Source organism: Sus scrofa, chromosome 2 (assembly GCF_054392235.1).
Source record: "Sus scrofa isolate SSC_HxYL_T2T_F1_AM1 chromosome 2, Sscrofa_HxYL_maternal_Yorkshire_Landrace_v2.0, whole genome shotgun sequence".
In the NCBI taxonomy this organism is placed as follows: domain Eukaryota; kingdom Metazoa; phylum Chordata; class Mammalia; order Artiodactyla; family Suidae; genus Sus; species Sus scrofa.
In genome coordinates, this window is record NC_139384.1 from 1061863 (window position 1) to 1121054 (window position 59192).

At 55.2% G+C, this 59192-nt stretch overlaps 1 long non-coding RNA gene across 1 annotated transcript; it reads left to right on the forward strand.

Annotated features, from left to right (window-relative positions):
- The first annotated feature begins 8674 nt into the window (after positions 1–8674).
- Positions 8675–35009, forward strand: LOC146405009 (uncharacterized). The gene is made up of 3 exons (XR_014836551.1): positions 8675–9811; positions 10182–10254; positions 29478–35009. It is a non-coding gene; the product is annotated as an uncharacterized LOC146405009 (long non-coding RNA).
- Positions 35010–59192: the final 24183 nt, after the last annotated feature.

Below are 59192 nucleotides of genomic sequence, written 5' to 3' on the forward strand. Positions count from 1 at the left end.
CTCTTTGGCTGCCCACAGCATATGCAGTTCCTGAGCCAGGGATCAGATCCGAGCCACAGTTGCAACCTAAGCCACAGCTGTGGCAACACTGGATCCTTAACCCACTCTGCTGGGCTGGGGATGGAACCTGCGTCCTAGGGCTCCCAAGATGCGGATCCTGTTGCACCACAGCGGGAACTCCTCCTGCTTTATTTGTTAATGGTTGCCCTAGAGGTTCCGTCTTACATTCTTGAAGCCTCGTGACTTCTTGAACAAGGTAAGCCCATCTCGTCACCCATTTGGCTTATTTTTCCCTTTATTTCGTTTACTATATTAATAGTTCTCTTAAAGTCCTGTTTGCTGACTCCAGTGTACAGATTATCTATGAATCTGCTTCTATGGTCAGCGTCCGTCTCGCTTGCCAATCCTTTTTTCTGGACACCTTCCGTGTCTGGTACGCTTCGATTGTACTCCAGATCTTTGCGCCAAAGGGCTGCCGAGGTCTTGTGACAGGGGCGCGGTCCTCTCCTCTGCAGGTGGGACGAGAAGCTGGATGCTTCGCTGCGGTTAGACGCTGGGCTGGATGTGGGCTCAAGGCCCTGAGAGCCGCGAGGTGCGGTGCCCCTGGGCACTTGGTTCTGGCGCCTCAGCCCTGCGGAGCTTGGGGACATTCCGCTCCCTTCAGGTAGCTTCAGCCTTGCTCTTCCGTTTCTGCTCACGCGGCTGCACGATGTGGAAAATGTCTGGAGAGGCTGATGTGCCTCGTGTCTGCGCAGACACGTTTTCCGCAGAAGGACGTCGTGCCAGGAGCTACGCGCGGTTTCGCCTTCGGGCTGACTTTTGCGGCCTCTCTCGCAGCCCTAGAAATTAGCCAACTCAGCCCTAGAAATTAGCCAACGTCTCCGTTCGCTCCCCGGACCTTGGGATGGCTGGCAGCTCTGCTGGCTCTTCTTGCTCCCAGTAGAGCCTGTCCTCTGGGTCGTGCCCGATGACCAGCCCGCATTCAGAACTGGCTGATTTCCCGGCGGAACGAAGCACAGCAATCGACGCTCAGCTTCTCTCGGAAGAGCTTCCCTCTCTAGAATTTTTTCACCTGTCCTCGCTGCTTCCAGAGTTCTCCGAGGTCAGTGCATGTGTGTACACACACGCACACACCTAAAACCTGTGACAGCACACACACGAGGTGAAATTTCCTGACGTCTTTTAACCTCTGGGTCTGGCCACTGGCTTTTCCAGGGGCCACAGTGGAGTGTGGACCTTCCATCCCCACGTCCCCTCGGGAAGCAGAAATGTCACTCTCTGGGGATTTACGCACCATCGCACCCCCTCGTGTCGCAGAGGCTGACCGTGTGGTTTTCAGTCCTGGCTGCACAGTCCCGGGTGCAGGGAGAGCACAGAGGAGGCTGCTGTTTCGTGGTCGCCCCCGGAGGGCAGATCGACTCTCTGTCCCCGGTTGGCTCAGGACAGCAGGATTGATGACACCACACGGGCAGGACAGGGCTGCTCACGTCGTGAGACTCTGGGTGCGGGAGGCGGGCACCCAGCTGCCCTGGGGTGGCTCCGGTAGAGGGCGGGGCATGTGCTTTGGTTTTGTGATGCCTGGGGGTGGTCGTCCCATGAGCAGACTGGGGCTGCTGTGAGCCTGAACCCAGGGGCGTCTGGAAAGTGCTCAGTCCCTTGCCAGATCCACACGGACTCACTTAGCGATGATCTCGCTGTGGTCTGACTGCTTCCGCAAAGACGATGCTTAGTGGAGCCCTGAGCCAGGGCTGGTGCAGGCGCCCCCAGCCGGCCACCCCGGGTCTCAGCGCGCAGGGCTGCTTTCCCATTCACAGCGTGGCCTGCAAGGAAGGCGCTGTTAGCAGCCCATTTCACAGGTATGGCCACGGAGGTTCTGGGAGGAAAAGTGATTTGCTCAAGGCTGCTCAGCCTGTTGCCTGTAGAGCTCACACGAGGCGTCTGGGGGATGGTGAGCAGTCCTCTGCCGAGGACCCCGCGGGCAGCTTCGACAGGCGGGCTCTTAGCAGGTCCAGGCACCAGTGTGGCCACAGTTATTCGGACGCACCCCCCTCACACCCCCCCAGAGGGCCGTAAGCAGATTAGACCAACACAGCAATGCGCTTCTGGGGTGGGTAGCTTTATTAGATGCTTAAAGGACAGAGAAATCTGAGCAACCAGTGACTAAGAAGCACTGCTCCGATGTCTTCACTGGAGCAGGTGCCATCTGGGCGTGGCCGGGGTGCACCTTTGCTGCAGGTGGCTGGGGAAGGGCTCGCGATGCTGGGAGGGGGCCCTGGAAGTCCTGGATACACGTGCCCATAGCATTTCAGGAGGTCGAAGAGAAATGGTCACACTTTGCAGGAGAGAGCATGGCAAACAGGGAAGGGGGAGGGGAGGAGAGCCCAGCTCAGGGCTGCCGGGCAATGCAGACGGGGGCTGAGCCGGAGCCCAAGACTCTTGACCAGGGATGTCACTGGCTTGGGTAAGAGCCTCTGCCAAAGCCAAGTCAGATCTTGCGCTGGCAGCAAATGGGGACACAGCAGCTGGCCTGGGAGCAGCAGGGTTGGCAGCAGCTAGACTGGCAGCAGCTGGGTTTGCAGCAGCCACAAGAACCACAGCTGGAGCAGGCACAGGCTGGCACACAGCAGCACACGGGCCTGCAGCAGCTGGACTGGGAGCAGCCGCCACAGGAGCCACAGCCCCCCTTGGAGCCCCCACATGAGCCACAGCCCCCCTTGGAGCCTCCATAGGAGCCACAGCCCCCTTTGCCACAGCCGGAGCAGGCACAAGCTGGCACACAGCAGCACACAGGCTTGCAGCAGCTGGACTGGGAGCAGCCGCCACAGGAGCCACAGCCCCCCTTGGAGCCCCCACACGAGCCACAGCCCCCTTTGCCACAGCCAGAGCAGGCACAGGCTGGCACACAGCAGCACACGGGCTTGCAGCAGCTGGACTGGGAGCAGCCATAGGAGCCACAGCCCCCCTTGGAGCCCCCACAGGAGCCACAGCCCCCTTTGCCACAGCTGGAGCAGGCACAGGCTGGCACACAGCAGCACACAGGCACACAGCCGCTGGAGCCACAGCCCCCACAGCTGGAGCCACAGCCTCCGGAACAGCCAGAGCAGCCCATGGTTCTGGCGAGTGGAGAGTGGAGTAAGTCAGAGGAGCAGGTGCAGAGAGAGGGGAGGGCTCAGGTGTGGCGCCTCCTGGGCCGGGGGCCTCTATATACCTGCCAGGGTCAGGTGAGACCTGGGCACACGGTCACTTCCTGGTTCCTGTTTGTGCCACATTTAGGACTTCTTGCTTCCTGTTTTCCTCTGTGTATCAGCCCCCGAGGTTAGGTCCCCGTGACAGGTCATTAGCTGTCACTGGTCAGTCTGTGTCCAGACTTGCGGGGCACCCATGAGGGTCCGGCCCATTCCCGAGTCTCGCTGATGGAGCAGTGACGTATGTTAGCTGTGCAAGGGCCGTAGGCAGCGATACAGGTGCTGCGCGGGGCTCTGTCCTTCGCTGAAGGCACAGCGGCACTTCTCTGCTTACCTGCTGATGGACGTTTTGTTTCTTTTTGTTGCTACGTCAAACCCTGCTCTGCTCCCGCCCAAGCTCCCACATGTTGGGGTGGGGCCAGCAGGTGTCTTGCATGCTTCACCCCCAGTAGCTGTGGCCAAGTGGCCCTCCAAAGCCTGGCCCAGCCAGCGCTCGCCCAGACTTGTCATTGTCCACTTAAATCCGTGCCCCTCCGACGAAGCAGCGTATGATCGCCGTTTAATCTCGCATTTTCCTGGTTGCCTGTGGCACTGCACACAATCTGTTTTGTTCGTTTCCCCTTCGTATCCCTCGCCCACATTTTTTCTGGCCGCGCTTGCGGCCTGTGGAAGTTCCAGGGCCCTGGATTGAACCTATGCCGCAGCAGAGACCTGAGCCACGGCAGTGACCGTGCTGGATCCTTGACGTGCCGAGCTGCCCAGGACCTCTTCCTTTGCCCTCTTAATGTGGCTGCTCATTATTTTGTTGATATCTGACGTTGTCTGCATTTTCTGAATTCCACGCGTGGCGGTGGTGTTTTTCCCCGTCCGGGGCTTTTCTTTTTACTCTTACTCCCCCTTGTGGTGATTTCTGATATTCCGCGTCTTAAAATTTGCAGGTAGTGAAATGTGTTAAGCTTGGAGCTCCGGTCGTGGCTCAGTGGAAACGCATCTGACGGGCATCCATGAGGTTGCAGGCTCGATCCCTGGGCTCGCTCTGTGGGTTAAGGATCTGGCGTTGCCATGAGCTGTGGTGTAGGTGGCAGATACAGCTTGGATCTGGCGTGTCTGTGGCTGTGGTGTAGGCTGGCGGCGACAGCTCCGATTGGACCCCTAGCCTGGGCACCTCCATATGCCGTGGGTGCAGCCCTAAAAAGCAAAAAAAAAAAAAAAAAAAAAAAGTAAATTGTGTTCATCTTTTTTCTTTAGAATTTATATTTTTGTTTCTTATGCGGAAAATCCTTCCCTGCCCCGAGATAGGTAATACGCTATAATTCCCTACACCAATTTTTTTTTTTTAAGGTTGAAAGTTGGAGTTTCAAAACTCTACCTGGAATTAAATTTTAGATCTTTTTTGAAATAGGACTTCCATTTTCTTGTCTCCCTGCCGTCCCCAAATGATTTTCCCTTCCTCTTTAGTGGGCACTGACATTTCCTGCATCTTATTTTCTGCAGCTGTGGCAAGGATGGGACAGGCTTCTCCTGTGGTTATGACGGTGGATTTGATGACGGATTCCACATGCAAAGAGCCCTTGCGTTCCTGGGCGTTCTCACAACCTGCCCAGTCTGTTAGCACGTCCAGCTCATGAACAGGGCTGCCCAGGGCTTTCCTCTCTCCTGGAGCCTCTGCCCTTTCTTGGTGTGGCTCACGGCAGCCTCGGGGCCGCTTCCACTTGCTGGCAGGGTGTCACCTTAGGAGTTGTCCACCTGTCCGTCCTTTGGTGGAACCTGTCGGTGAGGTCATGCGGGTTGAGGGTGAGCAGGGGGCGGCCGGAGGCTCCCTCCCTCGACCGACCCGCCCGGGGTAGCCCGGTCCATTTCTGTTCCTCCTGTCTGGTTTTCCAAACCCAACAGCTCGTGCTTTTTCTTTGCATTTGAAAACCGCTGGGTCCCGAGACGGGCCATCTCTGCACCTGCTTCGCGTAACCCGTGCCCTGCCCCTTCCCTTTGCCTCTCTGGTCAGTTTTGCCACGTGCTGGCGATTTTCTTAGTCTTTGCAAAGACCGGCTTCTGGTTTTGTTAATTTTGTTAATTTTTTAATCCCTCCTCCCACGATTTTTTAAAAATCAAAGTAGTGCTTTATTAAATGGATTATTTTACACAATAGGACATCCATGTAATTACAATTGTAAAAAAAATTTTACCACAAGGATGGCCTGATTTTCAGATTTCCAAATCAGAGTCAACTGTACCTTTACTCAGAATTTGCGTGAAGCCCAAAAGGGAACAGCATAAACACGGGTGTTTCTGGAGTCCCTTTATTTCTGCTGAGGAACAGTTAGAAAAGCCGCGGCCGGTTGGTCACCTGAGGTCTGAAACTGTAGACGCGTCGAATTTACCTGTCGACAGCTTTCTGCGAGAACATCAGCTGATTCTGGAGGAGGAGGAGTCCTAGGATGCTGGCTCTCAAAGTGCCTCTTGAAGGCCTGGCCTTCTCGTCCTGCAAACAGAGCAGGTCTTGAGGCAGCCTGGGCAGCCACCCGTAGGGCTTGTCCTTGTCTGGCTCTCTTTTCTGCTGAGACTCCATATTCTGCTGTGCAGGACCCGTATCCGGACCTGGACAGTCTTGGGTTGGAGAGAACACGCAGCACGAGAGGTTGGGGTGGCTGGAGGGCAGGGGGGCTGCCCGGCTCAGCCTCAGCCTCCTCCACTGGCGGAAACGGGAGAGCCGGGAGCACAATTTGGTGGTCCTCCGTATTGTGTGTTTTAAAGTCTGTTTGTTCTGTCTGTCTGCCTGTCCGCTTTTGTTCTCACCTTTATGTCCTTCTCCTCTGTGACTTGTCTCTGCTATTCTCTTTCCACCTTCTGAACAGGGATGCTTTGCTCATTCATCGCCAAACTTTCTTTTTCTGGAACAAGCATGTAGGGCCAAACCTCATTTTATTTTATTTTATTTTATTTTATTTTTTTGTATTTTTGCCATTTCTTGGGCCACTCCTGCAGCATATGGAGGTTCCCAGGCTAGGGGTCCAATTGGAGGTGTAGCCGCCGGCCTACACCACAGCCACAGCCACGCGGGGTCCGAACCGTGTCTGCGACCTACACCACAGCTCACGGCGATGCTGGATCCTTAACCCACTGAGCAAGGCCAGGGATCGAACCCGCAACCTCATGGTTCCTAGTCGGATTCTTTAACCACTGAGCCACAACAGAAATTCCCCAAACCTCATTTTAAAATGAAAAGGTAATTACAAACCCCAGGACTTGACAGCTAGCATTCTCACTCTGTCAGCTCTCTTCTGATTTCTCCTTTGATTTTACCTCTGGCCCGTGCATATCCAGAAGTGGTGGAAAGGCCCCTGGGCCCAGGGCTGGTGGCTGCCCTGTAGACTGATCTCTGGCAGAGCGTCTCCGTGCTTGGAGCACAGGGTCCCGGCTTGAGCTTGGTCGAGACCCCCGGCGGGCGACTGGCGAGAGCGTTTGGAAAAAGCGGCCACACGTGTCAGGAGCCCGCCGGCCGTGCTCCCGGGGTCCCTGAGGCCTGTCCATCACCCTCTGTCCGCATCCTGCGCCCTCCCTGGCGTTTCGTTTGCTTGACTATCAGCGAGGATGAAAGTCGATTGAAACCCCCCCCGCCCCCCGTTCTGGAGTTTTAAATTGTCTCTGGTGGGTTTTCCAGTATTTTCCCCGATGGAATGTGAGGCTGTTAGGTGCCCACAGAGGCAGAACGCTGGCCAATCACACCTCTGCCCGAGCCCCGCCTCCTCCCTCTGGCCGCCCCTCTTGACCTCAGGTGTGCTCTCGATGCTGACTAGCTTCTCTGGGGGACAAGACGCAGGACCGCCTTCCCATCTGGGTTCTTCGGACCGTGATGTTTGAGGGTTGTCTCGAGACAAGAGCAGCTTTAAAAGCTCCCACGTTCGGGAGTTCCCGCAGTGGTGAAGGGGAAACAGATCTGACTCGTATCCATGAGGACGCAGGTTCGATCCCTGGCCTTGCTCCGTGGGCCAGGGATCCTGCATTACCGAGAGCTGAGGTGTAGGTGGCAGACGTGGTTTGGACCCCTGGTTGTTGTGGCTGTGGTGTAGGCCGGCGGCGACGGCTCCGATTGGACCCCTAGCCTGGGAACCTCCATATGCAGCAGGAAAAAGAGGCAAAACTCCCACCCTCAGGAGTTCTCTGTGGCACAGCGTCGTCACTGCCGTGGACCCCTGTGGGGACGCCCCCATGCCTCGGGCGCGGCCGGAGAGAGGAAGAGATGGACGGGCTCTAAAACCGGGTTGTGATGCTCCGTCTACACCTGTTCCTACGATAAATTCATTGAGTTAAAAGCAAAAAAAAAAAAAAAAAAAAAAAAAGAAAAGGAAAAACCTTCCATATGGGGGCTTCTGTCCAGGGAGCTGAGTCCGTGGGACTCGGTGTGATATCCGACCTGCCGACGTTTGTTCCCAGCAGCTCTTGCACTTACCTGCCCTATTTTAGGGCTTTCTTTCCACTCCTCTCATATACGGGGTTTTTAGGATGTTTTGTTACTTGACTGGCTCTGTTGTATGCCCGCCCCATCTTAGTGACAGTTCCAACCATGTCATATGTGTTGTGTTTTATTTTATTTTTGGCTATGCCCTCAGCACGCAGAAGTTTCTGGGCCAGGGATCGAACCCCTGCCACAGTGGCAACGAGAGCCACAGCCGCGACAACACGGAATCGCTAACCTGCTGAGCCACCAGGGACGTCCCTCTTGTGTTTTCAGCCTCCCTCTGCCTACCTGCCTCCCGAGATCAGCGGGAGATGGTCTGTCCCTACCAGGCCGCCCCGTCCTGCCTGAGTCTCCAGTGTCTCGGCGCAGGTGGCTCTTCTGCTTCCCCACTGCCCGTTGCTGTGTATCTTTACACTCAGTGTCGGCTCCCTCCCGCCCGCCCACCTCCCCTTCCTCCCTTCACTCTCCTCACCCTGAAACCTCTGTTCCGCTGGGCGCACACGCCAGCACTGGGGCCTTCTGCCCAGGGGGACCTCCTGTGTGCAGCCCTCTTGTCCTGGAAGCGGAGGGGGTGGCAGGGGCTATTGGGTGGCCGCTGGGAAGACAGGAGCCCACGGCCGGTTTTGAACACGCCGGGCATTCTGTCCGGGATCTCCCGCACAGCTGATGGACTCAAAGCACCTTGACAAGGAATAGGAGTTCCCCCGTGGCTCAGTGGGTTAAGGACCCGGCATTGTCACTGCAGCAGCTCAGATTTGACCCCTGGCCCAGGAACTCCCACATGCCACAGGCACAGCCAAAAGACAAAAACTAAACAAAAGCATTTACAAGGCATTTGCTGATTCATCACCACACGAGAAAGCCCCAGAGAGGAGAGTCACACCAAGTTGGCCTAAGAGACGGGAGGTTTATTAAGGGGGAAATTCCACTGTTATTTTTATAAACAGATAAAGTTGGAGGCAGCAGGAAGGGAGGAAGGAAGCTCCTGTAGGGGTGGGGCCAGGGGGAAGGAGGACGTGGCCCAGTAGGACCCGGGGTCCCCGGCCATCACTCAGAACACGGACCTGGCCTTGTGGGCTCTCAGGCAGCCCCGGGGAGCAGAAGTTGCCCCCGCAGGGGTCGGAAGGGCTGATCGCATGGTCGGCTGGCACCTGCTTTGGAGGAGATGCGTCTCCAGTGACTGGAAAATACACGTCTTCCAAGTGAGGAGGGTAAACACAGGTCCCGGGGTGGGGTGGGGGGGAAGCGCTGAGCCTCACCTGCACCCCAGCGCCAGCGAGGAGGGGAAGGTTGGGGGTGAGTGGGGGGGGTTGTGGGAGGAGCCAGGGTTGTGGGAGGAGCCAGTCCAGGGAAAGCACAAGATACGGGTTTCACCAAACTGTCGGAAACCCAAGGTCTGGATTCAGAGCCTCAGATCTTGCACTGGCAGCAAATGGGGACACAGCAGCTGGCCTGGGAGCAGCAGGGTTGGCAGCAGCTGGACTGGCCACAGCTGGGTTTGCAGCAGCTGGACTGGAGGCAGCAGGGTTGGCAGCAGCTGGGCTGGCAGCAGCTGGACTGGCCACAGCTGGGTTGGCAGCAGCTGGACTGGGAGCAGCCACAGGAGCCACAGCCCCCTTTGCCACAGCTGGAGCAGGCACAGGCTGGCACACAGCAGCACACAGGCTTGCAGCAGCTGGACTGGGAGCAGCCACAGGAGCCACAGCCCCCCTTGGAGCCCCCACAGGAGCCACAGCCCCCTTTGGCACAGCTGGAGCAGGCACAGGCTGGCACACAGCAGCACACGGGCCTGCAGCAGCTGGACTGGGAGCAGCCACAGGAGCCACAGCCCCCCTTGGAGCCCCCACAGGAGCCACAGCCCCCCTTAGAGCCCCCACAGGAGCCACAGCCCCCACAGGAGCCCCCGCAGGAGCCATAGCCCCCTTTGCCACAGCTGGAGCAGGCACAGGCTGGCACACAGCAGCACACAGGCTTGCAGCAGCTGGACTGGGAGCAGCCACAGGAGCCACAGCCCCCCTTGGAGCCCCCACAGGAGCCACAGCCCCCTTTGCCACAGCTGGAGCAGGCACAGGCTGGCACACAGCAGCACACAGGCACACAGCCGCTGGAGCCACAGCCCCCACAGCTGGAGCCACAGCCTCCGGAACAGCCACAGCAGCCCATGGTTCTGGTGAGTGGAGGGTGGAGTCGGTCAGAGGAGCAGGTGCAGAGAGAGGGGAGGGGCTCAGGTGTGGTGCCTCCTGGGCCGGGGGCCTCTATATACCCGCCAGGCTCAGGGAGGTGCTGGGGGCAGGTCACTTGCTTGTGACGTTTATGCTACTTTCGAAGCCCCCTTCGTGCTTTCCTTCCTCCTCGCTCAGGTGAGCCCCTCTGTGTTGTTTCCCGCTTGTCCTTTCCCCCTTGCTTGGGACCCCAAATTAGGCCCCAGGGCACCAGTCACCTGGCCTCTCTACTGACCTCAGGTGACCCCTGGATGACAGAGGCCGCAGGTGCTTTTGCCTTTGCCGACTGGCTTCTCCCTGACAGGGTTCTTCTTACAGGTTAAACGTGGTCTTTACTGGAAACGAGAAAAAACTGGAGGTGACAGTGCGTTGGATTTCTAGGCATGAATAAGTATGTGTGCATTTTCGCCCCACTTTCCCTGTGCCTTTGTCCGCGTTGGGGGTGTTCCCTTTCCTGTAAAGATCCTGTCCCCCCTTGGGGTCTTAGAGGGAAGCCCCTTCCCTCCTTCTAAACCTCGGGAGTGTCTCTGGGGCCTGTTTGTCCCTTCTCCACTTGGAACACTTCCTCCCGAGGCTACTTCTCCCAGCGGCTGCCCTGCCCCCTCCTCAGCCGGGGTCCAGGGCGAAAGGCGGGTTCCTCTCCAGTCACCCCGCCGCGGCTGAGACGGGCTCCTTTGGGGAAGGGGTGGTTTCTGAGCCCCGGAATGAGCGCCAGAGGGTTACTTGACCGAGAAGGAAGACCGGAGCCTGCGTCCCAGCTGTCCCTGCTCCTGAACCCTCTTGGGCCCTGGCTCCGGCTGGCCGCCTTCCTCTCGGGCCCCAACCCGCTGTCCTTGGCTGGAGCGCCTCCCTTTGCCTGAGGAGGCCTCTCCTTTTCTTCCCCTTTGCTTTCCGGCTCTACCTCTGATTCCGGCCCGAAAAGGAATCCTGCAAATGACTTGATGACCTTGGCAGAGCCGCACCTTTCTGCTGGTGGCGTTAGCCTTTTACTCAATTACGCAGCGAAGCTGAGGACTCGTCTGCAGCCCTGTGCTTGGATAGCCTATCTCAGGGCTTCCTAACAAACAGGCAGGCAGTTGTGTCTACAGCCGTTGGCTTGACGAGGTTTCCTGATATCGAACCGTCCTTGCCTGCCTGGAATAAACCCAGGTCGGTCATAGCCTGTGTTTATTTTGCTGCCCTGTTGGATTCTGTGGATTAATATTTAGGAAACCTGCAACTCTCCTCAGATGTAAAATTTTGAGGGGATTTTTAGAAGACGGCACTTGAACATGTAACATCTCTCCTCTGCTGCCAACTTTGATTTCAACCTGCGAGTCTTTCTTTTTTTCTTTTTTTTTTTCTGTCACTTTTTGGGGGTGAAGCTGCAGTATATGGAGGTTCCCAGGCTAGGGGCTGAATTGGAACTGCAGCTGCCAGCCTACGCCAGAGCCACAGCCATGCGGGATCCAAGCTGCATCTGCAACCTACACCACGACTCATGGCAACGCCAGATCCTCAACCCACTGAGCAAGGCCAGGGATCGAACCTGCAACCTCATGGTTCCTAGTCAGATTCGTTACCCACTGCGCCACGATGGGAACTCCAAAACCCGATCTTTTCACTCTCTTCACATCTTTGCCTTTTGCCGGGTGGCAGGTGGCAGGAGCCACACCATGTCGTGTGCTTGCGTTTCCTCTGTTTTCTCGTGGCCTGACGCTCATTTCTTTTTGGTACCGAGTAATCTTTCACTGGATGGATGCACCCGGTTTATCCGTTCATGTACCGAACAGCATCTCGGTGGCTTCCAGGTTTTGGCGACAGGAAGCAGAGCTGCCGTGGATATCCGCGCGTGGGTTTTCGTGTGGACACGAGTCTCCCACTCCCCTGGGTGAGCCCCGAGGAGTGAATCCGACGGCGAGCGCGTGCTTCGTAAGGAAATGCAAAACCGTCTTCCCAGGGGCTGCCCCATCGGGCATCCATCGGGCATCCCCGCCGGGGGTGGGGCTGGGTGTGTGTGGCGGTTCTCGCGTCGTCCTGACGGGCAAATGCTTAAGAGCACAGGACGCGGCGCGGCGTCTCAGGTGCCTCTTTGCCATCTGAACATCCCCTTGGCTGGGCGTCCTTTCAGATCTGCGGCCACTTCTAGACCGAGTTGCTTGTATCATCATGGTCGTTATGGTCGAGTTTTAACAATTCTTTGCATGTTTTGGATACCAGTCCTGTGTGTGATGTGTGCGCTTTGAAAAGGTTTTAAAATTTCCTTCCCCTCGGGCTGTGGTGTGTTTTTTCCTTCTCTTAACAGTGCTTTTGCAGAGCAAAAAAATGTTTTTCTGTCTCTTTTTTGCCCACCCCACGGCATAGGGAGTTCCCAGGCCGGGGAGCAGACCCAAGCCGCAGTCTCGACCTGAGCCGCAGCTGCGGTCATGCCGGATCCTTCACCCACTGTGCCGGGGACTGGACCTGCATCCCCGAGCAGGGGCTCGCAAATGTTTTTAATTTTAATGACGTATAGCTTGTCCCTTTTTCTTTTGCAAATTGTATTTTCGTTGCTGTGTCTGCTGCGGAACCCACAATCACCAGATGTTCCTGTTACCTTCCAGGAGTTTTATAGTTTTGCGCTTCATGTTTGTGATTCACTTTGGGTTAGTTTTGGGGAAAAAGGTATAAGGTCTGTGTCTAGATTCATTTTTTTCTCCACTGAACTTTTTTTTTTTTTCCTTTTCTTTTTGTCTTTTTAGGGCCGCTCCCGCAGCATATGGAGGCTCCCAGGCTAGGGGTCGAAGCGGAGCTGCAGCCGCCGGCCTACACCACAGCCACAGAGACGCCGGATCCGAGCCGCATCTGTGGCCTACACCACAGCGCAGGGCAACGCCGGGTCCTTCACCCACGGAGCGAGGCCAGGGATCGAACCTGCATCCTCATGGGTCCTGGTCGGGTTCTTAACCCACCGCGCCACGACGGGAGCTCCTCTCCTGTGCTGGTTTGCACACCAGCCTCCGTGTGGACACGCGTCCGTTTCTCTGCCATGTACCGAGGGCGGTCCCTGCGCCTTCCGACGGCTGGAGGTTTAGCTTCTGGGGGAAGAGCGCATGGGTCTCCGCAGGGGCTGGGCAGTTGCCCTTCCCGGCGGCCGAGTCCGCGGGGCCCGCGTTGTCCTCGTCCTCACCTCCCTGACTCTTAAACGAGGGCCGTCCCGGCGGGCGCGCCGTCCTCGCTCCTTGCCACTTTGCGTTGCGGTTCCCTGGGGACTGACGGCGTTGCGAGTCTTTTCACGTGCTTGGTGGCCGCGTCTGCATCGTCTTCAGGGCATCTATGAGGGGTCCTTTGCCCACTTTTTTTTTTTTTCTTTTTCGGTCGCATCCACAGCATGTAGACGTTCCCAGGCCAGGGATCGAATCCAGGCGGCGGCTGCGACCTACGCCACAGCTGTGGCAAAGCTGGACCCTAAACTCGCCGCGCCACAGTGGGAACTCGCTTCGCATTTTTAATTGCGTTTTTAATTGTGTTATCGCATTTTTAATTGAGTTGTCAGGGTTCTCTGTGTATCCCACGGAGCGAGGCCAGGGATCGAACCCGCGTCCTCATGGCTGCTAGGTGGGGCTCCCTCTTTTCAGTTTTTTGATAGCATCCCTTGACGCACGACGTTTTAAATCTCGGTGAGGTATAATGTCTCTAATTTGTTTTCTGTTGTCTGTGTTTGGTGTCCTAAGAAACCACTGTCAAATCGAGGTCGCAGAGACTCACCCTGTGTCTTTACGGGTTTTGTAGTTTTGACATCTTCAAAGTAGGACCTTGATCCTTCTTGAGGGCGTGCGGTGAAGCTGCACTCCTTCCCCTGCGCGTGGGCGTCCACGGGGCCGGGCGCCACTTGTTGGAGAGCCCATCCTGTCCCCATTGACCTAAAGTCAACCGGCCGGATGCATGAGCGGGTATTTCCTGTCCCCATTGACCTAAAGTCAACCGGCCCCATGCATGAGCGGGTATTTCTGGGCTTTGGATTCTGCTCCATTGATCCGTGTGTCTGCTTTTATGCCGGCACCGCGCTGTCTGCATTGCAGTAGCTTTGCAGTAGCTTTGCAGTCAGGGAACCTGAGTCCTCCAACTTGGCTCTTTCGAAAGACCCTTTTGGTGGCTCTAGTCCCTTGAGTTCCCCTACGCGCTTTAAAACCAGCTCCAGGAGCCAGCCTCGATGCTGGCGGAGGTTTCACTGACCTGCAGATCGCTGAGGGAAGGTCCGCCAGCCTAGCCGTGTCAGGTCATCAGATTCATGAACTTTGGCTTCCCAGCTGGAGCTGCCAGAGCAAAATACCGTAGACCCGGGGCTTAAACTGCAGACATTTGTTTTCTGGAGGCGGGAGTCCAAGATCAAGGTGCCTATAGATTCCGTTTCTAGTGAGAGAGAGAGAGGGAGAGAGAGAGAGAGAGAGGGAGAGAGAAAGAGGGAGAGGGAGGGAAGGAGAGGGAGGGGAGGAGAGGGAGGGAAGGGGGGAGGGGGGAAGGGGAGGGAGGGAAGGGGGGAGGGGGAGAGGGGGGGAGGGGCGAGTTCTCTGCTGCCTCGTCTCGTAAGGACACCCATCCCATGGGAGGCGGGCTACTCCTAGGACCTCACTTACCCTTGGTGACGTCCTTAGGGGCCTCTCCTGCCAACACAGCCACGCGGGGGGCGGTCAGGGTTTCAACCTATGAATTTGGGGAGCACGTAAACATAAACATGAGCACATGTGATGGCTTTCAGTTTATTTAGATTTTAATTCCTTTTCACAGTGTTTCCTCTCTCTCCGGGTGTTAGCCTCACACTTCCTGTGTTAAATTTATTCCTAAGTATCTTTATTCTTTGTGAAATTGTTGTATATGGAATTGCATTCTTTTTTTTTTTTTTTTGTCTTTTTAGGGCCACACCTCGGCACATGGAAGTTCCCAGGCTAGGGGTCGAATCGGAGCTATAGCCGCAGCAACACAGGATCTGAGCCAGGTCTGCGACCTTCCCCACAGCTCACAGCAACCCCAGATCGTTAACCCACTGAGCAAGACCAGGGATCGAACCCACGTCCTCAGATATTAGTTGGGATCGTTAACCACTGAGCCACAATGGGAACTCCTGGAATTGCATTCTTTTTTTTTTTTTTTTGTCTTTTTGCCTTTCCTTGGGCCGCTCCCGCGGCATATGGAGGTTCCCAGGCTAGGGGTCGAATTGGAGCTGTAGCCCCAGGCCTACGCCAGAGCCACAGCAACGCGGGATCCGAACTGCGTCTGCAACTTACACCACAGCTCACAGCAACGCTGGATCGTTAACCCACTGAGCAAGGGCAGGGACCGAACCTGCAACCTCACGGCTCCTAGTCGGATTCATTAACCACTGCGCCACGACGGGAACTCCTGGAATTGCATTCTTAATTTCATTTTCAGATGGTTCCTTGCATGTGAACAGATACGTAGTCCAGGTTTGTATAGCGACCTTGTTTCCCGGAAGCTTGCCGGGGTCGTCCAGCGGTTCTAGCATCCATAAAACATCAGCTTGTACAAATTTACCGGAAGAAAACACACAGCTGGGTAGAAAAGAGGCGGTTCAGTGAAGAGCCAGTGAAATGTTCCATCAAGTGTGAGAAAGCGAGCAAAGGCTCTGGCAGGCAGATGAAAGCAAACTAACCAGGAAGGAGGTGGGTTAGATCCTCTGGTCTGGAAAAAATCAGCGCGCACGCGATGCCCCTCCTGCTGATGAGACTGGGGAGAGGCCGCCCTTCTGCGTGGTTCTTGGAGATGAAGTTGTCATGGTTTCACTTTGAGAGCGACACCGGATACGATTAGGTGACATCAGTACAGTTGGCTTTGAAACGGCAAAACGTAAAATATAAACACACACAGTTTGAAGTTCCCGTCGTGGCTCCGTGGAAACGAATTTGACGGGCATCCGTGAGGACGCAGGTTCGATCCCTGGCCTCACTCAGCGGGTTAAGGATCCAGCATTGCTGTGAGCTGTGGTGTAGGTCGCAGATGTGGCTTGGATCTGGCGTTGCTGTGGCTGTGGTGCAGGCTGGCAGCTGTGGCTCTGGTTCAAACCCTAGCCTGGGAACCTCCATATGCTGTGGGTGCGGCCCTAAAAAGACAAAAAAAAAAAAATCCATAAACACACACATTTTATATTTATGTCAGCATTGGCAAAAAAGTACCACCACAGTGGAAACCAGTACTAATACCTGTTTAAAGATTAGGTTGCCACGGCCGTGGAATTGGAGACATTTCCCGAGGCTTCGGTTAGGGATAACCGTGGATGCAGGGGAACGGGCGGCATAGGTCCTGCTTTTGTTACGAACAACATCAAACGGCTCTTACGCGCATTTGGGGCACATACGTGGAGGGGGGGTCGGGTGGTGGTCGGGGGTGGGGCAGGCCCAAGGACGGAACCTAGTGTGTGTTACGTGGTCCTGCACCTGCAAACATTCCCTGTGTGTGAGCCTGAAGTTCCCTAAAGGCAGACCTACCACGTCCACTTGCTGGGAGGGCTTGTGTTTTGGTGAAAACGGTCAGGTCTCTTGGCAAGAAGGTGGGCGCACAGTTCCGACGGGCGTGTGCGCCCCCGGCCCCGGTGTTGGAGTCGAGAGCCACGTGCCTCTCCGAGACCATCCCAGGGTGTTTGCTCTTGGTGTTTTTGAAGCGGGTACACAGGAACCCAAGAAAGCCACCGCGTTGTTTGAGTTTCTGCATCAGGGGAGGGTTCGTGTCTTACTCGGCGCGGGAGTGTGGTTGCCAGGGCTCTGAGTCTCGAGAATCTGTAACATTTTACGAAACGGTGCCATTGGGGCTTATTGCTGACTTTTTTTTTGTTTTGCTTTTTAGGGCTGCACCCGAGGCAAAGGGAGGTTCCCAGGCTAAGGGTATTGGAGCCACAGCTGCCGGCCCACACCACAGCTCACGGCAACTCCGGATCCTGAACCCACGGAGCGAGGCCAGGGATCGAACCGCAACCTCATGGTTCCTAGTTGGATTCGTTTCTGCTGCGCCACGACGGGAACTCCAATGAACATGACATTTAAAAATGAACTTCATGGTGTTGCTGTGGCTGTGGTGTAGGCTGGCGACTACAGCTCCGATTCAACCCCTGGCCTGGGAACCTCCATACGCTGTGGGTGCCGTCCTAAAAAGCAAAAAAAAAAAAGAAGACAAACCCGAACTTCAGGAACATGGGTTCGATCCCTGAACTGGGAGCTTCTGCGAGCAGAGAGAGTGGCCAAAGAAAACGAGGCAGTGGTAGCAGGAGGCAGATACTGCAGATGCTGCATCGGCGGCCCGCCCTCCAAAGACAGCTGCCTCCGCGTCTGGACGTTTTCTTTGGCTGTTTGTCCTCGGACTGCGAAGCGCTTTGTGGCCTTTCTTGATTCGTCGGTCCCTTTGGCGTCATCTGGTGACGGCTCACAGTGGGTCAGGACTCAGCCTGGCATCGGAGGACAGGGTGTCCTGGCCGGTGGGCAAAGTGAGACACACGCAGAGTCCCCTGGGAGACGGGTCCTGGGCTGCGTCGGAGCAGGACGGGCCCAGCGGGGCAGCCGCACAGGAACGTTACCCGGGGTCCCTGGCACGCGGAGGCCGAGGAAGGACTGCCCTTCCGGACAAGGGGGCCTTTCAGGTGCCAGCACGGCGCGGGTGTCTGTGCTCCGCCTGCGCCCAGCCTGTGGGTGTGACTTTCCCCCATCGCCAGGTCACCCGCCGTACCTGCGGGGAGCTCCCAGGGCCTCGCTTCTGCCCGGAAGGACCCGCCGCCGCCGGCTCACCCGCTTTTGGGGCGCGGCCAGGACTTGTTCCTTTAGGACACCTTCCGAGAGGACATCTGTAGACGCCCTCACCCGTCACGGGTTTCCGCTCGCAGGGAGTGTGTCCTGGTTTTTCGTCTACGAGGCAGTAAAACAGAGTCAGAGTGAGCCCGAGGCTTGTGTCGGAGAGAGTGTTTATTTAAGAGCACTTGGGGTCTGGGGGGACCTGGGTGCGCAGAGGACGGAGTGGGCGGGTGTTGGGCGTGGAGAGACGGTCTGGGGGTCCAGGGCCGCCCCAGGGCGGGGGTGTTGGCTGCCTCCTGGGGGTCCTGAACCAGCCGCCACTGGGGGGGCGTTGCAGGTGGAGGAGGGAGGTGACGGGGAGTGGGAGCCGGGGAGGTCTCTGGCCCTGACGGCACCGATGGGTCCTTGGAGCTCAGTGAGGGAGCAGGTGGCTGCTTCAGGCTCACAGCCGACGAGCTGCAGATGAGAGAAAGGGCAGCAGGCGGAGTCTTGGGTGGGAGGGGATGCAAGACGGGAAGAGAGCACGAGGTAGGTGCCCGGCTCGGTCGGGACCCACAGCCCCAGGCGACGCCTTTCCTGCTGAAGAGGACAAGGCTCATGGGTCACAGCCGCGGGAGCTCAAGAGCGGAGTCACTCTGGTCAGCAGTTCAGATCTTGCGCTGGCAGCAAATGGGGACACAGCAGCTGGCCTGGGAGCAGCAGGGTTGGCAGCAGCTGGACTGGCAGCAACTAGACTGGCAACAGCTGGGCCTGCAGCAGCCACAAGAACCACAGCTGGAGCAGGCACAGGCTGGCACACAGCAGCACACGGGCCTGCAGCAGCTGGACTGGGAGCAGCCACAGGAGCCACAGCCCCCCTTGGAGCCCCCGCAGGAGCCACAGCCCCCTTTGCCACAGCTGGAGCAGGCACAGGCTGGCACACAGCAGCACACGGGCTTGCAGCAGCTGGACTGGGAGCAGCCACAGGAGCCACAGCCCCCCTTAGAGCCCCCACAGGAGCCACAGCCCCCCTTGGAGCCCCCACAGGAGCCACAGCCCCCTTTGCCACAGCCGGAGCAGGCACAGGCTGGCACACAGCAGCACACGGGCTTGCAGCAGCTGGACTGGGAGCAGCCACAGGAGCCACAGCCCCCCTTGGAGCCCCCGCAGGAGCCACAGCCCCCTTTGCCACAGCTGGAGCAGGCACAGGCTGGCACACAGCAGCACACAGGCACACAGCCGCTGGAGCCACAGCCCCCACAGCTGGAGCCACAGCCTCCGGAACAGCCAGAGCAGCCCATGGTTCTGGTGAGTGGAGGGTGGAGTCGGTCAGAGGAGCAGGTGCAGAGAGAGGAGACGGGCTCAGGTGTGGTGCCTCCTGGGCCGGGGGCCTCTATATACCTGCCAGGGTCAGGTTGATCACATACTGACTTCCTACTTCCTGTTTGTGCCATTGCTCCGGGGCACACTGTGTGTGTGTGTGTGTGTGTGTGTGTGTGTGTGTGTGTGGGCACATGGTGCTTGTCCCTGGCCTCTCATTGGCTCCGTCCAGCATCCTCTTTATCCTGTTTCTAAATTTAACCTCTTGCCATTTTGTTTTGTAGTTATTAATGGAAAGTGATTTCTAGAATTCTTACATTTCTGGCATTTTCTAGGCCTAGGACCTTCGCCATTCTTGGGCGTGAGCTCCTGTCCCTACTGGGCGCCGCCCGAAGCCCAGGCCTCCCTTGCCTGCATGTGCCTTTGAAGCGCCTGCTCTCCGGGCATCGGCCCGTGGCGCAAGCTGAGGGGGCAGCGGCCCTGTGACTCCCAGTTCTGGGGTTCCCTCTCCTCGGGGTTCCTCCGCGTCTCCATTTCTAACAACATTTGTGGTTTATTAACATCCAGCTGCCATTTTAAAGTGACCGCGGCATCACGGTGTAACAGGCAGAGCAGAGGCTTGAGCACGTTAAGTGTGTGATCTCTCGGGAGCAGTTGTGTTATCATCACCGCTCTCCGCTTCTAGATGTTTCCACTGCAGGCGGAAACGCCGTCCCTCTGAGCACGGACGCCCACCGCCCTCGCCCAGCCCGGTGGTCTGGGTCTGCGTCCTGTCTCTGTGAATCCGCCCAGTCTAGACATTTCGTGACGGTGGAGTAGCAGCAGTGCTCGTCTCTGTGTCTGGCTTGCTTCGTCAGTGTCTTCGAGGCTCACCCACGTGGCAGCCTGTGTCAGAACTGCGTTCCTTCTCAGGGCTGCATAATACTGCATCGTGTGTTCAGGCCACGTTTTTTCCCTCTGTTCCTCTGTCGATGGACTCCTGGCTCCTCTAGCTTTGTAGTGCGGTCTGAAGTCAGGACGCCCGATTCCTCCAGTGCTGTGTTTCTTTTTCAAGATTGCTTTGGCTGTTCTGGTTTTTTTGTGTTTCCATTCAAATTTTTAAAGTTTGTTCTAGTTCTGTAAGAAGATTGATACACACCCACCCCCCCCCCCCCACACACACACTGGAATATTACTCAGCCATAAAAAAATGGAATGATGCCATTGGCAGCAGCACGGATGCAACTGGAGATTCTCAGACTAAGTGAAGTGAGTCAGAAAGAGAGAGACAAAGACCATCTGATATCACGTATCCGTGGAATCTAAAACATGGCGCAAGTGAGCGCGTCTGCGAAACAGAAGCAGACTCACTGACGTAGAGGACAGACTCGTGGTTGCCAAGGGGAGGGAGAAGGCCTGGGGTGCATGCGAGTGTGGGGGTGGCAGGTGCAGACCCTTCCAGTTAGAGTGGACAGGCCATGAGCTCCTGCTGCACAGCACAGGGAACTACGTCCACCCTCTTGGAGGGACCATGACGGAAGATGATACGAGAAAAAGGGAGTGTGCAGACCTGGACGGACACCTGGGTTTTTCCGCCTTTGGCAGTTGTGACCACGCCGCCAGCATGAGGGTGTGCAAATACCCGTTGGAGGCCCTGCTTCAGTTTTGAGCGTGTACCTAGCAGCGAAATTGATGGGTCGTGTGGTAATTCTGTTTGGTACCGAACCAAACTCGGCGCAGCGCACAGCCGAGCCCATCTAGTGACACCGGGCTGGGGCGAAGGACAATGCAGCATCTCCTGCAGGTGTCCTCGGGAGTGGGGGGCAAGCAAGGCGCGCGGGCAGCTCCTGTTCAGCCCCGAACTCCCCCACGGCTTCCAGGAGGGGTCTCTACAGACCGTGTGAGGTGGGGTGGGGGGGTGATCAGCTCGCGCCCAATCTCCGATTGGTTGGTGGTGAGGTCACAGGTGGTGTTTTGAGACTCTCGGTCCTCCCCTTCTGGTTCCAGCTGGTCTGGGGTCTCCCGGCTGGGGGTCAGCATGCAGTCAACGGCTTCCACCAGGTGGGGGCGTCCGTCTGTGCAAAACAGCCCAAGGCCGCGGCTCGGGATGTGCCCTATGGCCCTGGAGGAGGGACCAGGTCCTCAGCTTTGTCTGATGGCTCAGCAGTTGTGACAGCGTCTTGCTTGACCCTCGTCCTTTGTTTCTGCATTTTCTCACTTCTCTGATTCAGTCTGCTCTTTGGAACTTGGGGAAGGCCTTGCTACAGACAGGAGGTGGGGCACGTGGGGAGGGGACCTGAACTGAAGCCCCTGCAGGGTCCCACTTGGTTTCACGTTTAATGTTTAGAGGAACCACTAGACCGTTTCTCGCGGTGACAGAAAGCAGGCAGCAGCTCGGCGCGAGCGCTGGGAAGCCCGGGTGTTCCCCTGTCCCCACGCCCCGCAGTCCCGATGGCCGGAGCCCTTCGGTTCGTCTTCACCGTTTTTGAGCACGAGGTGCCCGGGACCCTTGCACTCTTGCCCCATGTCATTTCATGGCTCGGTGGCTTATTTTCTTAGTGCTGAGTGACAGCCACTGCTGGGCTGGACCGCAGTTTGTTGGCCCGTCCACCTCCTGGAGACGCCTGGGTCGCCTCTTTATTTTGGAAACCATGCATACAGCTGCTGTAAACATCCATTTGTAAGTTTTAGCGTGGACGTAAGCTTTCAGTTCGTTTGGGTCAATTCCAAGGAGTGCGAGGGGGAGGGTGTGCTTCGTTTTGCAAGACACCCCCAAGCTGTCCTCCAAAGTGGCCGTCCTCTTTCGTGTTCCCGCCCGCAATGGTGGGCGTTTCTGTCTCGCTCTCACTTGGCGTCATCTGCGTTCCAGGTTTCGGCCGCCCTCACAGGTGCGTGATGACATCTCGCTGTCTTTTGAACTTGCATTTGTGAAATGGCATACGGTGCTGAGCCCCTCTTCCTATGCTGGTGCCATCTGTGCCTCGTCTTTGGCCAGGTGTCTGCTCAGGTCTTTTGCTCTTCTTGACGTTGGGCTGTTTATTGCATCGCTGATGAGTTAAGAGCTCTTTCTGTTTTGGACGATAGTCCTTTCCCGGATGCGTCTTTGCACCTCTTCCTCCCAGTCTGTGACTTCTCTTATTCTTTCGACTTTGTCTTTCACGGAGCGGGAGTTTTTCCTTTGGACGAAGTTCTCCTCATCAGTCGTTTCTCTCAAGGACTGTGCCTTTGCTGTTGCACCTGGACAATCACGGCCACGCGCAAGGTCCCCCAGGGTTTTCCTACGCTGTCTTCCAGGAGTTTTATGGCTTCGTATTTTACATTTGGGTCTGTGTTTCATTTTGAATGTGTGTGTGCGTGTGTGTGAAAGGTATAAGATCTGTGTCTAGAGTCCCTTTTTTGGCCTGTGGGGGTTCAGCTGTTCCAGTACAGTTTGTTGAAAAGACCGCCTTTGCTGCACTGCCTTTGCGTTTTTGTCAAAGATCAGTTGACCCGTCGTGGCTCAGAGGAAACAGCTCTGACCGGTATCCGTGAGGACGCAGCTTTGATCCCTGCGCTCGCTCAGTGGGTTACGGATCCAGCATTGCAGTGAGCTGTGGTGCAGGTCGCAGACGTGGCTTGGATCCCGCGTGGCTGTGGCTGTGGCGTAGGCCGGCAGCGGCAGCTCTGATTGGACCCCCGGCCTGGGAACCGCCAGATGCTGCAGGTGAGGCCCTAGAAAAAAGACAACCACGACGAAAAAGATCAATTGCCCGTATTTATGGGGGTCTATTTCTGGCTTCTCTATTTTGCTGATCTGTTTCTCCTTCTTTCACCAATACCCCACTTTCTTGGTTATCGGAGCTTTACGTAGGTCTTCCATTGGACTGATGTCAGCCGTGCAGCTTAGTTCTTCTCCTTCAACCTTGTGTTGACTCTTTAGCCTCAGTTTGTTGGTAACCACGGAATAACCTCCTGGAGTTTCGATTGGAACCGCAATGAACCACAGACCGAGTTTAGAGGAATTGGCATGTTTACACCTTCGAGTCTTCCTGTCTGTGGCTCTCTGATCCTGCTCCTGAGTGTTTCATAGTTTCCCCATACAGTCTTGGACATATTTTGTTAGGTTCATGTCTAGGCAGGTGCGGTTTTGGGGTGCTCACGTATAGGTTCATGTCTAGGCAGGTGCGGTTTTGGGGTCTCACGTATAGGTTCATGTCTAGGCAGGTGCGGTTTTGGGGTGCTCACGTATAGGTTCATGTCTAGGCAGGTGCGGTTTTGGGGTGCTCATGTATAGGTTCATGTCTAGGCAGGTGCGGTTTTGGGGTGCTCACGTATAGGTTCATGTCTAGGCAGGTGCGGTTTTGGGGTGCTCACGTATAGGTTCCCATGTTTGGATTTCCAGTTCTGCGTGTTCGTTGCCGCCACGTAGGAAAGCGACTGACTTGCACACCGGGCGTGTATCCTGTAGCCCTGCTCTAATTGCACGTTGGTTTCAGGAGTTTTGTCGTTACTGTTGGTGTGGATTACCCTGGACGCTGGACATGGATTACCATGCCGTCTGTGGACAGACGCGGTTTTATTCCTTCCGCCAATCTTGTCTTGTCCTGTGGCATCAGCGAGGGCTTCCAGCCGGACGCTGGGGAGCAGCGGAGAGAGAGCACAGCTTTGCCGCGTTTCTGGCCTCTGCGGGATGGCTCTGAGTTTCTTCCCCTTGTGCGTGATGTTGGCTGTCGGCTTTTCGCAGCTGTTCTTTGTCAAGTCGAGGACGCGTCCCTCTACTTCAGTTTCCCGAGAGGAAATCACTGGCCATCACCCTCTGCCGAAAAGACGCATATTTCAAGCAAGCCTTTTCTAAGATGCAGGATCTGCACACATTTTCGCCCTTGCTGGGTGGTGGTTGTTTTGCTTTCATGGGAGCGTATTCGGAGAAGCGCAGCTGTTTTGCCTTTTGCTGACGTCCAGTTTATCCGTTTTCCTCTTGTTGCTTGCACTTCTGGCGTCGTCATCCAAGCTTTCTTTGCCGAACCTCGGGTTATAAAGATTGACACCTATGCTTTCTTCTAAGAGTTTTGTAGTTTTAGCTCTGAAAGTCTGGCGCCTGGTTTGGGTTCGCTTTTGTGTGGGGGGTGGCGCGAGGCCCAGGTTCACACCTCAGTGCGTAGGTGTTCGGTTGGCCCCGTGCCGTGTCCTGAAAAGCTCTTCTTGCCCTGTCGGTTCGGGCTCCCTACAAGCTGACCTGGCTGGTGGTGAGCGCAGAGAGCTGGCTTGGAGCTCCTGAGTCGAGTGGCTTCCGTGGTGCCCCTGGGACACCCCCGTCCTTCTGCAGCCCCCCGACACCCACCACCCTTGGGGTTCGTGGCTGCACAGACTGCGGTTCCTGCCGGGGTCCTGGCCTGGGCCGGTCTGGTGCCCCCGAAGGTTCTCCTGACGTTGCGTCTGCGGGAGACAGGACGAGGTCGCACAGACGGTTCCAGGTCTCTCCGAAGCAGCGTCTCAGCTCTTCTGTTGGGACGACACCGATCGTTCCTGCAGGGGCAGCATACCCGGAAAAGACTAAAAGCGAGGCCCGGCACCACGGGTGCCTGCTCGTCTCAGGAAGCCAGGTGAGCAGGCACCTGTTTCTGTATCTGGTGAGACCAGGCCAGTGATTTTCCCCGTATGTCCAACACTGGGCTCCATGCGATCTGCTTCTTCCTGTGTGACCTAAGGACGTGCACAATTTCCTTATAGCTCAGCCTGTTGCTTTTTTTTTTTGAGGTGGGAAAGTGTTCCTACCTTAAAAGTTTACCGTTCATTGAATTCTTGGACCTGGGTAACCACCACCCACCTCGGAATAAAGGATGCACACCGTGTCCCAATTCTGCCTGTTTCGCAAAGTTATGGGTCACAAACTTTATTTGTAATTTTCATTTTTAAAATTAAAAATGCTGAGGGAACTTCACCTCACCCGTCTCTTGGGCACACATGCTTGTGGTCATGTGCTTGTAACCCTTTGCACCCCGGCTGTTTTTTACTGGATAATAACAAGACCCCATTGTACCCCCAATGTGCAGGTGTCCCCCGAGCATTGGTACTGGCTGCCTGAATGCCCCCCTAAAGGGTATGTCCTGTGTCATAGAAACAAGATGCAGTCATTCACTTTAGGCGGGGGCTAACTTCATCCCCTTTTGGAAAAGGCTGAAGTGTAATAGACGTACAAGGCCGTGTTAATTTCCGCTCTTCAGCAGAGTGATTCCGACGCATGTACACCTTCCTCTTCATATTCTTCCCGTTACGGGTTATCTCGGGATATTGAATGGAGCTCCCTGTGCTGCACGGGAGGCCCTTGTTGTCTCTCCCTTCCGCATACAATAGTTTGCGTCCGCTAAACCCAAACTCCCCGTCCCTGGGCAACCCCAAGTCTGTTCCCTCTGTCTGTGCATCTGTTTCTGTTTCGTAGACAGGTTCTTTTGTGCCATATCTTAGATTCCACATATACGCAATATCCTGTGGTATTTGTCTTTCTCTGTCTCACTGACTTTACCTAGTATGAGAATCTCTAGGTGCATCCATGTTGCTGCACGTGGCTTTATTTCCTTCCTTTTTATGGCTGAGTAATACTCCATTGTGTGCGTGTATATATCCATTCTCGTCCTCTTATGAATAATTTTGTGTTAACCAGCCTTGTCCATAACGTTTGTGAACGGTCAGTATCCTTTCCTCTGGACAAATACCAAGAACTCCAGGGGCAGAGGGAACAGCTGGGCTGGTACCAAGTGCAGTGAGTGTTGCCAGTGGGTCTGGCCTGGTTTCCACGCCCATGATGGTGCCCCAGAGCTTGAGGGCGTTTCTTCTGAGAAAGGCTGTAGGAATCACAGTGAGACAAAGCTTGGTGTTGAGGATTTGTTTATTTAGAGGGTTCACAAAGTCCAGAGTAGAATTTGCTAGACCAAGAATCGGAACGAGCTGGAGTCAAGGGAGAGGGAAGGGTGTTTAGGGGATCTGGGCCCCCAGGCTCCGGGGCTCAGCACCAGCCCTGAGGTTGTCTGAGAATGGAGGCTGAGCGGGAAGAGGCCAGGAAGGATCCCCACTCGGAGCCGGGTCGGGGGGGGCTTTCTGCCACGTAGCCCCGAAGAGCCTGCAGGTGGCGAAGCCCAGCTGTCAAGGAGGAAGCTTCTCCCGGGTTGTGAGTGTGGTAGTGCATCCTCAACTGGCTCGACGAGTGCGGAGGGGACCCCTTCTCCACCAGCAAGTGTGGACGAGGATCTCTGGTCCTGAAGATTCCGCTGCGTCACTCCTGGAGGGGTGGACGCAGGCTGCGTCCTGGGGTTTGGGATGTGTCACCACTCATGGCCAGGGAGCCTGGATTGGCTGGAATAATGTGAGGTCTGGATCAGCAGCTCAGATCTTGCACTGGCAGCAAATGGGGACACAGCAGCTGGACTGGCAACAGCTGGGCTTGCAGCAGCTGGACTGGGAGCAGCAAGGTTGGCAGCAGTTGGACTGGCAACAACCAGACTGGCAGCAGCTGGGCATGCAGCAGCCACAAGAGCCACAGCTGGAGCAGGCACAGGCTGGCACACAGCAGCACACGGGCCTGCAGCAGCTGGACTGGGAGCAGCCACAGGAGCCACAGCCCCCCTTAGAGCCCCCACAGGAGCCACTGCCCCCTTTGCCACAGCCGGAGCAGGCACAGGCTGGCACACAGCAGCACACGGGCTTGCAGCAGCTGGACTGGGAGCAGCCACAGGAGCCACAGCCCCCCTTAGAGCCCCCACAGGAGCCACAGCCCCCTTTGCCACAGCTGGAGCAGACACAGGCTGGCACACAGCAGCACACGGGCTTGCAGCAGCTGGACTGGGAGCAGCCACAGGAGCCACAGCCCCCCTTGCAGCCCCCACAGGAGCCACAGCCCCCCTTGGAGCAGCCACAGGAGCCACAGCCCCCCTTGGAGCCCCCGCAGGAGCCACAGCCCCCTTTGCCACAGCTGGAGCAGGCACAGGCTGGCACACAGCAGCAGACGGGCACACAGCCGCTGGAGCCACAGCCCCCACAGCTGGAGCCACAGCCTCCGGAACAGCCACAGCAGCTCATGGTTCTGGTGAGTGGAGGGTGGAGTCGGTCAGAGGAGCAGGTGCAGAGAGAGGGGAGGGGCTCAGGTGTGGCGCCTCCTGGGCCGGGGGCCTCTATATACCTGCCAGGGTCAGGGGCGAACTGGGCACACGGTCACTTCCTGGTTCCTGTCTGTGTTGTGTTTATTCTCTTTGTCCTGTCCTCTCATTGACTCAGGCAGCATCTGCTTTCTTAGTTTCCAAATTTAGTGTCTTCCCTCTTTTGGTCCCTGTAACGAGGTCCCCGGCTCTGCCTGGTCATCGTTCCCTTGGCATCCCTTGTAACCGGTCAGCTGCCGTTTTGCCATCACAAGCGGCACTGGATGGGCTGGCCCGGGTCTGTACCCCAGCAGAGTCCAGGGAACATCCCCGGGTGTCTGCTTCTTGGCCTCCACCTGTGTGGCGGAAGCGGGTGGCATGCAGTAAGCAAGCCCAGGGCCCCAAATCTGGTTCCTTTCAGCTTATTTAGAAGACCGTTAAATTCCATTTTTTCATACTAATTGTATTACTTGCTTCATAAAAATTAATTTTAATTTTTTAAAATCGAAATGATGCACAGGCGTTTTAAAATTCTCGCAAAGTTTCACCCCAGGAATCCAACGTTCATTTAACCTTTGAAAACAGAATCAATGTCATTAACCGCAGCGGTGGAGCAGAGGAGAAAAGCCCAAGGTCGTGTCAACAAATTCACAGTGAGCCTTAAACCAAACCCAGTACCCGTTCATCTTTTAAAACGCTCTCAGAAAAGCAGAAGGAAGGAGCCTTTTTACATGGTGAAGCTCACGAACTGTGACGTGTCTGAGCTGCAAACCACAGCTTAGACTGTCTCCGCTCCACGCATCTTGGTGAAAGATCCGAGGCTCTTGGGTCAGAGACAGAGGTGCTTATCGCTCACAGTGCAATTGTAGACAAGGGACCCACCTTTTGACGCCAGCTCCTCGCGCTCCGGTGCCCACAGGGTGGCACATATGCCGCCTGCGCACGCTGAGGTCCCTTACAGGTCGGAGCCCTGGGCTTTGAGAAGCTGCGTCTTCTATAACAGGCAGCAAACATGCCTGCTCTTCGCTGCGAGGGACACAGCTCCGTCTCCCGGGCTGGTCGCTCCACAAAGACTCGTGTAAAGATGATTTAGGACAAAAGGCAGCCGGCATCTCTCTCAAGAGATGCCCGGAAACGCAGGAGACTCGTGGTGACTGAATGCCTGTATTCTTCTGAGAAAACGTGACAGCAGGCACCAGAGGAAGAGGGGAAACACAAGACTTTCTCCCGAGATTGTGAGCAGGAGAAGAATGCTCACCAGCACTCCTCCTCGGGGTAGTTTGTCAGACTAAAGGTCTGCTGGGATTTGACTTTTGGCAAATGGACGTCTTTGCAACACTGGGCAATCAGATCCGTGAATGTGAGCTAGCTTCCCATGTACTAAATCCTCTTTAATTTCTTCCAATTCTGTCTTGTAACTTTCATTTTATACGTCTTTAAGAGGTTTCACGCATCTTTTGTATGATTTATATTCCTGCAAGTATGATTTTGGGGGATCAATTCGAAAAGATTTTTGTATTTTAATATAAATGTAAGTATATTAAAATCTAGGAGTTCCCGTCGTGGCGCAGTGGTTAACGAATCCGACTAGGAACCATGACGTTGTGGGTTCGATCCCTGGCCTTGCTCAGAGGGTTAAGGATCCGGCGTTGCGGTGTAGGTCACAGATGTGGCTCGGATCCTGCATTGCTGTGGCCGCGCCCCCAAGCCCAGGCGGAGTGGAGCCGAAAGGGAAGGTGAAGCCTTTGCATCCCGGCCCGAGAGGTTCTGGAGCCCGAGCTTCCGCTGGGGTGGGCGGTCTGTTTCTACACAGAGGTGTCCGCCTGCCTTTGCCCTCCCCGGGCCCTGGAACAGCTCGGGGGCACAGCGTCAGCTTTTTGGAGAACTTGCTTTAAACTGGGCCCCGATGTTCGTCTGTTGCCCATTTGGCTTTTTCACTGGCAGCGTCGTCCCGGAGGAGGCGGGAGTCGGGCCTGGAGGACGGGTCGGCCCCCTGTCCCCAGGCGCGCCCGTACTCACATCTGCCACCAGAGGGCGCCGCGTGGCCCGCTGCTTTGGGTGCAGAAGCATCACTTGGCTGAAATGGAATCTGGCCCCGTCTCAAGCTGAAACTCCTGATTTTAAGATCTGTAGACGTCCTCTGATTTTGGAGGCCCCATCTAGAGAGGTTCTGCGTGTGTTAGAGTTAACGATCAGAAGAAGAAAAGAAACCACGCTAAGTCACAGATTTAAAGACGTGACAAATACCAGAAACACGAACACATCTGGGAAAATAACCTCATTTTTTAAAACTGCCTCAGTGCCGTCCCCACCGCATGACCCTTTTTCCCACGGTGTTTTTGTCCCCATAGTCTTTGATCACCTCTTCATACGGTAACAATTTTATAATTTTATTTTCTGAAGGGAGGAGAGAAAGGTGTTTTAGTATTTCCTTTATGGCGGCTGCTTGAGACTTGCTTTGTTTGTTTGCTTTTCAGGGCGTCACTGTAGCACTTGGAGGTTCCCAGGCTAGGGGCCCAATCGGAGCTGTCGCCACCGGCCTACACCACAGCCACAGCCTCCGTAACACGGGATCCACGCCGCGTCTGTGACCTGCACCACAGCTCACGGCAACGCTGGATCCTTAACCCATGGAGCGAGGCCAGGGATCGAACCTGCATCCTCGTGGATTTTCGTCGGGTTCTTCACTGGCCGAGCCACAACAGGAGCTCACATTCTCCTTTAATTAATGACACGCACCCACCCGGGTGTGAGGCGCATCCTCGTGAGGCAGCCTGTTACGTGTTTGTGTCACCTCTGGCCGCATCAGTATTTTCACGTCAAATCAGTGGGACACTTAAATCTTTGCTGAAACATTCGTATGCACAGGCTGTGGGTGTGGCCTAAAAAAAAAAAAAGGACAGGTTTGTACCTTAGCAACTTCTGGCTGCACTTTTGGTGTCTTCCTTGTGTCCCGATTTCTCTTCTGAATTTTCCAAGATAGAGTTTAGAATTCTTAAAATATTGAGCCCGTGTTGCGAGGCCTGGACAGCCTTCCAGAGGGCAGAGCGCTGTTGCCGTGAGATCCTTTAGACGAAAACGCCAGTCAACGTGCATGTTATTCTGGGAGAACGTGTAGCAAGCTGAGAAGAGGCAGGGGTGCAGGGGTGCCTTGCTCTGGGTCCCTGAGGCCAGGAGCCGGGCGGCCCGGCCTTCTGCGTGTGGACCTGCAGCCCCGAGGGGAGGTGGCGCCCTGCTCTGACCTGACCTGTGCGATGCTCTGGCGCCCCACATGCTGCCCGGGGCTGGCCATGGGCACCCACGAGGCTTCCCCTTTGTTGAATAAGATGCCGGGTCGCGGTCTTCAGTTGGCGGGGAGGGTGCCAGGGCCCACGAAGGTTCTCTCTCACGGCAGCAGCGCGCAGTTCTCGCCCGCCCGTCAGCGTTCACCGTTCCCGGGATGGAACCGACCCCAGGGCGGGCATAGTCTGTATCCGGCTTATTTCGTATATCCGTCTCTTCTGTACACATTCTTCTTTATTTTGGTGGACTTTTCATGAACTGTGTTGGGTGGATGAGTCGCACCTGCTTTTACATTTTACGGCGTATTTTGAGGGCTCGCGCAAAAATGGATCTGGTTCAGGATGCGGCGAATCTTCATCAGCGTTTCCACGTGTCTTTCGACAAACGTGCGCCCTCTCATGGTGGGGCACTGTGTTCTCTACGCGGCGAGGAGGCGAGGCTACACCAGTCAGATTGGTACTTGTGCCAGTTTGTATTTTATCCTCATAATTACTGAGAGAAGTTTGTTTGCAAAAATCTGTAGCTGTTATACCTGTAGGGTTGTCATCTTCTCTTTGTAAGGCTCCCACGTTTGTCTTTTTTTTTTTTTTGTCTTTTTGCTGTTTCTATGACCGCTCCTGCAGCATATGGAGGTTCCCAGGCTAGGGGTCGAATCGGAGCTGTAGCCGCCAGCCTACACCAGAGCCACAGCCACGCAGGATTCGAGCCGCGTCTGCAACCTACACCACAGCTCACGGCAACGCCGGATCCTTAACCCACTGAGCAAGGGCAGGGACCGAACCCGCAACCTCATGGTTCCTGGTCGGATTCGTTAACCACTGCGCCACAACGGGAACACCCCCACATTTGTCTTATATATTTTGTATTTATTTGGTTTTTTTTACAGCTGTTCCTGTGGCATCTGGAGGTTCCCAGGCCAGGGGTCAAATCAGAGCTGCAGCTCCCAGCCTACACCACAGCCACAGCCACACCGGATCCCAGCCGCAGGTGTGACTGACGCTGCAGCGTGCAGCAGCGCCGGACGCTTCACCCCTGAGGGAGGATAGAACCCACGTCCTCGTGGACACGCTGCCGGGTCTCCCCTGGTGTTCGCGTTCCTCGGTGCTCGGGGATGTCCCATCTGGAGGCTGCAAAGAAGGTGCCTTCTGGCACGGGCGCCTGAGCAGGCCGAAGGGCCAGGACCCTGGCGGTGGGGAGTTCAGCTTCAGGAAGGTTCTGTCTTCCTTGCGAATCTGCCTCTTAATCGTGAATTGCTTTATCCCAGCCGCGCTTCAGCCTCTCCTCCTTCTTGCTAAGATCAGCTGACCAGTCGCGGGGACAGGTCTGGTGTTGGGAAGTCTGCGATTTTCGAATCCCGGTTTTCTGTGGTTGTCGAGAAGCGGATCCCCGTGGACGCCTTCCGTGTGTGTGTGGAGCGAGCAGGACCCGGTGCTGTTTGTGACTTCTTCCTCGTCTCTGCTCTCAGCTGACTGCCTTGCACCTCGCTGCGCTGCTTTGATTACTGACCCTCGTTCGGAAATCAGGGAGTGTGAGTCATCCTGATCAGTTCTTGTTTTCAGAACTGGTTTGGTTGTTTGCCAGTACGTTATTGAGGATTTTTGCAGCTGTGTTCATCAGAGGTACTGGTGTTTAGTCTTCTTTTCTCGTTGTGTATGTGGTTTGGGGTCAGGGTGGCGCTGGCTCTGCTGAATCTGAACTGTGCCTCCTCTTCCTCTAGTCTCAGGGTTTTCTTTGACACAAGGTTTTAAATTGCTGGTTTAGTCTCCTTGCGAGTTACTGTTCTTTTAGATTTTTGGTCTCCTCCTGCTTCCGTTGTGGTAGATTGTGTATGTCCAGGAAACCATCCATTGTTCAGGGTTGGCCACTTTGTTGGCACGCACTGGTTCACAGTATTCTTGTATAATCCCTTTTCTTTCTGTGGCGTCATTTGGGATATCCCCTTTCATTTCTGATTTTAGTTATTTGAGCCTTCTGTCTTCTTTTTTAGGTAATCCAGCAGAAGTTTATCAGTTTTTCTATTGGTTTTCTATGCTCTCTTTTATTAATTTCTATTCTAAATTTATGATGCCCCTCCTTCTGCTAGCTTTTGGTTTAGTTCATTCATTCTTCTTTTGGTGGTTCCTTGAAGTGTAAAGTCGGTTTGTTAATTTGAGATCGTTTTTTCCTTTGTATGAGTTTAGAGCTAAAAACCCCCCTTTAGAACTGCTTTCACTGCATCCGATGTGTTTTAGTATGCTGTGTGCACATTTTTATTTGTCTCTAGGTATTTTCTAATTTCTCCTGTGATTTCTTTACACATTGGTTGTCTGAGAGTATGTTAATTTGGGAGTTCCTGTTGTGGCTCAGCAGGTTAAGAGTCTGACTAATATTCATGAGGATGCAGGTTCAGTCCCGGGTCTCATGCTGGCCTTGTCACAAGCTGTGACGTAGGTCACAGATGCAGCTCCGCTTTGACCCCTAGCCCAGGAACTTCCATGTGCCACAGAGTGGCCCTGAAAAGAAAAACAAAACAAAGAGTGTGTTTCCTGTCCACAAATTTATGGATTTTCCAGTTTTCCTTCTGTTTTTGGTTTTTAATTTCATCTTGTTGTGGTTGGAGAAGATACTTCATATGATATCTGTTGTTTTAGAGCTGTTGAGGTTTGTCTTGTGGGCTATCATGTGGTCTATTCCGGACACTCGCATGTGCACTTGAGAAGAATTTGCGCTCTCTTGTTTGGGGGCAGAGTGTTCTGTCTCTGTCTGACAGACCTGGTTGTTAGACTGTGTTGCTGGAGTCCTCTGCTTCCTTTCATGTCTTCTGTCTTGTTCAGTCTGTCACTGACGGTGGGGTATCCATGTTTCCTGCTACTGTTTTATTGCTCTTTGTCCTTTTAGTTATGTCAAAGTTTGTGTTGTATATTTAGGAGCTCTTATGTTGGTGAAATTTTTCGTCTTATTGTTTTTGTTGTAATGGTGTACAATGTTATGTCAGTTTCGGGTGTATGACATGGTGCTGTGACCCTTGCCCACATGACGAAATGATCACCGCGGCAAGTGCCGTAGCCATCTGTCCCCACAGGAAGTTATTACGGTTTTATTGACCATGTTCCTTCTGTCGTGTATCACATCCTGTGCTTGTTTATCTCACAGTTGGAGATTTGCACCGAGGACCCCCCCTCGCCTGTTTCACATCACACCCCCACCCTCTTAGCAACCACCCATTTGTTCTTTGTACCAGCGAGTCTGCTTTTATTTTCTTTTGTTTGTTTTATTTTTTAGATTCCACATATAAATGAGACCATGTAATAGTTGTCTTTGTCCGATTATTTCACTAAGCATGATATACCCTCTAGATCCAGCAATGCTGTCACGAAAAGGCAAGACTTTCGTTTTTCCCGGCTGGCGTGTGTATGTGTGCGTCTCAGATCGCCTTACCCAGCTGTCTTTTGATGAGCACTTAGGTTTCACACCTTGGCTATTGTAAGTAATACTGCGGGAACCTTGGTGGGCATACGTCTCTTTGCACCGCATTTTGTTTCCTTTGGGTGATAACCCAGAAGTGAAATTGCTGGATCACATGGCAGTTTTATTTTTAATTTCTTAAGGAACCGTCGTACTGCTTTTCACAGTGGCTGCACCAGTGTACAGTCCCACCAACAGTGCAGGAGGCCCCCTTTCCTCCACATCCTCACCAACACCGGTTCTTTGTTGTCTTTCTCATGATGGCCCTACTGGCAGGTGTGACTTTTTCTGCAGAGTTGCCTGTAGTCACCTCAGACTCCCTGAGCATTTTGTCTCTGCCTCTTCTCAGGAGCCTGTCATTTTAGCCCGCTGGCACCTGCCTCTGGAACTTCAGCTCTAATGTTCAAGTGTTGTGTCATTTTCTGTGGCTTCCAAACAAGACAGTCTGTCTGTCAGAGCGCCGTGTCAGGCAGGACAGGTGGCCGTCCCTCACGTGGAACTATGTTCTTTCTTAATTATCAGTTGACGTTGTTATTGAATTTTTTTGCCCTGCAGATTTTTTCCTTTTACATGCTTCTTTTCTTTAATACTGAATTTATCAATCTTTTCTTTTTGTGGGCTGCTGAATTTTTGTTCTGGCCATGCCCATGGCATGTGGAAGCTCCCGGGCTGGGGATCGCACCTGTGCCATAGCAGTGACCTGCACCACGGCAGTGACAGTGCTGGATCCTTAACCACTAGGCCACCAGAGAACTTCAGCTGTTGAATTTTGTGTCCTGCTTGGAAAGAACTGTTCTGCCCCAATATTGTTTAACGTTTCTGTTTTCTTTTAGTCATTTTGTGTCTTTATGTTTTGCTTATGTCTTTATTCGGTATGGAATTTATTTTTAGAGTAGGAGGTGAAGTAGAGATACGATTTTCATTTTCCTAGATCTTACATAATTGTTTTAATACCTTTTATGGAATAATACATTTTTAAGCAAATTTAAGTGCTGTCTTTTATGTGTTTAGTTCTCTTTCTGGGGGCTCTACTCTTTTATCTGTTGGGTTTTCACCTGCTATGTTAGTTGTTAGAGTGATCATAACTTTATAATTGGTTTGCTATCTAGTCCCCTTTCTTTTAAACATTTTCTTGGCTATTTTTATGCATCTCTTTTTTCTGTATAAATATTACAATCAGCATAGCTACTTAAAATATCTTCTTGGTATATTTGTTCAGATCAAATATATAGATTAATTTATGGAGAATGACTTGGTTATAATATTAAAATTTCCTGTTAAAATAATAAGTATTTATTCTTTTATTCATGACTCCTTTTATGTTTCTCAGCAATTACAATTTTCTTCACTTGGTTTTTTTTTTTTTTTTAAAATGACCGTACCTGTGGCATATGGAAGTTCCTGGCCAGGGATCAGATCTGAGCCACAGCTGTGACCTATGTCAGATCATCAACCCATCACACCAAGCTGGGCATTGAACCCTCACTGCCACAGACACAATGGTGGATCCTTAACCTGCCGTACCACAGTGGGAACTCCTTTTCACATCGATTTTTTTTGTTTGTTTTTGCTTTTCAGGGTGTGGCATATGGAAGTTCCCAGGTCAGGGGTTGAATCAGAGCTGCCGCTGCCGGCCTACACCACAGCCACAGCCATGCGGGATCTGAGCCACATCTGCAACCTACACCGCAGCTCATGGTCATGCCAGATCCCTAACCCACTCAGAGAGACCAGGGATCGAACCCGAGTCCTCATGGATCCCAGTCGGGTTCGCGACTGCTGAGCCGCAACGTGCTCAAGACTTTTCCTGAAATGTGTGTTCGGGAGGAAAATGCACAGAGACAGCCTGATGCGTTTTCACAACCTGAGCACACGTGTAGCCAGCACCGAGATGTGGAGACAGAGCGTTTCCAGACCCCAGGGGCTGCCTTGCCGTCTCCCTTCCAGCCACTTCCTCCCCAAGAAGCCCATCCTGGCCCTTGGGGCCTAGACGGGTCTGTTCTTTGGGTGTCTGTGCTTTTCCTATAGGACTCACGGTGCGTACGGGACATCGTGTTTGTAAGATTCTCTTTGCCACTTAGTATTCTACCGAGTAAACCCCAGAGAGTTTTGCTTTTCTACTATTAATGGACATCTGGCCAATTTCCAGCTGTTATTTTGGAAGTGCTGCTTCGTCCGCTTCTGCTGCTTCTTCTTCTTCTTCTTCTGCTTGTTTAGGGCCGTACCCGTGGCATATGGACGTTCCCAGGCTAAGGGTCAAATTGGAGCTACGACTGCCAGCCTCCACCACAGCCACAGCAACGTGGGATCTGAGCTGTGTCTGCGACCTACGCCACCGCTCACAGCAGCGCTGGATCCTTAGCCCTGAGCAGGGCCAGGGATCGAACCTACATCCTTGTGGATACAAGTTGGGCTCATGACCACTGAGCCACAACAGGGACGCCTTTATAAGTCCTTCTTTGGTGTGTAGATTTTTAAAAGTTTCTTATACAGTTTGCATTTAAGGAGTAAGTGTCTTATTTTATTTCTGTTTGTCATGTGTAAATAAAAAAGCTGCTGATTTTATACATTATGTACCCAGCCTTCTATCTGAATTCACTTACATTTTGTAGTTTTTTTTTTTTTTTTCATTTGACCAGCCCCCCAGGACACAATAACATCTGTGATAATTTTGCTTTACTTTTCCACTTGCTATGTTTTTATTTATTTGTCTTTAATAATTGTGTCGGATAATGCCACCAAGTAAACTCATATGGATAGTAGTGAAACTGTAATAAAGACTGCCAAGTTTACCTTCAGAAAAAGAAGTTCCACCTGTTTTTACTTCTATCAACAACACGCAAATGCTTTCCGAATTTTCCATTGCCCGTTAAAGAAGTAGCATGACACAGAGGCCTTGAGCTGGGGGTGTGTTTATTTAGAGCCGCTGCCAGGTCCAGGCTGGACCTTGGCAGGTGGAAAAAGCACAGGCAAATTACGGGGCAAGTGCTGGGGTCGGGCCAGGTGACTGGCTGGGGGAGGTGGTGCCTGACTCCTGGGCTTAAGCTCAGGACACGTCCAGAGTGTGGAGGTGGCGGGGGTGGGGGGATGGGCTGTGGGGATCAGGGGCCTGAGGGGACGGCGGGAAGGAAATTCCTCTCCTCCCAGGCAAACGAGGGGGGATCCAGCATGGGACAAAAGACACGAGGAAACCTCTTGTCTCCCAGTGTTGGGGAGCAGCCCACTAGATTTAGGCCCCCTAAATCTAGAAAAGACGAATTCAAAGCTGTAGTTTGCATCTCTGGGGTGGGGCACTGGTCACTCGCTGGAGCTCCTGGATCTGCAGGAGGTACTTGAGGTCCTTGGCCAGGGCCTCAGATCTTGCACTGGCAGCAGATGGGGACACAGCAGCTGGCCTGGGAGCAGCAGGGTTGGCAGCAGCTGGACTGGCAGCAACTAGACTGGCAGCAGCTGGGTTTGCAGCAGCCACAAGAACCACAGCTGGAGCAGGCACAGGCTGGCACACAGCAGCACACAGGCCTGCAGCAGCTGGACTGGCAGCAGCCGCCACAGGAGCCACAGCCGCCCTTGGAGCCCCCACACGAGCCACAGCCCCCTTTGCCACAGCTGGAGCAGGCACAGGCTGGCACACAGCAGCACACGGGCTTGCAGCAGCTGGACTGGGAGCAGCCACAGGAGCCACAGCCCCCCTTGGAGCCCCCACACGAGCCACAGCCCCCTTTGCCACAGCTGGAGCAGGCACAGGCTGGCACACAGCAGCACACGGGCTTGCAGCAGCTGGACTGGGAGCAGCCATAGGAGCCACAGCCCCCCTTGGAGCCCCCACAGGAGCCACAGCCCCCTTTGCCACAGCTGGAGCAGGCACAGGCTGGCACACAGCAGCACACGGGCTTGCAGCAGCAGACGGGCACACAGCTGCTGGAGCCACAGCCCCCACAGCTGGAGCCACAGCCTCCGGAACAGCCACAGCAGCCCATGGTTCTGGTGAGTGGAGGGTGGAGTCGGTCAGAGGAGCAGGTGCAGAGAGAGGGGAGGGGCTCAGGTGTGGTGCCTCCTGGGCCGGGGGCCTCTATATACCTGCCAGGCTCAGGGGCGACCTGGGCACACAGTCACTTCCTGGTTCCCATTTGTTCCATGTCTTGTTTGTGCGCCTAGAATACACAGGTGTCTGTTGGCTTTTCCCTTCCCAGGTTTCTAAATCTAGTTTTTCCCCATCTTGTGTATTTCCTATAAAAAGGGACAGTCTCAGCCTCTGAGACTTCTGGCTGCCTTTTGACCACATATAGTTGAGTGGTCCTCGTGTCTTTCCCAACTCAATCTAGTTTCATACCGAAACTTTTGCCATTATCTTCAACAGTTTATTTTAAAAATTCGGGTTTGCAATGGAAACAAAAGCAAAAACAAGCAAGGGGGACAGCATCAAACTAAAAAGCTCACGCACACAAAGCACCTTCAACAAAACTGAATAGCAACCCACGGAATGGGAGAAGATGTTGGTAAATCATGTGTCTGATAAGGGGTTAATGTCTAAATCGTATAAAGAACTCATGCAGTTCAATAGCAAAACTCCAGAATAATCTGCTTAAAAATGAGCAGCGGCTCTGGATAGACATTTTTCCAAGGATGACCTACAGGTATTCAACAAGGCACGTGAAAATCTGCTCAGCATCACGCATCATCGGGGAGACGCGAATCAAACCACGCGAGGCACCGCCTCACACCTGTTCGAGTGGCCGTCAAAAAGGCAACAGATGGCAAATAGTGTTGGCAGGAAAGTGGAGACAAGGGAGCTGTTGGTGGGAATGCACATTGGTGCAACCACTGCGGAAGGTGTCCTGGACACGATAAAAGCGGACCTACCGTGTGATCCCGCAAGTCCACTTCTGGGTATTTAGCTTAAGAATTGAAAACATTACCTTGAAACAATGTCCAGACCCCTATGTTCATTGCAACAGTATTCGCAACAGTTACACCGTGGAGTCAACCCAAGTCTCCAGGAAGGAGGACTGGGTAAAGATGTCCCGGATGCAGCTGGAGACTCTCAGACCAAGTGAAGTAAGTCACAAGGAGAGAGACAAGTACCCCGCGAGATCACCTGTACGTGGGATCGAGAGTATGGCACAGACGGCCCATCTACGGAACAGAAACGGACTCAGACCTGGAGAACAGGGGGAGGGGGAGGGGGAGGGAGCGGGCTGGACGGGGAGTTTGGGGTCGGTAGATGCCAACTATTCCATTTAGAATGGACAGACAGTGAGGTCCTGCTGTACAGTACAGGCAGCTGATCTCTTGGGATAGACCGTGGTGGAAGATGATCTGAGAAAAAGAGTGTATATATATATATGACTCATGCACATATGACTGGGTCGTTTGTCTATGCCGCAGAAATTGGCACAAGGCTGTAAATCAACCACACTTTAATTGAAAAGAGAGAAAAGACAAGATGTGATTATTTAACGGAGTATTATTTGGTTGTCAAGAGAAAGAGACGTCCTGCCATTCGGGGCAGCATGGGTGGATCTGGGGGTGTTATACGGGGTGAAATAAGTCAGAGAAGGACAGATACTGAATGACCTCAGTTACACCTAAAAACCCAACACCAAACGGGGCTCATGGGTACAGAGAAAGATTTGGCAGGTGGCAGAGGCAGGGGGTGAAGGGTGGAGGGGCCCCAGGGCCCCAACTTCCAGCGGTGAGCTACACGGGTCATGGGACAGGAAGTCTGTGGAGCACGGTGGCTGCCGTGAGTGAGACGGCTCTGGATTTGAGAGTTGCCGAAAGGGCGGATCTTAAGTTCTCCTCACAAGAAAAAGGGTTGTAACCACGAGGCGATGTTCGTTAGCCGGACTGTCGCGCGGGGCACTCGCGGTACCCGCGAGTCTTGATTCATCGTGCTGGCCGCCCGAAACTCGCAGGCTGCCCCGTGGCCGTAAAAGCGGGGTCTTTGATGTGAGCCAGACAAAGACGCGTATCACATGGGATCACGCGCATGTGGAATCTAAAAAAGAGGATACCAAAGGACATATTTACAAAACCGAAATAGACTCACAGAGGTGGGAAGTGAATCTACGGTCACCGAAGGGGAGTGGGGGGGGATCAATGAGGAGTCTGGGATTAACAGGTGTATGCACTACTGCGTACAAATGAGATGACCCACAAGGACCCGCTGGACAGCACGGGGGCCTCTGCTGCATATCGTGTGATAACCTGTAATGGAAGAGGGTAAGAAGCACACGCATACACCACCCTGCTGCACACCTGAGATGAAAACGACATTGTAAATCCACTGCATTGCAGTAACACTTAAAAATAATAGTAAAAAATCAATAGCCAGAAAAGAAACGAGGTCTTAATTACGTAAAGTGGATAATTAGAGACGAAACCCTGGGAGCCGCACTCCCACTCTCCAGAGTGTTACTGGTCGGGTTGATCCAGTGTAGCTTGAAAAGTTGGGCGTCCCTCCCGCCTGATGTGTCACCCAGGTTCACCCACGTTTTGCGGCCCCTCTGAAGTTCACTCTACCAGACAGAGAAGAGAGCCCGATGCGTGTGGGCGGCCCTTCCTGGTCCGTCTCCCTGTGGATCCCGGGCGGGGGCTTGCGTTCTGCAAACCTGGCTGGCAGCTGCTTCTGCCGCCCGCCCTGCCCCGCAGCTGCAGACCTGGTCCGGCTGCCCCTCCTCCCGCGCTCCCTGCCCGCAGAGCCGCTGCGGGGTACCTGGTTCTCCTTTCCTCCTCGGCTTCAAGCGGGTCTCCTGGGACCACTGGCGGGGAAGCAGCCTGATCTGTGCCTGGCATCCTTCACAGGCCCTGAGCCTGAGGCCTGCAAGGTGGTTAGGCCCACCTGCCAGCGCCTGCCAGCACCTGCCAGCACCTGCCAGCACCTGCCAGCACGGGAAACGTGCATGGTGTCCCGGGCTGTTCTGTTGGCAGGAAAGAAGGGACGGCTTAAGATTCAGGAACAGGGCGCAGCAGGTTGGCTGCTCAGAGTCTTCGATTGGAAACTTGGTGGGGGGGGTTGCGGGCATTCGTGTCCCGGGGAAGTGCCCTCCAGGTGGCGCCACTTTGGAGGAGGCCACCAGTGGCCCGGGAGAGACGTTGACAACCTGAGGGTGACGGCCGTCCCGTTTCCTAGCCCCTTCTGACCTGGCTCGGTGGCCTTTGTGCCCAGAGGCCCCTGAGGCAGAGACGCGGCAGCGGGAGGCAGAGTGTTTGGACGTCCCTCATCCCCCAGAAGACGGTGGATTATTTCACTGGGGTGGGAGAGGCTGCAAGGCCCACGCCACGTCCCAGTCCGCCCCTTCCCGTCCCAGCTCCACTCCCCCAGACCCAGGGGGCTGGAGCCCAGGGCGTGTTCGGCGGAGCGCCCCGGGGTCCCGACAGCTGTCGTGAACATGCGCGCGCAACGCCTCCCTGTGCAAAGCTGCAGCCTGTGAGCACGAGAGCCCCTTGCTTGTTCCGTCAGCCCTGCCTCGTGTGCCTCCCCCGCCCCCACCCGGAAAGTCCAGGTGACCCCTGAGCATCAGCGGGGGTTACTCAGCGGGTCCCCAAGAGCCTCCATGCCACAGTCCCCCACACCCGCGGGTCCTACCAGCCGCGGATGCCGCGGGGCCATAGTTTTACCACTGGAGGTGTCTGCGTGAGTGGCCCCGCGGTCCCCCTGCTCTGTGGCTGGGGCAGTTGTGGAGGGAGTGCACGGCCGCCCCGTCCAGTGGCTGTAGCCCCCCCACAGAGTGGCCCTGGGGGGTGAGGAGACACCTGCCCAGTGGACAACGTGTGTCAGGGGCGGGGCCAAAGGAGCAGCTGCAATAGGGCCGCCCTCTTGGAGGGGCAGTGGCGGCTGGCACCGCCCCAGCTGGTTAAGCAACACCAGCCCTTTTCAGGCCCATCTGGCCTTGGCCTTAAAGGGGGGCAGTGAGCGGGGTGTGGGGGGATCGCAGTCCTGCGTCGGCCACTTCTTTAGTGGTGGCAGCGAGGGCCACACTTCCCTGGGGAGGTGGTGCTGCTTCGTGGGCCATTGTCTCTGTGTGTGCTTGTGGTTTGTGTGATGAGTGATTGCCCCGTGGCTGTGTGTGCAGTGTGTCTGTGCGATTGTGGTGTGTGCTCGCGGTGTGTGTGATGGGGTGTATTATTGTGGTGTGTGGGCTGTGTGCGGTGAGGGGCTTGGGCAGGTTCAAGGACATGGGGGATTCCAAGCCTTTGCTCCCCTGCGTCGGCCCAAGTGACCTGGTCCAGTGTTTCCAGGCCCGCCGCCCGCAGCTGGCGCTCGGCGGGGCTCGCGGTTTTAATCTTGTTACGACCGACCCTGAGCCCGCGCCTCTGCCTGCGTGTGACCCTGCACCGCGGTGCCCACGGTCAGGGGTGCCAGAGAGAGGCTCCACCTTTTTCTCAATTTTCCCGCTCCTGTTTCAGTTTTTTAATTAAAAAATTTTTGGCCGTTCTTGTGGTGTGTGGAAGTTCCCGGGCCAGGGATCAAACCTGTGCCACAGCAGCGACCAGAGTCACTGCAGTGACAATGCCAGATCCCTAACAACCACCAGGCCACCAGGGAACTCCTCTCTCCTGCTGTTATTTTACTTTATTTAGTGTGTTTTATTTATTGCCGCATCTGCAGCGTATGGACATTCCCCGGCTAGGGGCTGAATCGGAGCTGTAGCTGCCGGCCTCCACTGCAGCCACACCAATGGCAACCCAGGGTCTGAGCTGCGTCTGCAGCCTACACCACAGCTCGTGGCAATGCCAGATCCTTAACCCGCTGAGGGAGGCCAGGGATCGAATCCTCATCGTATGGATACGTCAGGTTCGTCACCCACTGAGCCACAGCGGGACCTCCCTCTCATGCTTTTAAATGGCCTGCACAAAACATCTTGAAATGACAAATAAAATCATTTTGAAAACAAGGAAAGATTGCCCACAATCTGATCACTCTAAACCATCACATTTTTATATCCTGTGTCCACGTGCAAACCTGGCTTTTTTTTTAAAAAAAAAAAAAAAAAGCAGAATTGTGGGAAAAGATTTGGCAGGAATATATTCACCAAGCCATGTACTGAAGTTTGAAAACCAATTGCAAAGACACAGAAGAGGGTCACCTGGCCAAACAGGGGCTCGCAGAGAAAATACCTGGGTTGTTTGAATTCAGCACAAGCTCAGAGTGAGGCTCGGGTTCAGCGTAGCTGGCAGTACCCGCCAAATGTGACCTCAGGCCTTACCGCTTGCTGTGCAGTGCGGCGTATGGAGGTGCCCAGGCCAGGGGTCCCATCGGAGCTGTAGCTGCCAGCCTCCACCACAGCCGCAGCCACGCGGGATCTGAGCTGCATCAGCGACCTGCACCACAGCTCATGGCAACCCACGGAGCAAGGCCAGGGATCGAACCCACATCCTCATGGATGGATGGGAACTCCCGTACACATCAGTTTTTTACGATAGACTTTATTTTTCAGAGCAGTTCTAGGTCCATGGGCTCTGAGACGCCCTGCTTCCTGCTCGTGCCCTTGGCGGAACGTTCTCGTGTTCATGGCTTTTGGCTTCTCTCCTGGTCTCCCCTGGACCATCAGCCTTCGGAATCCAAGGCTGTACCCCCTGCTCTCCAGCTGAATCCGGGGAGGGTCAGGGCAGGGTCTCGACCGGCACGGCAGACGAGCCTGGGCTGTGCCGACACTAGTTCCATTTACCCCCCATCCTTCATCTGGCCTGGGCGCCCCCCACCCTCTCCCACAGCCTGGGGGACTCTGCTTGCCCAGGTGGAGGCAATAGTACAGAAAGCAAAGGCTGAAATAGGCAGACACAGTTCCAGAGTTTGGTGCTGCAAGAGCCAAGACATGGAAGCAACCTGAGTGTCCACGGACAGATGGCTGGAGTAACAAGATGTGATGCGTATACATACATATGAGACGGACTACTACTCAGCCACGAAAAAGAGCCAAATAATGCCATTTGCAGCCACATGGGTGCAACTAGAGATTCTCATGCTACGTGAAGTCAGTCAGACAAAGGCACATACCATAGGATTTCACTTATACACAGAATCTAAAATATGGTACAAATGAACCTACCTCTGAAACAGAAGCGGACTCACGGACATAGAGAACAGACTTGCGGTTGCCGAGGGGGAGGGAGCAGGGGGAGGGACAGAACAGGAGGTCGGGGTTGGCAGCGGTTCGCTGGTGCCCACAGGCTGGATAAACAACCAGCTCCTGCTGCCCAGCACAGAACTGTGCTTGACGTCCTGTGATGAACCGAGACGGAAGAGGACATTGTGAACCGAGTCACTTTGCTGTGCTGTAGACAGTCACACAGCTTGGAAACCAACTATGCTGCAATCAAACAGAGAGAGATGGGTGACAAAGGCTCTGACCCCTGTCAGAACAGCAAAGCGACAGAAGCAGGAAGCAAAGGACCAAGACCAGGACTTGTGCGGGGAAGGGATACGTTTATTGAAAGGAATCACGGAGACTCTCGGAACTCGCGGCCCCTAACGGAGACTTAAGCAAGGGGTGTCGGGAGCTTTGCTCGGGGATGTCTCAGGGCCGGGGCTGCGGCTGTGGGGAGGGGCGTTGCAATGTCCCAGTAGCGGGCGGTGATCTCGGGCGGGAGGCTGGCTGGTTCCGTTCTCAAGAGCTTTTCACGAGAAGCTGATGGCAGGGGAGGGGCACGGACGCTGTCACAGGCCCCGGGCACGCTGTTCCTGCTGTAAACACTGCTGTGCCCCCATCCAGGGACGATCCGGCCAGAGCTGGGGTTCAGGGGCGGAGGCCCTCTGGTGTGTAGCCACTGAGGCTGTGGTTAAAGAATCAGATCTTGCGCTGGCAGCAAATGGGGACACAGCAGCTGGCCTGGGAGCAGCAGGGTTGGCAGCAGCTAGACTGGCAGCAGGATGACCCACAGCCTGAAGAGCAGCAGTAGGGCTGGCTGCAGCTGGCCTGGGAGCAGCTGGGTTTGCAGCAGCTAGCCTGGGAGCAGCCACAGGAGCCACAGCCCCCACAGGAGCCACAGCCCCCCTTGGAGCCCCCACACGAGCCACAGCCCCCTTTGCCACAGCTGGAGCAGGCACAGGCTGGCACACAGCAGCACACAGGCTTGCAGCAGCTGGACTGGGAGCAGCCGCCACAGGAGCCACAGCCCCCCTTGGAGCCCCCACAGGAGCCACAGCCTCCTTTGCCACAGCCGGAGCAGGCACAGGCTGGCACACAGCAGCACACGGGCTTGCAGCAGCTGGACTGGGAGCAGCCACAGGAGCCACAGCCCCCCTTGGAGCCCCCACACGAGCCACAGCCCCCTTTGCCACAGCCGGAGCAGGCACAGGCTGGCACACAGCAGCACACAGGCTTGCAGCAGCTGGACTGGGAGCAGCCATAGGAGCCACAGCCCCCCTTGGAGCCCCCACACGAGCCACAGCCCCCCTTTGAGCCCCCACACGAGCCACAGCCCCCTTTGCCACAGCTGGAGCAGGCACAGGCTGGCACACAGCAGCACACGGGCTTGCAGCAGCTGGACTGGGAGCAGCCATAGGAGCCACAGCCCCCCTTGGAGCCCCCACAGGAGCCACAGCCCCCCTTGGAGCCCCCACAGGAGCCACAGCCCCCTTTGCCACAGCTGGAGCAGGCACAGGCTGGCACACAGCAGTACACGGGCTTGCAGCAGCAGACGGGCACACAGCCGCTGGAGCCACAGCCCCCACATCTGGAGCCACAGCCTCCGGAACAGCCACAGCAGCTCATGGTTCTGGTGAGTGGAGGGTGGAGTCGGTCAGAGGAGCAGGTGCAGAGAGAGGAGACGGGCTCAGGTGTGGTGCCTCCTGGGCCGGGGGCCTCTATATACCTGCCAGGCTCAGGGGAGACCTGGGCACATGGTCACTTCCTTGTGTTTATTTATATTCTTTTCTTAGGGAAATTGTCATTTAAAAATAGCAAAACTGTTGCTTTACACGTGAGAAACGTTTCCTCCGGACTCACTCCTTCCTCCCCCAGCTTCCGGGTCCGGCTGCTCTGGCTCTGGCGGCCCTGGGGATGGGTGAGTGTGGTCTATTCTGCTCCCCGCCCTTTCCGAAATGCCTTCTACACCATCTGAGAACGGCTCACGTCACCATGAGTTGTTATTTCTTCCTTGGTCTTAGGGCGGTTTCCCTGAAGCGTGGGCTCTGCTGGTCCTTCATCTGAATCCAGCTCCGTGACGACAGTTTCGGGCACTGTCCAGGGTTCTGGAGGGCCCGGCTCGGCTCCGGCTCCAGGGCCCCAGGCTTCCCTGGCATGTTTGGCCTCGTTTCCCTGAGTTCATGGTCCTGCCTGTCTGTGCTCCCCAGGGGACGTTTCAGGCAGATAGGAATTCCCAGGGCTCTTTTGTCTTGGTGGCGACACCGTGTACAGATTGGTTAAAACTTGTTGAGCCATATCCTCCAAGTGGGTGCATTTTGCTGTGAGTGAATGCTTTCCTAATGACAGTGAGAGAGGAGTTCCCACTGTGGCTCAGCGGGTTAAGAACCCTAGGTAGTCTCCGTGAGGATGCGTGTTCCATCCCTGGCCGTGCTCAGTGGGTCACAGATCTGGTGTTGCTGCAGACTGCGGCATAGGGCACAGATGCGGCTGGGATCCCGCGTTGCTGTGGCTGTGGTGTAGCCAGCAGCTGCCGCTCCAGTTCGACTCCTAGCCTGGGAACTTCCGATGCCACGGGGAAAAAAAAAGAGAGAGAGAGGAAAAACAAAAACAAAAACACAAATCCTCTCTAAAGGAGATAAGAAAAGATTTGAACCAAAGTAAATGCTTGCCCTGATCCTGCAGGGCCACTTCTTCACCATAAAGACACAGATTCTTCCTCAAGGAATCTGCACACTCACTTCCATCCAAACAAAAGCACCGGCAGGATGCCTTTCCGGAACTGAAACAAAAGATTCCAAAATTTGCGTGTGGGGAAAACCAGGGGTGACCAACTTTGAGTCGGGGGGTACCCCACTCCCGGTCCCTTCTGAGCGTCGCGTCTGGAACAGAAGAGAGAAAACCGCAAAACGCCCAACTGAAGAGAAGGGTCAGGAAGGCGCCGCCGCGGTGTTTGGGGAACTGGAGAGCAGGGAGCGGGCACAGGCTCAGGGTCCGGAGAATGTGCGCCTGGCGCGGGGACCCCAGAGCAAGGGTCCAGCGTCCGGGGAGTTACAGTCCGCAGGGACCTCGGAAGCTGGGGCGCGGGCGAGACTCCAACCAGGCGGATTTCCTAGGACGGAGCCGGGCCCCCGCCCCACCTGAGCCACCGGGGCCACGCGGAGCTGCACGCACCGAGCGCAAGGGGAGGGCGCGGGCGGGAATCCGGCCGGCCCCGCGGGAAGACGCAGGTTCACGCGCGGGCATCCGGGGAAGACCCAAGTTCAGGGCGCTGAGAGCCCGCCGCTTGCCTCCCCGTCCTTGATGTCCCAGGGGGAGGGTGAGTGGCCGCTGCGCGGAGACCGAGGCGCAGAGCAGCCCCGGGAGGAGACGTGGAGTCCGAGACTGCGGAGAGGGGTCTCCCAGGTGTCATCAGGCGAGGGCCAGGCTCCCCCACGCACCCCGGGAGCCCCGCACGTCCCCACATGGTCCAAAGGGGCAAGAATCCGTGGCAGTAGGACCTCATGCTGGGGGAAACCGTGGGGTCTTCCCGGAGCACGCCTCCTTAGGCACCTGGGAAGGGGCTTACACACGGCCTCTCACCACCTCCCTGTCCTGGGGGGGCTGTGACTAGGTGGTCCCGGAGGTGGGTGGGCTTCCCACCTCAGAGCTCCTTGAGTGCAGCCGCAGGCTATAGACCCCCTTAGTGATGTGTAGAGTTGGTGCTTTGAAGACGGAAGGAGGACATTTGGGTTCATAGTCTTTTGAAGATTCCAGTGGGGTCTGTCGGTGGCGGGCACAGAGGAGCCCACCGCTCAGCTGCCCAGTTATCCACCAGGCCACTGCGTGGGGGCTGCTCAGATGCCTGACACCAAAATCTGAAAGAGAGAGAGAGAGAAATTCAAAAGAAGCAGAGATGGAACAACGCGTGAAAGAAAAGTTCAGAGTTTTCTAAGTAGCATTTTCAGGCTGGTGAGGTGCCACCGCAAGTCGATGAGCCTCCGGATAAAGAGCAGCAGGGTCCACAACGGGAAACACACTCAAAACCCTCAAATTCTTGCCAGTTTGAAACACGAAAACAGAGCGAAGTTTCCGCAGAAAGGTTGAAAGACGGTTTTGAGGAAACTTCCCAGAAAAAGGACCCAAAAGGCAGATGAAACATGGAGAAGGAGGAAGTTGCAGCATTGGGTCAGAATGAACAGGAAAGAAGCAAGAACAACAGGAAAAATGAACAGGAAAGAAGCAAGCAAGAGGAGCAGAGGGACTAGAACGCACACCATCAAAGATGCGGTTCTGGAGCGTTTCTGCCAGTGAAAAGCCTTTACCCCCGCGGCCAAAAGTCCCCTGTGGTGTCAGCCCGACAGGGGGACCGGAACCAAGATGCTGAAACAAGGGGCGCTGTGTGACAGTTCAGAAAGTGGTGAAAAGAAGAGAGTCGGAAAAATTCAGAGAGAAAAATCCACACACACACACACACACACACACACAAACGGGGCGAGAAGGCCGTCGGACTCCTCCGTGGTGGCAGGAAAAGCCAGCAGGAAGGGAAGAAGCTCCGTCCCCATTCCGAGGGGACTTTCTGGCCCGGCGTGGCGTATCTCGCTAAGCTACTGATCAGATTTGACGCGAGAATTAGAATCTTTTGTTGGCAATGCAGATTGATCAAAAGGGGTACCCCTGTCTCAGCGGACCCCTGAGAAATGTACTCCGTGAAAACAAGGACATGAGCCAAGAAAGAAAGGTGGGGTCACCCAGAGGACGTGCCTGCAGGGGGGCAGCAAGGCCACGGCCGGGAGGAGGGAGAGGGTCCCGGGACAGCAGGCGGGAAACCCAGGGCGGGGGACAGGGGACCCGGGGATCATCTGCAAGGGGAGAACGCCTGAGGGCCAGAGTGGCTCCAAGCCCAGAACGCGGGCAGGGGGTCGTGGACAGGCTGCTGGGAGGACGCCCGGGGAAGTTTCTGTGCGCAGCAGAGGAGGGCGAAGCCAAGCCAAGCCTCAGCTCTCACCGCGGAGAGCCCGCGGAGGACCGACCCGCGGAAAAACAGCCGTGTTTTGCCTTGTGTTTGCTCGTGGTTCACAGCAGAAGAGAGCGGCTGGAGTAATTGCCAGCAGGTGCTGTCCTCGTGAATGTTTGCGGAGTCGTTTTAATTTGACGGTGTCTGTGCATAACTTAGACAAAAATAACTTGAAAGAAGGAAGGAGGGTGGGAGGAGGGAGGGGAAGGAGGGCGGCCTTTGGTCCACGAGCTGTGAAGACACATCGCAGGCCATGGCAACGAGTGAGCTCAGGGGGCTCCTGGGTGGATATTCAGGTGGAACAGAACGGAAAGTCCAGCGTTTTTTTTTTTTTTTTTTTTTTTTTTTTTTTTTTTTTTTTTTTTTTTTTTTTGTCTTTTGTCTTTTTGTTGTTGTTGTTGCTATTTCTTGGGCCGCTCCCGCGGCATATGGAGGTTCCCAGGCTAGGGGTCCAATCGGAGCTGTAGCCACCGGCCTACGCCAGAGCCACAGCAACGCAGGATCCGAGCCGCGTCTGCAACCTACACCACAGCTCACGGCAACGCCGGATCGTTAACCCACTGAGCAAGGGCAGGGACCGAACCCGCAACCTCATGGTTCTTAGTCGAATTCGTTAACCACTGCGCCACGACGGGAACTCCCCCAGCGTTTTGAATAAAATGGTTAAACCCACAGAATCCTCAGGTGGGACAGACCCAGACCCCGAGCAGGTGGTTCCAGGCCCCACTGCGGACGCGGATCGTTGTGGGGGTGTGGGCTCAGCGAACAGCAGTAAAAGTGCCAGAGTGCGACACAGTCATAGTGCGTTTGGTATCTGTTTTTAGTATAAGGCAAACAGAAACTTCCTGAGAGTGCAGCATCACCAACACGAGGAAGTGACCATGTGCCCAGGTCTGCCCTGAGCCCGGCGGGTATATAGAGGCCCCCGGCCCAGGAGGCACCACACCTGAGCCCGTCTCCTCTCTCTGCACCTGCTCCTCTGACCGACTCCACCCTCCACTCACCAGAACCATGAGCTGCTGTGGCTGTTCCGGAGGCTGTGGCTCCAGCTGTGGGGGCTGTGGCTCCAGCGGCTGTGTGCCTGTGTGCTGCTGCAAGCCCGTGTGCTGCTGTGTGCCAGCCTGTGCCTGCTCCAGCTGTGGCAAAGGGGGCTGTGGCTCCTGCGGGGGCTCCAAGGGGGGCTGTGGCTCCTGTGGGGGCTCCAAGGGGGGCTGTGGCTCCTGTGGCTGCTCCCAGTCCAGCTGCTGCAAGCCCGTGTGCTGCTGTGTGCCAGCCTGTGCCTGCTCCAGCTGTGGCAAAGGGGGCTGTGGCTCCTGTGGGGGCTCTAAGGGGGGCTGTGGCTTGTGTGGGGGCTCCAAGGGGGGCTGTGGCTCCTGTGGCTGCTCCCAGTCCAGCTGCTGCAAGCCTGTGTGCTGCTGTGTGCCAGCCTGTGCCTGCTCCGGCTGTGGCAAAGGGGGCTGTGGCTCCTGTGGGGGCTCTAAGGGGGGCTGTGGCTCCTGTGGCTGCTCCCAGTCCAGCTGCTGCAAGCCGGTGTGCTGCTGTGTGCCAGCCTGTGCCTGCTCCGGCTGTGGCTCTTGTGGTTGCTGCCAGTCTAGTTGTTGCCAGTCCAGCTGCTGCCAACCCTGCTGCTCCCAGGCCAGCTGCTGTGTCCCCATTTGCTGCCAGTGTAAGATCTGAGGCTCTGGCCACAGGCCGATGTGATTCTTGCCACTTCAGACATCTGCGGATGGGTCCTGAGCTGCACATCATAGCCTTGAATTCGTAATATCATCAAGTCTCCAGAAAATTCTCTCCTTGGTCCCCAGAGTTGGGCGTTGGGCAGCCTGGCTGCAGACGAGGGCAGAGGAAGGACACCAACCTCAGGCCATCATGCCTGGTGGAAATCGGGCACCCCCGCCAGCGCCATCCGAAAGTGCATCCCGCAGTCCTCGCCCCCGCCTCACCTCTAGACCCCGAGCCCCTGGCCCTGCTGCCCTCCCACTCTTTTTTCCTTTGTATGTTTTGGTCCACACGGGGCATCTGGCAAATCCTTCAATAAAGATATTTTCTCTGCACAAGATAGGGTCTCATGGCAATTTGTTTTCCAGCTCCTACCTGATGAGCAAAACCTGGGTCTTCGCCTCCACCCTGATCACCCCCCCCCACCAGGCATCCTGTGCTGCCCTCTCCACTCTCTCCTCCATCCGCTGTCCACTCTCTCCTCCATCCGCTGTCCTGTCCACTCTCTCCTCCATCCGCTGTCCTGTCCACTCTCTCCTTCATCCACTGTCCACTGTCTCCTCCATCCACTGTCCTGTCCACTCTCTCCTTCATCCACACACTGGCAGAGACCTACTGTGCACGGTGCAGGCTCACATCTGTTACAGAGAGGGAGACATGCCACCCAAGAGGGCAGGACGGGCAGGGACTCGGCAGGGGAAAGTCAGCCACTGGGGGGGACGGGAGGAACGGGGCGGGGGGACCAGAGGGGGAGGGGACTCAGCGAAGGTGCCAGGGCTCAGGGAAGCCTGTGCAGGACATGAACACACGGCCCATGTGTGTGGAGCTGCTGGGGAGGCCACGGGCCTCGGGCAGGTACCCTGTAAGATGAGCAGCTGTGAGTATCCACCTCAGTGCGTTGCGCTGAAGACTGTCTCTGGTCCACGCCAGGTACTGTGGGCTGGTGACACATGGCGTTGTTAAATTATGGCTCGTGGGAGAGGTGCGAATGGGAGCAGGAGAAGCTTCAGGGGACCATGCAAGGCACTCGCCCAAAGGAGGCTGATCTTTTCACCGAAAGCCGAAGAGATGCTGGGCAAGCTTAAGCAGAGGTGGTCAGTGGGCGTCCTTGTCAGCCTAACTCACACAGGTGGAGCCACAGGACCAACAGGTGAAGAGGAGCCAACCTCACAGGACTGGCTTCATGAGATGGGGCTGGATGGGGGGCACTCAGGGGGTCCAGTGGAGGGGCTCTCAGGGAGCATACGATGCTAAGGGGGTGTGTTTGTTTTCTGTTGCTGTGCAGCCGTTACCACAACTCAGAGGTTGAAGACACACATTCACGATCTCACAGTTTTCCCAGGTCTGAAGTCCAGGGGCAGCAATGCTGGGGGTTCCTTCAGGATCCAGGGCCAGCTGCACTCAGCTCTCATCTGGAGCTCAGGGCCTCTGCCAAGGCTGCTCAGGGTGTTTGAACAAATTAAACTCCTCGTGACCATAGGACTGAAGTTCCTGTTTTCCAGAGAGCAGTCAGCCAGTGACCGTTCTCTGCCACTGAGACCAGCAAGAGTTCCTTGACCCGTTGGTCCCATAGACTGTCCACAGCATGCCATCCTGTCCAGAACGCTGTCCAGCACAGCATGCTGTCCTTCCATGCCAGCAGGGGTGCCTCTCTCTGACTTATGATCCCCAACACGCAGCCTCCCTTCTTCAGAGGCCACCAGATTAGGGCAGGGCCACCCAGGCACCCTCTCTTTTGATGAACTCAACTGAGTAGGGACCTTAATTACAGCAACACCCCTTTTGCCACATATCAGAACATAATCCCATGAGTGATGTCTCCTCGTAATCACAGGTCCTACCACACTCAGGAGGAGATTCTAGGAGGAAGAGGTTTGTCGAGGGTCATTTGACAGTTGTGCCTATCACAGGAGGAGAGACAGGTCTGGGGAGACGAGGACAGGTCACAGCACATCAAAAATGGGGGCAGCCCAGGGCCAGTCATGTGTGAGGGCCTGGAGGTCAAGGTCTTTATATAGATCCAGAAGCTATCAAAACAGGCAGTGGCAACGAAACTGGGAATGAACAAGGCCAGAGAATGCCAGCCTAGGAAAGAGCAGCCACAGACAGAGCCCTGGGGATCATGGGCATTGGAGAACAATGGCCCCAAAGAAGAGGAGGAGAAGCAGGGTCAGTCATGGGGTCACAGAGGTGACAGAAGCTCCAAGGAAGCCTGGTAGCCCTGGGGTCTGAGTGGAGCTGGGCTTTCCGAGACTCTGCATGTGGGAAGACATGATTGTGTAGAAAATCCTAGTGAATATACAAAACAAAACCAAAAATCTCTTGGAGCTTAAAAGTGAGCTTTGAGTTTAATAAAGTCAGAAGATACAAGGTTAACACCAAAAAAAAAATCCTATGGACTTCCCGTCGTAGTGCAGTGGAAATGAATCTGACTAGGAACAATGAGGTTTCGGGTTTGATCCCTAGTCTTGCTCAGTGGGTCAAGGATCCGGTGTTGCCATGAGCTGTGGTGTAGATCGCAGACATGGCTCGGATCTGGTGTTGCTGTGGCTGTGATGTAGCCTGGCAACTACAGCTCTGATTAGAACCCTAGACTGGGTGCAGCCCTAAAAAGACAAAAAGATCAAAAAAAAAAAAAAAAAAAAAAAGGCCTATGTCTAGATGATAGGAATGAATAATTGGAAACCAAAATTTAAAGCCCAAAATCATTTACGAGTGCTCCAAAAACGAAAACTCATAAATCTAACAAGAATGAACAGAATCTGTATGCTAAAAACTACAAAATGCTAACAAACAAGATCCAAAATCTATATAAATAGAGAGACATACCATGTTCATGGACTAGGAAGCTCAACGTAGTTAAGATGTCAGTTCCCCCCAATTCTACAGAAATTCCCAGCAAGTTTCTTTGTAGCTATAGATGAGTTGCTTCTAAAACTTATACAGAAAGATAAAGGAACTAGAGTAGTCAAAGCATTTTTTTTGTTTGTTTGTCCTTCTAGGGCTGCACAGGTGGCATATGGAGGTTCCCAGGCTAGGAGTCTAATTGGAGCTGTAGCCACTGCCTGCGCCACAGCCACAGCAATGCCAGATCTGAGCCGCGTCTGTGATCTACACTATAGCTCTTGGCAACGCCGGATTCTTGACCTGCTGAGTGAGGCCAGGGATCAAACCCGCAACCTCACGGTTCCTAGTCAGATACGTTTCCACTGCGCCACGATGGGAACTCCCAAAGCATTTCGGAAAGAGAATAACTGGAGGAGTAACAGCACCTGACTTCAAGACTTACTCTAAAGCTACAGAAACAAAGACAGGGTCGTACTGGCAAAGGAAAATCCCATAGACCATGAATAGAGGATATAGAAACAGACCCCATATAGGCAACTAAGACAGAAAAGCGATTCAGGAGTTCCCTTCGTGGCTCAGCAGTTAATGATCCAGCTAGTATCCATGAGGATGTGGGTTCAATTCCTGGCCCTGCTCGGTGGGTTAAGGATCCAGCATTGCCCTGAGCAATAGGTATAGGTATAGGTTGAAGACGTGGCTTGGATCCCGTGTGGCTGTGGCTGCGGTGCAGGCCGGCAGCTGTAGCTCTGATTGGACCCCTAACCTGGGAACTTCCATATGCCTTGGGTGCAGCCCTAAAAAGCAAACAAAACAAAACGAAACAAAACCAAAAAAAAACAATTCAGTTGTAAAAGGATGAGTCTTTTCAACAAATGGTTGTGGAACACTTGAACGCTTGTAGGGAAAAAAGAATTTTGATCCGAGGCTCATATTTTATGAAATATTAGCTCAAACTACACCACGGAATGTAAAACATAAAACTATAAAACACGTACAATAAAACACAGGAGAAAAGCCTTCGTGACCTAAAGTCAGGCGAGGAGATCGCAGACACGGTCCCAAAGATATCGTTCAGGAAGAAAAAGCTGACGAATGGGATTTATCCAAATTGCAAAGGGTTACTCTCTGAAAGACCCGTCAAGGGGTGGGAAAAAGAGCACAGATCGGAAAAAAATATTTGAAAATCACATGTGACAAAGGATTTGGATCCAAAATATACGGCCGTAAGGAAAACGCTCCAGCCCCTTGAAGAGGAGGGACACTGCACTGCATGCACGTGTTAGAGTGGCTGACATGAAAAATCCTGTAAACGCCGAGCGCTGGCGAGAGGGTCAGATCCCGGGCCCTAGCCCACACCACCGGGAGCACAGAACGCTGCAGCCTCTCGGGAGACCGGGCTGGCAGTTTCCTCCAAAGAAAGACACTGACCCTATGACCCAGCTCTTGCCTCTGAATAATTACCCCAGAGGAAATAAAAATGTATGTTCACACACACAAAACTGTACCCATGTTTATTTATAGCAGCTTAAATCATAAGAACAAAAAACTGGAGACAAGCTAAGTGCCCTTCGGCCAGAGGAGGACGAGCAGCCTGCAAGGGATCCACGTCCACTCCTGACCTTCGGTGCGGACAGTTTCTAGGCAGCGCCCCATCGTCTTCCTCTTCGGCCCGAATCTGGACAGGCTGAAAAGAAAGCCTGGGGGCCCCCCTTCGGTGTTGGCAAGAGCCTCGGATCCCTCCTGGGAAACCTCCCCCACCCCACCCATCACCATAAATAAACCCCTCAAGGCCAGTCTCCTTCTGTGGCTCTTCAAAGCCACTTCAGACCCGCTCGGGAGCCCCCCACTCACCAGGAAAGCCCCATTACGTGAGGAATAGATTTCGTCACACCCTCTTGCTGTGTGTGGTTTCACCTGTATTTTTTTTTTTTTTTGCCATTTCTTGGGCCACTCCCGCGGCATGTGGAGGTTCCCAGGCTAGGGGTCGAATCGGAGCTGTAGCCACCGGCCTACACCAGAGCCACAGCAACGCGGGATCCGAGCCGCGTCTGCAGCCTACACCACAGCTCGCGGCAATGCCGGATCCTTAACCCACTGAGCCAGGCCAGGGACCAAGCCCGCAGCCTCACGGTTCCTAGTTGGATTCATTAACCACTGCGCCACGACGGGAACGCCTGCTTTCTGCTTTTTTGAGGGAAATGTTTTGTGCATGTGCTGGTCAATGAGGGAACCGCTGACCACACGCGACCCCTGAATACCTGAGATGGCTGGGCTGCCCGCGGAGCGGAAGCACTTCCTTGATTTGACGTTTGTCTTTTTGAATTTAAAGAGCCCCATGTGGAGTTCCCATTGCGGCTCAGAGGGCTAAGGACACAATGGCGTCTCTATGAGGATGCAGGTTCGATCCCTGGCCTCCCTCAGTGGGTTAAGGCTCTGGCATCGCTGTGGCTGTGGTGTAGGTTGCAGATGTGGCTTAGATCCGGTGTTGCTGTAGCTGTGGTGTAGGCTGGCAGCTGCAGGTCTGATTTGGCTCCCAGCCAGGGAACCTCCATATGCCGCAGGTGTGGCCCTAAAAAGACACACAAATAAATAAGGACCCCACTCCCCCCCCGTGTGATTCATGGCAGGCAGAGGGGCGGACAGGATGGGCTTCTGTGCAACTGGTGGTCTCCCCTCCTGTACCACCAGTTTAAGGAGCCAGGGGAGGGGACCTGGGGCTGGGAGGCCCCAGGACTGTCCTCGGCCTGCACAGCTTGCTGAGTCAGGCAAAAGCGGACACGTTCATATTAGGACCAGGAAGCACAAGGGACAGTGGCACTGCCCGCCAGCACGCGGGCCTCACGTGTCCCGTGCCTTTTGCTTCCTGTGTTCTGTCGCATCAGTCTCCAGATTCTCCAAAGCCACGGGATGCCTGGAGCGGGGGCTGCGTGGTTTTGTCCTCCTGACCCTGGCCCTCGCAGGTGCCGCACGCACGCACACACATGGTCCCAGGAGAGGGGGCCTCATGATGGGAGCTGATAGAGCTAGAGCCCCGGGGCTGAGACTGGACGCGTTAGCTAATCAGACACCAGAAGGAAGCTGGGCAGCTTTGGGGAGGGTGTTTATTTAGGAACCTCTTGGTAGAGTTCTACCTGGATACAGGGTCAGAGAGAGCAGGACCCGGGAGCCGACCACGTGGACATGCCCTGGGTGGGGCCGAGTCCCGTGGCAGACGAGTCCACTGCCCCAGGGCGGTCCCCGGGGCTCAGGGACGTCCCTGCTGCTCTCCTGGGACCTGACCCCCGCCGGAGTCAGAGGTCAGACGGGCAAGAGGAGCAGGTTTGGGGCTGGATGTCTCGGAAGGGGCAGCACATCCTTGAGGTGCCAGGGGAAGCCAGAGCCCGGGTGCAGAGCGGGGCTGCAGACAGACGTCGGGGAGGGTGCAGCACGGACCTGAGGACAGGACAGGGGACCGAGTTCCGCCAGGCAGACGACGCCCGTCGTCCACACAAGCAGAGCTGCGTCCTTGGTCTGGTGACTCTGCTCCCACACACGGGACAGGAGGGCTCCAGGAGGGGCTTCAGGGAGCACGTGGGAGGGGCCAGTTCAGGGAAACCACAAGGATACGGGTTTCACCAAACTGTCGGAAACCCAAGGTCTGGGTTCAGAGCCTCAGATCTTGCGCTGGCAGCAAATGGGGACACAGCAGCTGGCCTGGGAGCAGCAGGGTTGGCAGCAGCTGGACTGGCCACAGCTGGGTTTGCAGCAGCTGGACTGGAGGCAGCAGGGTTGGCAGCAGCTGGACTGGCAACAGCTGGGTTGGCAGCAGCTGGACTGGAGGCAGCAGGGTTGGCAGCAGCTAGACTGGCAACAGCTGGGTTTGCAGCAGCTGGACTGGAGGCAGCAGGGTTGGCAGCAGCTGGACTGGCAGCAACTGGGCTTGCAGCAGCCACAAGAGCCACAGCTGGAGCAGGCACAGGCTGGCACACAGCAGCACACGGGCTTGCAGCAGCTGGACTGGGAGCAGCCATAGGAGCCACAGCCCCCCTTGGAGCCCCCACAAGAGCCACAGCCCCCCTTGGAGCCCCCACACGAGCCACAGCCCCCCTTGGAGCCCCCGCAGGAGCCACAGCCCCCTTTGCCACAGCTGGAGCAGGCACAAGCTGGCACACAGCAGCACACAGGCTTGCAGCAGCTGGACTGGGAGCAGCCATAGGAGCCACAGCCCCCCTTGGAGCCCCCACAAGAGCCACAGCCCCCCTTGGAGCCCCCACAGGAGCCACAGCCCCCCTTGGAGCCCCCGCAGGAGCCACAGCCCCCTTTGCCACAGCCGGAGCAGGCACAGGCTGGCACACAGCAGCACACAGGCTTGCAGCAGCACACAGGCACACAGCCGCTGGAGCCACAGCCCCCACAGCTGGAGCCACAGCCTCCGGAACAGCCACAGCAGCTCATGGTTCTGGTGAGTGGAGAGTGGAGTCGGTCAGAGGAGCAGGTGCAGAGAGAGGAGACGGGCTCAGGTGTGGCGCCTCCTGGGCCGGGGGCCTCTATATACCTGCCAGGCTCGGGGGACACCTGGGCACACGGTCACTTCCTCTTGTTTATTTACCTATGTCATGTGCACAGGTCTTATTTTTAAACTCTTTGCAGCCCCGTGAGCTCCCAATAGCACCAGGTGAGGTGTGTTTCTCTGGCTTCTGAGTGCAGCCTCTTCCTCACAGGTGTTTGCAGACGGAGCCCCCCCGCCCCCCCCCCCCGCCCCCGCAGAGCGTCCCTGGAGCCCGTGAGTCAGCCCTCTTCCCGATTTTCTCATCAGTCACGACCTCGTGGCCTTCAGCTCCTGCGTTTATGTTTCTCTACTTAGAAATCAGTTGGCATCATTTCTGGAAATAAAAGTATTGAGCAGAAAAATAAGACTATTTATAGCTCCTTCACGCAATCTACCCATCTCAATATTTTGTTGAATTTTCGAAAAGCAAGATTTGAAGCCCCAGCGGTTGGGACACCCTGACCCTCCTGTGTCCTCTTGTCCTGCCCTCCCTCCGCTTGGCTTGTCCCCTTCACGTGAGGGGACCCGAGTGCTTTCTCCTCCGTGACCTGGCTTCACAAATTACTAATGATAATATTGAATAATATTATGATGCACTTATATGAGATGGAGGATATATAACAAGCAGTGTATCATATTATTAAACAATATGGAATATGCATATAATATTACAAGTTACTGTTACTCTCCCTATGCTTTTTAGGTTTACTTAGTTTTTACAAAAATCCCACAAGTCGGCTGACACATTCCCAGGGACTCTCTTTGAAGGTGGTGAGAACATCGGAGGGGACGGGCCGTCCTTTGGTTAGCCACCCTCTGTAACGGACATTCACTTCCGAGAAAATGAATTTTAGGGTTTTTCAGCCACGCCCGTGGCATGCGGAAGTGCCTGGGCCGAGGATGGAACCCGAGCCACAGCAGTGACGAAGTCTTAACCGTTCCGCCATCAGGACACTCCTTCAATTTTTTTTTTTTTTGTCTTTTTGCGATTTCTTGGGCCGCTCCCTCGGCATATGGAGGTTCCCAGGCTAGGGGTCGAATCGGAGCTGTAAGCTGCCAGCCTACGCCAGAGCCACAGCAACGCGGGATCCGAGCCATGTCTGCGACCTACACCACAGCTCACGGCAATGCCGGATCGTTAACCCTCTGAGCAAGGGCAGGGATCGAACCTGCAACCTCGTGGTTCCTAGTTGGATTCGTTAACCACTGCGCCACGATGGGAACTCCCAATTTTTTTTTTTTAATGAGGTAAAACTTATGTTCATGGAGAAAGGCCCTCTCGAGCGCG